The sequence below is a fragment of the Arachis hypogaea genome, chromosome 7, assembly GCF_003086295.3.
Source record: "Arachis hypogaea cultivar Tifrunner chromosome 7, arahy.Tifrunner.gnm2.J5K5, whole genome shotgun sequence".
In the NCBI taxonomy this organism is placed as follows: Eukaryota; Viridiplantae; Streptophyta; class Magnoliopsida; order Fabales; family Fabaceae; genus Arachis; species Arachis hypogaea.
In genome coordinates, this window is record NC_092042.1 from 10,247,856 (window position 1) to 10,303,187 (window position 55,332).

The 55,332-nt window shown below is 31.2% G+C and overlaps 5 protein-coding genes, 1 long non-coding RNA gene and 1 pseudogene across 32 annotated transcripts; 3 read left to right on the plus strand and 4 right to left on the minus strand.

Annotated features, from left to right (window-relative positions):
• Positions 1–1,841: 1,841 nt before the first annotated feature.
• Positions 1,842–8,728, minus strand: LOC112702402 (uncharacterized). Of its 22 annotated transcripts, none has more exons than XR_011863641.1 (10): positions 8,382–8,709; positions 7,509–7,576; positions 6,832–6,994; positions 5,884–5,952; positions 5,455–5,799; positions 4,924–5,179; positions 4,592–4,813; positions 3,366–3,488; positions 2,491–2,564; positions 1,842–2,109 (listed from the first exon to the last, which is right to left on the minus strand). XR_011863641.1 is itself a non-coding variant. In XM_072199099.1 (9 exons), the coding sequence occupies exons 1-5, from the start codon at positions 8,469–8,471 to the stop codon at positions 5,733–5,735; spliced, it is 363 nt and encodes a 120-aa protein (XP_072055200.1). In that variant the 5' UTR covers positions 8,472–8,648; the 3' UTR covers positions 1,842–2,109; positions 3,366–3,488; positions 4,592–4,813; positions 4,924–5,179; positions 5,455–5,732. The 22 variants fall into 22 exon arrangements, 8 of the variants coding, with proteins under 8 accessions (XP_072055200.1, XP_072055195.1, XP_072055197.1 ...); XR_011863645.1 differs by having other exon boundaries at positions 4,924–5,355; XR_011863646.1 differs by lacking the exon at positions 5,884–5,952 and having other exon boundaries at positions 4,924–5,355; positions 8,382–8,728.
• A 5,552-nt stretch (positions 8,729–14,280) lies between these two features.
• LOC112702396 (mediator of RNA polymerase II transcription subunit 4-like) lies at positions 14,281–16,964 on the plus strand. Its single transcript, XM_025753408.3, has 3 exons — positions 14,281–14,376; positions 14,539–14,668; positions 15,564–16,964. Exon 3 carries the CDS (start codon positions 15,607–15,609, stop codon positions 16,807–16,809), a length of 1,203 nt encoding a protein of 400 aa, XP_025609193.1. The 5' UTR covers positions 14,281–14,376; positions 14,539–14,668; positions 15,564–15,606; the 3' UTR covers positions 16,810–16,964.
• A 3,949-nt stretch (positions 16,965–20,913) lies between these two features.
• LOC140174278 (uncharacterized) lies at positions 20,914–21,663 on the minus strand. Its single transcript, XM_072198682.1, has one exon. The coding sequence runs from the start codon at positions 21,661–21,663 to the stop codon at positions 20,914–20,916; it is 750 nt and encodes a 249-aa protein (XP_072054783.1).
• A 10,087-nt stretch (positions 21,664–31,750) lies between these two features.
• LOC112702404 (laccase-4-like) lies at positions 31,751–40,262 on the minus strand (annotated as a pseudogene).
• On the plus strand, positions 33,747–35,023 carry LOC140174454 (uncharacterized). Its single transcript, XR_011863657.1, has 2 exons — positions 33,747–33,888; positions 34,581–35,023. It is a non-coding gene; the product is annotated as an uncharacterized lncRNA (long non-coding RNA).
• A 3,580-nt stretch (positions 40,263–43,842) lies between the features above and the next one.
• On the minus strand, positions 43,843–46,265 carry LOC112702403 (uncharacterized). The gene is made up of 3 exons (XM_025753415.3): positions 46,084–46,265; positions 45,463–45,754; positions 43,843–44,123 (listed from the first exon to the last, which is right to left on the minus strand). The coding sequence occupies exons 2-3, from the start codon at positions 45,722–45,724 to the stop codon at positions 44,116–44,118; spliced, it is 270 nt and encodes an 89-aa protein (XP_025609200.1). The 5' UTR covers positions 45,725–45,754; positions 46,084–46,265; the 3' UTR covers positions 43,843–44,115.
• Positions 46,266–48,015: 1,750 nt separating this feature from the next.
• LOC112702395 (mediator of RNA polymerase II transcription subunit 4) lies at positions 48,016–54,771 on the plus strand. Of its 6 annotated transcripts, none has more exons than XM_072199104.1 (5): positions 48,016–48,606; positions 49,441–50,360; positions 50,534–50,698; positions 51,585–52,872; positions 54,382–54,771. In XM_072199104.1, exon 4 carries the CDS (start codon positions 51,628–51,630, stop codon positions 52,828–52,830), a length of 1,203 nt encoding a protein of 400 aa, XP_072055205.1. In that variant the 5' UTR covers positions 48,016–48,606; positions 49,441–50,360; positions 50,534–50,698; positions 51,585–51,627; the 3' UTR covers positions 52,831–52,872; positions 54,382–54,771. The 6 variants fall into 6 exon arrangements, with proteins under 6 accessions (XP_072055205.1, XP_025609184.1, XP_025609186.1 ...); XM_025753399.3 differs by having other exon boundaries at positions 48,025–48,606; positions 49,441–49,539; XM_025753401.3 differs by having other exon boundaries at positions 48,025–48,606; positions 49,441–49,539; positions 50,539–50,698.
• The last annotated feature ends 561 nt before the right edge of the window (positions 54,772–55,332 follow it).

Below are 55,332 nucleotides of genomic sequence, written 5' to 3' on the forward strand. Positions count from 1 at the left end.
AATATGCACATTAAGCAGTTTCCTGCACATATAGAATCCTAAACCCATGGTTGCTATTTTCATTATCTCACTTTCGGATAATGACACATAACATCTACTTATAGCATTGTTGAAACGTATTAAATAATTATTAATGGTTTCACCATCTTCACGTTTCAACGCGACTAGATCAGTAACTGCTACGTTCATCTCCCATCGATAAAACTGAGCATGAAAAGCAGTTTCTAACTGATTTCATGTTGTGATCAAATTTGGTCTAAGATTCGAAAACCAAGTAAATGCATTCTTCGTCAACAAAGAAGGAAAACACTTCTTTTTCAAATTTTTATCATTAGCTAAGTTCTCAATCTCAACCAAATAATGAGCAACATGTTCAGTAGTTGATTCTCCAACTTCACCAGCAAATTTAGTAGCTATCTTGGGATTCTTTACCCCTTTTGGCACTTCAGCCATTTGAACAACTTGCGGGAAAGCAGACACAAAATGTGGTTGATTCATAAAACCAACATTCAACCCCACTCGATTTAGAACTTCTACCACAATTCTAATGACTTGATAGCGTTCACCACCACATAACCTGGCTAAAAGGTCATCAGCATTTTGACCTCGGGAAACCACATAAGGGTTTTCTCGATTCAAAATATTGTTACAAATTTTTTCGTATTCATGAGTTACAATGATTTCTTAAGTATTTTGTGAGTTAAATGATACTTAATTATTTATTTTATCAATCTAAAAGAGTATTTATTTCTCATTTATTTCTTTTAAAATAAAATCTTAAAATTCTATCTTTTAAAACCAATTTATACTATATCAGACAAACTTTTATAATTTGTACCATCTTAAATAAAATATTTATATTAAAAAATTATTTGATTAAAGTTGTTTAGATTAAAAAATATTTTTAAAAAATGTCTATTAAAATCCGTTTCGTTGATTTTTTTTATTTTTTAGATGAATTAGACATTATTATATGCATTAATATGTTACTTAACTATCGTAACTTTGATCCAATGTGAATAATCTTTATTATTTAGGCATATTCTTGTACATAAATTAAATATGATTTCAATGTTATTACTTACACACAAAATTTTAACACTAAATATTCTTAAAATCTGTAATTATAAATTATATTTTTGTAATATTTAAACTATAAAAATAATATCTATTTTTTAAATATATCATTTTATTGTAAAAAATAAAATTAAAAGGGAATACAAAAAAATATATAAGATATATCTTATTAATAAATTTCACTTCAATGTGATTTTAACTAACATTATTAACACAAATTATATGACAATAAATTTTTTTAATCATAATTAATTTTATAAAATCACATTTATGCCAACATATAATCTATCTTAAAATACTTTTATATATGAATTATTGCATAAGGTCATTGACCTCTCTGTAAAGCAATTAGAGAATGAAATATTAAATAAATATATATACCGACTCAAAAGGAAAAAATCATTTTTAAATAATTAAATTTCTATTCAATTTGTACTTAAAAGTTGAAATAAAAAACATCTTCTTGAAAAATAAAATCATTATGATAAAACTATTTTTTTGATAACTTACACAATATAATACAACTCTACAAATTTACATATATTTCTTTTTAGATAAAAAAACTCTTTAATTAAATATAATTAACATAGATGTCAATTACACAAAATGCTTACTGATGTACTTTTACTAGCAATTAGCATCAAATGTAGATTTATTATTTTGATTAGCTACTTTTAGCCAAGATGCCAAATAATCATAGTTCAAATTATTATCTATTCGGTAACTTAGATGAGAAGTAAAGTATAAAAAATAACAAATGGATAGGAATACAAATGCTCGTATCTAAGGACACCGTTTCTTATTACATATCTTAACACAAATATATGTTTTTAAATTATTTCCATGCTTTTTTTTATAAGTTCAATTTACCAAAACTAAAAGGAAGTTAATAAGATCAGTTTCACAAAATACATCCAACGACAAATTCGTACAAAAAAATAACCTAAACTAAGAACAAAAAAGACAGTTACATCAATTGTTCTAGAAAAACTATCCATAAACAGATAATCACTCGAGCGCCGCATTAAGACCCTGCAAACAAACAATCACAGATTTACAGCCTCAAAATCATCTTCTAATCACTACAGAGTACAGACCGACCCACCGACCCCCTGCTAGCATACATACTTGATGCCCATTCTTTTTCAAATCTGAATCTCTTCCAAGTTCTTTTGTAATGATGAACCTTCTTAAGGATCTCTTTCATTTTTATATCTTGATTTCTAAAAAATACTATTATTTTCTATGCCATTTACTAATTAAAGCCACCATATAATATGTTGTGCCTTTTAATATTTGGTGTATATCATGGAGGATGGAAAGAAAAATAATAGCATAAAAAAAACTAACTTTTCAATTAATTTAGTTAATTAAATTAATACTATAAAAGTAAAAAATAAATGTAATACTAACCTCTTTTGAAGCAAAAATGGACATCCTCCAAAATATAAGCTTTTTTTTTACCAAACAGTTACATCAAAACGTAGCTAGCAAACAAATGAATAAAAACATTAAAGTTAATTTTAATTCACATTATTTCAAGTGTATGTTAAAATCATAAAATAGTAATTAAGTACTAATAAAAGAATTTTTATTGAAGAGTGTAGATAAAAAAAATGATGTGACTTGAGAATAATAAATTCTTCTTCTTTCAACAAAAAATGAAACACAGAGATGCTAAATAGAAAAATATTCTTAGATTCAATCAATTAGTAAAACAAAATTCTTTCATTTCTTTTTTTTTATTTTTAATTTTGTTATAACTTAAAAGCTTTAATTCTGAAATTACATTATTAGGGAAGAGTCTTGTTCTTTTCATATATCAATTCTTCTAGCACAATTATATATTTTAAAGAAAAAAAGGTTAAATTGATAAATGGGACATAAATTGTTAAGAATGCTCATTCAGTGTTTTGATAGTGGGACATGGATTGTTGAAATTTCTCATTCAGTATTTTTTTATTGATGCTATGGAGTTACAGAGAATTCTATGTATTTTATATATTGCAATTAATACTTTTTTTAGTAAAGGAACAAAATCTAGTTGTACTTGTTGGTATACCATCAGACTGAACATATTAATTAGATGGCATCCTAAAAGTTCTTTTATCTTTTAATTGAAAATCTTAAAAGTTCTTTCCCTCCATCAATAAGTAGGACACAACTATAACCCGATAACCACAATTATTAGGAGGCTAAGGTAACATAACTATATGATGCTAGATCTGAAATGAAAAAATAAGTCTTAGATACTACTGGCTAATATAGCAAGCAGTATCGATACCTACCAATTTGATTGGAGACATTGCAAGCTCCCTGCCTCTTCAATGAGGCTACTTTTGCTCTCTAAAATCTCAATGAGATCCTTAAGAACACTAAACTCAAGTGACATGGAATTTGCATCATGGAATCTGCAAATAAAATTCGTAATATAAATATCTCTTGTTAGTATCAAACACCAAAATGCAAATATAAAATAGTAAACTAAACTACAAATTGATCTTCCAAGAAACATAAAATCAGTGACCAAACAGCCAATTTATAAGTTTCTTATGCCATTTCAAGTAGTAAACTACAAATTGATCTTCCATCTAAATATAATTAGTATCAAATAGAAGATACAAATTCTGATCCCATGAAAAAAGGCTACAACATACACTAACTAACCCAACAGCAAAGAAAATTATGGTGGCAAATATTCAGTAGAAGGCATTTTTGTTTAAAGGAAAACACATGTTCTATATGGGTTAGTGCAAAAAAATTCTCTTTCACTAACCCAACAGCAAAGAACATTATGGTGGCAAATATTCAGTAGAAGGCATTTTTGTTTAAAGGAAAACACATGTTCTATATGGGTTAGTGCAAAAAAAATTCTCTTTCATAAATCTATTTTATCTTTCAGAATTTTAATTTATGAGCAAAAAATTATTCACGCTAAAATAGAATTTGATAAATACTTGATCACACTAAAATAAAACAGTAGAAACATCACATAATATTTTTCAGTATCTCTTACAAAATTGTGATGCTGTGAGAAGCTTAATGACAAAGGGAGCACAATTTAAAAAACTGGTGGCAGACTAACTCATGATGTGAGAAGCATCACATAAGTTGTACCTTTCACACCATCAACTATTTTTACAAGTCTTTCTTCTAATTATTATAGCTACAAAAACAAAACGTGTCCTAAATTACTAATTAAAAAGATTTTACAATTGTCTTCAAATTGCATTATCCAACAATAATTAGAAGAAAGACTTGTTAAAGGTACAACATATTGCAGCTTAATGCATTGCAATATATTTGGGGTGACTATCAAGTGCTTCAAGTTGATCAAGTGCTTCAAGTTGATGAACACTGAGTGTAGCTGCACGAAACTCATCAAAATCCATCCTTCTATATTGCAATGCATTAAGCTCTAACCCAAATTCATTTTAATCAGCGAGCACTATTGGTGCAAATGCTATTTATATATTGTATGGAAGTATTGGTACAGTTAAATCATAGAACTTACTGATCCAAAAAAGTCAATAGTGTGCGACTCCATAGCATTTGTTGCGTTTTTCATCGAGGCCTGACCATGTCAGATTTGTGAGATGGCAAACACAATCATCTTAACCACGCTTTGATGTTTTCTAGGCTAATGGTTCCATTTTTGTTTGGCTCCAAAAGTGTAACTCCTCCTTTAAATAAAGCAGTTCGTCTACAGTTAATGTCTTAGAGACTTAGACAGTGCCTGTGTTGGTGCCCATCAAAATAATATTCTGCTTAGTTATTGAGAAGCTTAATGTATAATGGGATCATTTAAAAGCAGAAAGAACAATAAATAACAAAGAAAAGCAGTACCTAAAAATGCAATGCTTCAGCCACCTTTAATATTGGCAGCCAGTGTCCTGTCTGGTGCATCTGGCAGCTGTTTTTCATTACATTCAAGTTCAGAGTCAGTCATGAGCAGCATGAAAGAAAAAGGATACCGCTTCGCTGTTGCACAATATCTTTAAGTGTGCTTTCTCCTTTTTTCAATTTTGAAAGCTCAGCCTCATCCTTAGCCAGAGCTGATTTAGCTTTTTCAATTTATTCCCTCCAAAGCTTGACACCATCTCTGAAGAAGGGCAAAGTGTGCAAGGTTAGGGCTAGGACTTTCTACAGGTCAAAAATACACATTCTCTATCTTCTCTGTCAGTTACTGCTTCCATCACCAGTGAATTCCTCCTACTTTTTCACTGGTGATATGTATAGGTATTTTGAACCACAAATTGATTTGTGTATACTCCACAACTGCCTCAATCACAGAGGGAAAGAGAGAAAGAGAGAGATAAAAGAAATCAAGTAATGATCTGATTTTTAAAATATGCATTTAAACGTAACACAACTAACCTCAAATGGATAACTCTGCAGAATGCCGATTGATAGGTAAATGGACACAGTTCTACGGATCCAACAGCGGCGGTGGCATCCATCACCACCGTCACCTCATTTCTCTTCTTTTCTCTATCGATCTGGCATCCTTCTCTGTGACCGTCCCTGTCGTCGCCACCCTCTTCTCCTTCTTCCATCGTTCTTTGTTTCTTCACCATTGTTGTTTTCTTCTTCTCTTCTCTGCGACATCGAAAGAGGAAGTCTTTCCCTCATATGGTGCCAACTAACTCCCCCTTTCAAAACTTGCAGGGCGCTCTCTCATATCTTCTCTTCTTGTTAACAATAAAAATGCAGCTGCAAGTCCTGGAATAAAACCATTTCCAATTTGAATTTGAATCAAAATCCCGTCCAATTACTTGTTTATTTGAGAACTGCCAGGTGCCTAACTTTAAGAGCAAATACTCTATTTCAGTCTTGAATTTTTGTCGAGTCTTTGATTTATTCTTGAATTTCCAACTGCAATAAATAAAACATACTGTTTTTGACTATACACATGCATATTTGTGTCATTATAATAATTTTAAGCATCAACTGTATTTTTAAAACAAACAAATAAAAAACAAAAATAATGAACACCAAAAAAGGAAACATTATTAATTAGATGGCATCCTAAACAAAATGATGTAACTATAGCAGCATTTCTCACACAATTCATATATAAACTCCATATGTCCACAGCATGGAATGATTTAAAATTGAGGCTGATAATTAAATCATTTCGATTTAGAGATAGAAAAGAATAGAATATTTCCAGCTGAACTTCTCTAGTACTGATTATATCAAAAGTTCACAATTTAATTTAGTATTGAAAGAAAGATCTTTAGTTGTAGTTGAGAAAGAAAGAATATGAAGTTTATCTCCTAAAGCAGCAAAATGAAAATCATTATGGTTACTTCCAAAATCTTCAATGGCAGTAGCGAACGCCACGTCCCTTTCATATATGCCTCCTAATCCTTTCTAAAAACTTAAAAAAATATCAATATTTAATCAGAGAATAAATTTATAAAATATCAATAAATTTGATAATTTGGAGTTTGGACACTAATTAATACTTCATTTATTCATTTTTTTATCACTTTGCATTAAAAATCTTAGAATCACTAATGAAGAGAAACAATTAGAATAATTTTCGATTCTTTTATAAATTAAAAGCATAATGATACTTCAACAATAAATTAAAAGCATAATTCTTTCTCATGACCTGTGAAGAGTACAATTAGACTATCAATTTGCAGACCAAGCACATACATAGAGAAAAAGACCAATATCCCATGGAAAACGAAGCCATTCCAATTTCATTATACATGCATATTAAGGAGAAGCCACCAGAAATACCTCTTCCATGGTAGTGGCAATATTAAGTCTCTGTGCAATTCACTGAGAACAATTTCAGCAGCTTGATCAGCATCATTTGGATTTTCAATAGCCACCGCCTTAAGTGTTCTGGTATGAACAAAAATTCTTTAAAATGATGGGCCAGAGTGTTCATTTTGGAATCCTGAAAGAGACATACTTACATGTTGGTCGCATGCACAGATTAATGCACACAAAAATACTTAGGAATTTGGCAATCATAGGCTAAAAGAACTCTTTCAAGCTTGTTTTCATGTAAATGGAAACAACCAATGTTAGTTTCTGAAAATTTGGAAGGGAACCAATCACAGTATTAACCAACTAATATCAGAAATTGTTCAGGTGAAATTAGTAGTCTTTTGTAAGGATTTTGAGGTGAAAATCTCAACATATAAAGCTACTCATTTATCTAAAAACATGCAGTTACTGTCTGTTTAACATGCATATAGAATGTCCATCACTTAATAATATTTCCTTTTTTTTAATTAGTTAATTATTTAACTATTTGAATGTAAATTCAATCCACAATTGAAAATTTGCAGCTAGAATACAGAATAAATAACACCAGATCACAGAGTGGCAATTATTATACTTAAAATCCAACAATAGATTACCATAATTCAATTATATTTTCAAATTTTAAAGGTAAAGAGCAATACCTGGGGGAATATATCTTGCAAGCAAGCTCCTATACACCGAATTGAAACCCATTATCAACGAAAATTATCTATAAAGTTTATTTTTTAAAAAAAAAAGTGGGTTAAACATAATGAAGAGGAGAATCATTTTAATAACGATAATAGAATCATGTGATCATGAAATTACAGATAGAGATACACAAAATACACAAAAAATAAGTGGTCAAAATCCCAATGATTGCAAGATTACAGTACACAATTTATTCAAATCATCAATGTGCAAAATTCACTCATAAATCCCAAAAAAAATCTCTTCCTCGCAAAAAAACGACCATGCAGATAAAAAATGCAGAACACAGAATAAAAAGAGCATATTTTTCCCATAAATTGAGAAGTTCTTTTATCTTTTAATTGAAAATCTTAAAAGTTCTTTTCCTCCATCAATAAGTAGGACACAACTATAACCTGTTAACCACAATTATTAGGAAGCTAAGGTAACATAACCATATGATGCTAGATCTACAGTTTATAATTTAACCAACCAATAAAGCAAGCAAACAACATAACCATATGCAACGGTCTCAGCAACAAAAACAACAATTAAATTAAAACGAAAAGATAAAATGAAGCAAATCAGCTTAAACAGATCAAAATAAAATTTTAGGTGAATTCCAAAACAGTGCATTATATCCCATCAGCATAAGAAATTAGAAAAAGATATAGATGTACTTCTCTAATGACTTGCCTCTGCTTTGATCTGACCTAAACCCAAAACCACACACACAAAACAAACTAAAAGAAGGGAAACAAATGTTTTGAAATAAAAACAGAAGAAGATTAGAAAAAAAAAACACATTAATTTTTTATTTTGAAATAAAAAAAAAAATAGCTTACCTTTGCCTCACAGCCGATAACTTCTTCAACGGCTCCTCCAGCTCGTGCTCTTTCCTCCCTCGGCGACAGTGATGCGGCTCGTGGCTCCATGGACGGCAATGACAAGGTGCGAGCTCTCTCTCTTTCTGACGCATCTCTCTTCTGCGAACTTTCTCTCTCTCGCGCGGTTGGTTTGGCGGCGACGGCGGTTGCGAGGACCACTAGCGCCAGCGCGTCCTTCCTCTCTTCTCTTCTCTGGCTTCCGTTCTCTATTCTTTCTTCTGCTGTGTGTGTGTATTTGCTTGTGCATGTATTGCGTTTTGGAAGGGAAAGGGAGTTGGTGAGTGGCGGTGACTGACGGTGAGTGCGAGTAGGAGTTAAAGGTAAAATTAGAATTTTTAATTTGAAAATTTAGGGTTAAAATTGGAATTTGATAATTTTAATAAAATTAGGGTATATTGTATTAATTTAAAATTTATTTTAATCTCTTAAAATTAATATCAATTTATTATTTGGCTTTTAATCAAATATTTTAATTTAAAATATAAGATAATATAATTAATTTTTTTATTCATAAAACTTAAAACATTAAATTTTAAAATCTTAATTATTTAAATTAAATTATATAAAATCCTTATTCTTTTATAACTACTAAACTTTATAATTTATATATAGAAAAATATCTAATAATTATAGAATTAAATAGAATTTTTATTTTAATTATTAAAATTTGATTTAATTATTTTTAATAAAATAATTTTTGAAAATAAAATCTTTAATAAATAAATAAATTTAGAATCGACTCATAAATAAATAAAGTCTTTACATAATTCAAATTCAATAAATTGAATTTATATAGAAATGTAAATGGAGATAAGTAGGTAATGATTTTGAGTTTAAGGGATTCAGGTAATTTTTGAGTAGTTTTGGTTTATCAACGTAAATTGTCCTAAAATATATGAGTATCTTTTAAAGTATCTAAAGTTGAATTTTTCAAAAATAATTTGTATTTATCAAAATTAAAAAGTCTAATATAATCTCATATATTAATTAATATCCAAAATTAATTCTTACTAATGTCTATTATAATATTTTTAAATCCTAAGTATTTTACCAAACACACTACCACTTATTGTTATTTGTGCTTATTGAAAGTCATTTTTAATTTAAATTATCAAACATAAAAGATAATTTTATAAAGTAATATTTATAAGCTACTTTTAAAATGTAAAATTTTTATCAAATTAAGCATAAGGGTTAGTTTTAGTGATTTATTTGAGTAAAAAAATTATTTTTATAAAAAAATAAATAATTTTTTTATAAAAAAATTATATGTTGTTTAGAAAATAGAATTAAAATATGCTTTTAATATTTGAAATTTTTTTAAAAAAATTTATCTAAATATAAAATAATTTTTGTCTATTAATTTTTTAAAATATAATTTTTTTAACCAGGTGATTATATCTTTTCCCTTATGAATTTCTGTCTTCATATCTTTTCATAGTTAATTAGAAAGATATTTTATTAATATAAGATAACATATAATATCTTTTTAAGTTCAATTAAAAGATATACTATTAAATTTAAAATATGATTTAATTATTTTTTTGATGATATAATTTTAAAAATTGACACATTTAATTATAATTGATGTCAACTAAAAAGAGTAATTTTTATCTTAAATTTTTTTTTTGAAAAATTAAAATAAAAAGATCACATAATTATTTTGAACCGAAACAAATTCAGGCAAAATCAAAACAAACATAAATTGTCATATTTCAATCTTTTTATTTTTTCAATCAGTCCAATATATAAACTCTACTACCGCATTATTAAACCACTTACCTCAATAATCTTCTTAATTATTTAATTATTTGTTTCTTTCTTTTTTAATCTTGAATATGACTTCAACAAATTTGCCTTCAAGTGCAAGCAAGAAGTTCGAACCTACAGATGAAGAACTCATTCAAGATTTTCTCCGTAACAAAATCAATGGGAGGCCTCTACCAAACTATGGAACCATTCTTGAAGGTGAATTGTTTGGTACAGAGAAGAATCCATGGGAAATTTGGGAAGAAAACGTTGAAAATTCTTATGACGAGAAGGACCTCTATTTCTTCACTACTCTGAAGAGGAAGTTCTCGACTAACAGCTTGAGGATGGTTCGCACCATCGGGTTGGGTTCTTGGGAAGGTGAAGACATCGGAAAAGAGATTATGGCCAATAAAACTAACCAGCGCATTGGAATGAAGAAACGATATCGCTTTGAGAAGAGTGGTACTAGCCATGATGGTGGATGGATCTTGCATCAATATAGCATTGATTCTTCTTTGTTACCAAATCCTTCCAATGTAAGTATCATAATTTTGTGTATATTCTTTAACCAGTGTAACAGCCCTAGGAATCCAAGACAAAGCAAAAACTATAATTGAATTAAAACAAGAATATGAGAACTGTAGCAATGACAAAACAGAATGATGGTTCATTTTTATTATTAAAAAATATTTAAATACAAAAATGTAATTAAATAATTATATAAAATTTTTTATAATGTAATTTATTATTCAAATTATTTTAAGAAATAGATATTATAATTTTTATTTTGATAGTATTTTTATTCATAAATTTATACAAACACATAATATAAAGTATAATAAGTGAGGTATAAAATAACATAATCAAAATAGAAATAATAACATTATTCCCCTTATATATTTTACATTATTTCAATTTAATCGCTTAAATTTTATTTAAATTTTAAATGTTTGATGTTTGATTATATGATACTAAAGTAATGACAATGGATGATTTTTGTTGCATTTGTGGTCTTTATCTTAAATTTGTGTTTTATGTTTTCTGTGATTGTAAAGTCGTACACAAGATCTAAAAAGGTATAGATAATTCATTGAGTATGGATGCATTTTTTAGTAAATCTCTTTATTCATGGTTCCTGACAAATTTATCGGCTCAATTTCATCACTAAAGTGTCTTTTGGCTCCTTATCTTTGTTTGCACAATCAATATCCTTTGGTTTCGCGGAACAAGTTTATCTTTGAGGTTGACCACTCTATGCAAGAATATTCTATTTGTTGGACAGCTCTCCATCTAGCTAAAGACTATCATTTTGTATAATTCAAACTTTTTTAAACTAAGAGTAGAGTTTGTTCCTTTTTTTAGAAATAAATCATATGGGTGCTCCTGTCCATTTTTCAAATTAAATACTAATGGTTCAGTAATAAAAGAAGGAATTGCGACTTGCAATGATATCATAAAAGATCATGATATCATAAAGGATCATGATATCATAAAGGATCATGCTGATAAGTTTTTGGCATATTTCGGTACTAATTTGGATACTTGTTTCTATTACTCAAATTGAATTATGGAAAATTCTTCTTAAATTAGATTTGGCTATCAATCTTAGTATTTTTAACCTAAGTATTGATGTGGATTCAAATGTTGCTGCCCCCAAGTCTGGAGAATAATACTAATTTTCATTTTGCTAAATTTATTGATGTTACGATTCATTTCATATGTCACCGATTTACCAATTGAAAAAATTATCATAAATTTAGGAAAGCATATGCTTGTGCTGATTGATCGGCGGCACAAGGTTATAATATGCAGTTAGGATGCCATTTTTTCTTTAATTTACCTCTTGTTATTTTTTTATTTTATGACAGATGCCATTGGTATTTCTTTTTTGTAGAGTTGTTTCTATATAGTTTCTTGGACTTTAGCCTCGTTTCTTGTAAAAACAAAAGAGTATATACCCATTTTGGTCTTCAAAGAATTTCAGACTGGACACTTTAGTCCCCAACTAAAATTAATTACTTGATTGGTCTCTAACAATTAACTCCGTCAGTCACTTAGGTTTTTTACCCCGTTAATTCTAACGGAGGACAAAATAGTCCCTGACAACTCTAACAGGGGACAAAATGGTCCCTGATATCCTCTGTTCGGAAATGACACTGTTCTCTTCCAATTTCCATCATATTTCGCATAACACTAACAGTCTAACACTGTAACTTCAAATTACACAATGCACACTCTATAAATTTAATGTTTACAAGAAAAAAAATCCTCAACTTATTCTCAACCAATTTATACTTAGAAAATCAATGCCTATGTCTCTCAACTAGTTGTCGTCTTTGATGGATCTCATGAATCTAGACAGCAAGTCTGATTTGTTAAGACTCATCGTTGTTGTTGCTATCTGCCTCCTCCTCTACCCTAACATCTCCATGACTACATTGTCCACCACTTCGATCGCTTTCTTCAGCTTCTTCTCCGAACTAATGTTCAGTAATCGCTGCAGTTTTCATATAAGCGGCAACGATGACATTGCTCATTGTAATAGCTTGGATGCGAGATCGAAGTTGTCTGCTAACTTGGACTCCGAAAAAGAAGAAATGAAGCACTCAGTGTCTATTTCAAATGAGAATTTGCATATGGTGTCGAAGGAGAATCTTCTCATGATGTCCTGATGTCCAACAATCTATATTGCTTGTCAGAGAGTGGAGAAAGGCGTGTCCTTGGAGTAGTTATAGAACTTGGTCTTGAGGATGTCGTGGACGTTATCAAGGTTGGAGGTGATGTTATCAAAGACGTGGAAGTGGATGCTTTTGGTGGGTGAAGTGCAGAGGAAGTGGATGTACCAGTCACAAAGATTTAGGAATTGTGTGGTCCATGACATGTTGAGGTAGGTGCGACACGTGTGACAATTACACTATGGCTTAATATTGGAACTAAAGAGAAGGAAGAAAAAGATGAAAAAGAAGACTCTGAAGGTGAAGAAGGAGAGTATGAATGTTAGGGTTATGCAAGATATGATAAAAATCGGGGAAGAACATTGTCATTTTCGAATAAAGGGGTCAAGGATCATTTTGTCCCTTGTTAGAGTTGTCAAGGATCATTTTGTCCCATATTAGAATTTTCAGGGACCATTTTGTCTTCCATTAAAGTTAACGAAGCCAAGGACCTAAGTGACTGACGGAATTAATTGTTAGGAACCAATCGAGTAATTAATTTTAGTTAGGGACTAAAATGTCTTGTTTAAAATTCTCTGAGAATCAAAATGGGTATATACTAAAAAAAAATAAATAAAAATTGAAGTTTGTTTTTATGAAAAAGAAATTAGAATTCAGTCCTCTCTTCTTATCTATGAAATTTTTCTTCTTCATTTACTATCAATAACTTAATTAAGAACGCAAAAAATAGACAAAATAAATTCTTCGTAATATTATTATCATCATAAATTAAGGTTAGTAATTCTTTTTATTTTATCTGTGATAGTCATAAATTTCAAAATCTTTTATGTGAATGATAATTTTATAATGTATATTAGAAATTATATTAAGTTTAAAATATGTTGCATGCTTATTTTTTTATGTTGAAGTGTTTGACTTATGTATTTTTAGGATTGAGTGAACTTATACCAAGACAAATTGGAATGTTTGTTTAATTTAATGCATGGTATGTGTTTTTTTTTTAATAATGTGTTGAATGTGTGGGTTTGAAGAGGTTTTTGAGTGCAAGAATTTGAGTTTGTATTAACATTATTCAATCCTTTAGTTATTTTATGTATATGTTTTGGATTGAGTTTTTCTTGTTTGTTCAATAAACTAGGTTATATAGTTCTTTAAAGAATACAAATAATAAATTTAACTATTAATAATATTTTGTTGATATATATATATATATATATATATAAATAAATTATAATTATATTTTAATATATTTATTTATATTTTATTTATTATTTTATTATAAAATAAATTTTTTAATTGAACCACAATTAAATCGATCAAACTAATAAATTAGTAAACTAATAATTAAAACGGTTGGATGCCGGTTCGGTCAGAACCTTGAAAGAATTCAAATTAGTAAATTAGTTTGAAAATCCCAAAATACCCTAACAACTACACGAAATCCGTGATCTTCCCCCACAGCTCTCTCAAACACCGTACAGCAGCCACTTCCTTCACACTGCGGTTGTGCTTCTCTCTCGCCGCCGGTCAGATCTCTGCACCGATCTGCTTGCTCTCTTCTGTTTTTTTTTTTTTTTTTTTTGCCTCTCTCATTATCTTGATTATTTGATTATTGAATATTGATGACTTGATCTGTTAAGGATATGGATTTTAAATTGTTTTGTTCATCTATCTATCTATTTTATTAGATTAGTCCCTGTCGCCACCACTGACAGCCTCCGCATACTCCTTCCCTCATCGGTGGCTGAGTTACTTGCTGCTGACCTGCTGCTCACTCCTTCCCTCCGCCGCAATCACCGCTTCTTCCTCGTGATCCAGGTGAGTTTTTTTTTTAAATCTTCCTTTGATGAATTTTTTATGTTATGATTTTATTTGTGTACTCTGTTCCTATGATTTTTTAAGGATTCCAAAGTTGTGCAATATGTTCTGTGTATATTGGGTTATTATGTTTTTTTTATTTGTTCTTATGATTTTTTATCATTCCAAATTTGTTCTTATGATTTATATTTGTGTAATCTGTTCTTATAATTTTTTAAGGATTCCAAATTTGTGCAATATGTTCGGGGTATATTAGGGTTATTATGATTTTTTTTATCTTTCTTTGGTTTTTTCCTTTTTGTTTCTCTTGATTGTATTTACATTAGGGTTATATTTTCTTTTGCTGTTGAATGTGCAATCTGTTCTGTGTAATCGTTGCAATCTTTTCTATTTCTTGTGAGTAGTGACACTGTCTGAGTAGATTATTGCGTTTGATGAATCTGGTGGTGGGCTTGGTTAAGGTGGTTTGTGTTTAGGAAGTGGTGGGTAATATGGTGGTTAGGTTGCTTTTGTATGGATAAAGAGATGTGTGATGATTGTCATGATTCCTTGCATTGTGGTTACGTGTGTGTGTGTGTGCTCTAACTTATCCGTGTTTGGAAGGTTGTGGTTAGTTGTGTTGAATCCAGGTTTTAAACTGTTTATGTAAGTGATTTTTGTGGATGTAGTTTCAGATGGCTATGAAGCCATGAGGGAGTTAAGGTAGAAGAACTTGAAGTTCTGGCGTGCTCTCCTATTGAGAGAACACTAAGAACCTTTTCCTTTGTTTCTTTAATGTATTAATAATGCTATTTTAATATTCTCTCAAGCAGATGACATTGCTGGAAATAAAGTAGCTTTGGTCTTTACTCAGAAATCATTCAGATCTGATACATCATTTTCTAATTTGCGGCAGGTAGAAGAGTGAAAGAGAAAAGGATTGGAGTCATTTGTACAAAATGCTTCAGCACCAAATTGTGCAATCCCCTGCTAGGCTAGGCCTCACAAACCCGAATTCACCATCCATTCCGAATCCTACTCCGCCAAAGCTCCCTCCCTCACAGAGCCATCATCACCAGCCCCACCTAGACCACCACGCAGCTGGCCCTTCTGCAGCTCTGCTCTCTCTTCTCCCACCTCTCCCTCGAGCACAAGCACTTCTTCAACAAATGGCTTCCTTAACTTCTAAGCTCTTTGAAGTTTCACCCAACAGGTCGTTTTGGGTCACTGCATTCCGAGGATCCATCCCCACCTTCCTTTCTACCCAAGGCCAAGCTCATTCATCTACCCCACATGATTCTTCTCCTTCCACAACCAAAGAAGTTATTTCACAATTCACTATTCTTCAAACTCAGATCTTTGAAGCTGTCGCTGAACTCCAAGAGATTCTTGATCTGCAAGATGCTAAGCAGAAGATTGATCGGGAAATTCGCTCAAAAGATTCAGCACTTCTTGCATTTGCCAACAAACTCAAAGATGCTGAGCGGTGTCTCGACATTCTTGTTGATGATTACTCTGATTATCGCCGCAGCACCAAGAGGTTGAAATCAGGAGATGACAGTGAAGATGATTCTTTGACATCCTCAACTGTCTCATCCCAGCTGAAGCTATCAGATATATTATCATATGCTCACCGGATAAGTTATACAACCTTTGCGCCACCAGAATTTGGAGCTGGGCAAGCTCCTTTGCGTGGTGCACTGCCACCTGCGCCACAAGAGGAGCAAATGAGAGCTTCAGAGTTATATAACTTTGCTGACCTTAATGTTGGATTGCCTAAAGTTGTTGAAACGAAAGAGAAAACAATTGAGGCTATTATTGAGCCTCCACCTCCACAGCAAGTGGATACCAATTTGTCTGCAATTCAAGGGTTGCTTCCACCAAATTTTACAGTTCCGCCTGGCTGGAAGCCTGGAATGCCTGTGCAATTGCCTATTGATCTTCCACTTCCCCCACCTGGGTGGAAACCTGGGGATCCTGTGCCATTGCCACCCATGGACTCACTTCCTGCACCAAGGTTTGAGCAGCAACAAGTACCCCATCACATCCCTCAGCCTAAGCAACCTGAAGTCATTCAAGTGCAGCATGTTAATTTGGATCTTGATGGTAGTGATAGTAGCGATTACAGCAGTGATGAAGCCAGCTCCGATGATGAAGATTGAGAAAATGATGAAGCTCATTAGCTCAAACTGACTATTGTACAGGTAAAAACTTTTGTTATGTATTTGTAGGGTTAACACCGTATATTTGTCCTTGAATTATAGTCTTTACCAAAATAAGACCTAAAACTTGCACCCCAGTATATTTTAGTCTTGTGTTGTTCTTTAAAATGTGTCTTTATAATATTGACATAATATAGAATAACATTTTAGCCAACTAGGCTTCAAAGTTTTGCCATATTTCCTCCAACTCCCTTCCCGGCTTCCATTTCTACCCTTCCTCTGCAATCAGGAGTAAGACCATCCCCAACTAGTTCGCATGTTTGTCATGGTTTCACTATTTGCCACCGTTGCAGAACAAGCATTAATTTAACCAGCACCTATTTTGAAGAGGTGGCAATTGCTACAGCAGCCCCATCTTCTGTTTAAACATTTCTAGCATTTGAAAGTGTTATTCCCATTTCATTCCTTTTTGGTCTTCGAAGTCACTTTCTTTTTTTCTTCCTCTCTGCAACTTGAGATCCCCACTGATGTGACCCCTAATGATCAGAATCCTCTTACTAGTCCTTGTTAGTTGCTTTTTCAAGGCCCAACTTGTGGGTTTTTTTATAAACACTTTTTTTTGCGTACTTTTGTGGATGCTAATCCTTTTCTAAAGATTTAACAACTTTTTGAATACATTTTTATAGATATTTCTGTTTAAGTTGTTATCTTAACTGTTGCAAAGCTTTATGAAAAGCTTACTGAGAGTGATTACCTTTTGAGAGTTTTAACTCAGAATTTGTTTTTAAGTATAGGATTTTTTCATTGCTATACTCAAATGACTGTCTTTTTTTTTGGAAGTCGGCTTTTTAGAACTTTTATTTTGGAACTTTTTTCCATTCTGGGGCCCGGACATTGTCCAACTTATACGTCGTGAAACACGGTCTTTTATGATCGATGTGTATAACCTCTTTAGGCCGACTTGTGCCTCGTCGCTTTATCTTGCCGACCATTTAGGTCGAACAACTGATTTTCGTATTTTTTCGAGCTTAAGTCGGCACATGTCGTAGAATAAACAATGGAATTTAAGAATACTTTATTAATGAAGAATAATTTACAAAATTCTTTTGCTACTAAGGGTGGTAAATTTTCTTCCCCCTAGCACTCGCATTGATGCCTCGTTAAAACCCCTTTAGGAAAATCCTTTTCGAAAAAAAACCATGAAGTCGAGAAAAACAGTACACCAGGAAGTGAGGTGCACCTCTAGCTATAATATCTCTTCATGTTGCATGTGTGCCATGTCCTAGGAAGCCTGGTCTCTTGCAGGTCGGACACCTTGTAGTAGCCTTTTTCGAAGACTTCAACTATCTTGAAAGGTCCTTTCCAATTGGCAGCGAGCTTCCCGTCTCCCGACTTATTTGTCCCGATGTCATTCCTTATCAGGACTAAGTCGTATGTGGTGAAGCTTTTTCTAATGACCTTCTTATTATATCTTGCCGACATTCTTTGTTTTAGCGCAGCTTCCCTTATCCGCTCCTGTTCTCGAATTTCTGGGAGGAGCTCGAGCTCCTCTTTCTGAGCTTGTATGTTTCCTACCTTATCATAAAATCTCATCCTTGGGCTTTGTTCATTGACTTCAATGGAGATTATAGCTTCTATCCTGTATGCAAGTCGGAATGGAGTTTACCCACTTGTCAAATAAGGAGTTGTTCGATAAGCCCACAGGACTTGTGGAAGTTCATCTGCCCATGCTCCCTTTGCGTCTTGTAGTCTTTTCTTTAATCTGGCTAATATGACTTTATTAGTTGCATCTGCTTACCCATTAGCTTGGGAATGCTCCACCGACGTGAACTGATGTTTGATCTTCATACTCGCCACTAAGCTCCTAAAAGTTGAGTCGGTAAACTGAATACCAATTTCTGTGGTGATGGAATGTGGTACCCCAAATCGAGTAATAATATTCCTATACAAGAATTTTTGATTTTTTTAGGCTTTGATAGTAGCTAGTGGTTCAGCTTCAATCCACTTGGTGAAGTAATCCACTCCCACGACGAGGTACTTGATTTGTCATGGGGCTTGGGAGAAAAGCCTAAGTATGTCCAGCCCCCATTTTGCAAAAGGCCATGGGGAGGTTACACTGATGAGTTCTTCGGGGGTAGCGATGTGGAAGTTAGCGTTCATCTGACACGGTGGGCATTTTTTTGACAAAGTCGGTTGCATCTTTTTGTAAGATCGACCAAAAGAACCCGACTCAGATTACTTTCCTAGCTAGTGATCGGGCTCCGAGATGATTCCCGTATATGCCATTGTGTATCTCTTCCAAGAATTCTTCAGTTCTACAAGTTGGAACACACTTTAGCAAGGGTGTTTATATCCCTCTTCTATAGAGGACATTGTGTAGCAAAGTATAGTTTTGTGCTTCCCTTTGAATTCTTTTCGCCTCATTTTATTCCTCGAGGAGGATGTCGAATTTCATATATTTGATGAGGGTAGTCATCCATCCGAGGTTCATATCGGAGATGGGTAATATGTCTGACTTATTGTCCGATTTGCTGACTGATGGCTCTTGGAGAGTCTCTTGAATCAAACTTCTATTATTTCTCCCTGGCTTTGTACTTGTCAGTTTGGAAAAGGCGTCAGCTCGACTATTAAGCTCTCTAGTTATATGTCGGAACTAAGTGTCATGAAATTGTCCGAGTTGTTCAACTATTTTTTCTAACTACCTTTTCATATTGGGGTCCATCGCTTGATATTCACCATTGATTTGAGAAGTTACTAGATGAGAATCACTAAAGACTACGACCTTTGTTGCTCCAACTTCTTTAGCAAGTTTTAAGCCTGCAATCATACCTTCGTACTCGACCTGGTTGTTAGAAGCGAAAAATTCAAATTTTAAGGAGAGCTCTATTTGAGTCCCTTTTTCGTTGACTAAGATGATGCCTGTGCCACTTTCGACGTTATTGGAGGACCCGTCTACATATAGGCTCCAAGTTTTTGGGACTCCATCCTTGTCTTCAGTGTATTCTTCTAGAAAGTTGGTGAGATATTGGGTCTTAATGGTTATTCGAGTTTCATACTTCATGTCAAACTCGGACAACTTTATGGCCCATTATACCATCCAGCCTGCTATGTCTATTTTCTGGAGTATTTGCTTCATAGGTTGGTTAGTTCAGACTTTTATGGTGTGTGCGTGAAAATAAGGTCGGAGTCTTCTAGAAACCAGAATTAAAGCATATGCAAACTTTTCAATTTTTTGGTACCTTAATTCTGGTCCTTGTAAGGCTTTGCTGGCAAAGTAGATGGGGTGTTGTCCATCTTCATCCTCCCATATCAGCGCTGAAGCTACCGCTTTGTCAGTAACAGCTAAGTATAAGACAAGTTCCTCCCCTATCTTCGGCCGAGTAAGGATGGGCGGTTGACTTAAATAGTTTTTGAACTCTTGAAAAGCTTCTTCACATTCTGGAGTCCATTTGAATTAGCATTCTTTTTTTAGTAGTGAAAAAAGGGGCAAGGATCTTAAAGCTGACCCTGCCAAAAATCTGGATAGCGCTGTAAGTCGGTCATTCAACTGTTGGACTTCTTTTAAGCAGGTTGGACTCCTCATATCTAAGATAGCTCTGCACTTGTCGGATAGAAGATTTGCATCTTCTATTATCATATTAAATACTTGTGAGAGATCGGATAGAAGATTTGCATCTTCCTTGGTTTTCACCAGCATGTTATCTACATATACATCCATTAATTTTCTAAGGTGAGGTGCAAACATTTTGTTCATCAATCTCTGATATGTAGCTCCTGCATTTTTTAAACCAAATGGCATAACCACGTAGCAGTTATTCGCTCTTGGAGTGATAAACAATGTCTTCTCCTTATTCGACTTGAACATTGGGATTTGATTATATCCCGAGTATGCATCCATAAAAGATAAGTATTGGTACCCTGAAGATGAATCTACTAAAGCATCAATATTGGGTAGAGAGTATGGATCCTTTGGGCAAGTTTTATTGAGGTCAGTGTAGCCGATGCACATTCTCCACTTCCCATTTTGCTTTTTTACCAGCACAACATTAACCATGATGGGTATTTTACTTCCCTTATGAACCCGGCTTCTAGCAATGTTTGAACTTATTCTTCAACCACTTGAGCTTGTTTAGGCTCGAGTTTATGCCTTTTTTGCTTGACAGGTTGTGATCCGGGGTACACAACGAGCTTATGGGCTATGAGTTCGGGATCAATTCCAGGCATATCAGACGCTTTCCAGGCGAAGAGGTCAGAATTTTCGCATAGGAGCTTAATGAGATCTTCCTTCAAATCTGTCCCTAGGTTTGCTCTTATGTTAGTGGTTTTTCCGACCTCATTCCCGATCTGCACTTCTTCCGTCTTTCTTTCAGGTTGTGGTCTTAGGTCATCTCTGCCACGAATTCCACCGGGTTCAATTGAATTGACTTCTTTACCTTTACCACGTATATTTAAGCTTTTATTGTAGCATTTTCTTGCTAATTTTTTATCCCCTTTTACAGTAGCAATCCCTTCCTGCGTTGGAAATTTTATGCAGAGGTGAAGGGTGGAGACAATAGCCCCTAGTCGGTTCAGGGTTGTCCGACCTATTAAGGCGTTGTAGGTTGAAGCTACATCAACAACAATGTAGTTGATGCTCAGGGTTTTGGATCTCATCCCTTTAGCGAAGGTAGTGTCTAGGGAAATGAGGCCCAATGGCCTGATAGGCATATCCCCTAGCCCAAAGAAGGTGTCAGGGTATGCCTTTAGTTCTGTTTCTTCCAATCCTAGTTTTTTGAAAGCAGGTTTGAATAGAATGTCAGCTGAGCTTTCTTGATATACCAAGGACCTATGAAGATTTGCATTAGCAAGTATCATGGTAATTACCACGGGGTCATCATGTCTGGGTAATATACCTTGTACATCTTCTTTTTTAAAAGAAATGGTAGGATCGGAAAATCAGGAATTTCTTTCTTCACTTGGTAGACTTCTTTTAGGTGTCTCTTTCGGAACGACTTAGTTAGTCTGCCTTCGGCAAATTCACCTACTATCATGTGCATATGTCTTTTTGGAGTTCGGGTGGGCCGATCTCTTTGGCCAGTGTCTTCGTCGTCCCTTTTCCTCTTTTTCTGACTGTCTGACCTTTCTATGAGATATTTATCCAACCGACCTTCTCTGGACAGTTTTTCTATCACATTTTTTAGGTCCTAATAGTCAATGGTAGAATGTTCGGTACTCACAATATTTAGTACGACTTCTACTCCTCTTATTTTTAATTGGACGAGGAGGGAGAAGTTTTTCGGTATGGCAAATTTTTCTATAAACATCCACAAAAAAAACTCGCAGTGGGGTGTAATTGTGGTACCTCCTCGATTTCTCCGGGTTGTATTCTTTCTCTTCTTGGGATCTTTCTCCTTTTCTCGAGCTTGATAAGGATGTGTTTGTCTGAAATTAGGTTCTCATAGCCTGGCATTTTCCTCCATATTGATGTACTTTTTGGCTCGCTCTTGTACTTCATTTAAAAAGGTCGGATGCCGCTTTGAGATAGAATGGTAGAAAGGCCCTTCTCGGAGACCATTGACTAACCCCATTTTACTGCTTCTTTGGGTAAGTTTTGGATCTCCAGGCATACCTTGTTGAATCTCTCTATGTAATCTCTGCGGGATTCTCCAGTCTCTTGTTTGACTCCTAGCAGACTAGGTGCATGTTTAACCTTGTCCTCTTGAATTGAAAATCCGGTGAGAAATTTCCTTGCAAGGTCGTTAAAGCTAGTGACTGACCTAGGTGGCAAGCTACCGAACCACTTCATGGCCGACTTGGTAAGGGTTGTTGGGAAGGCCTTGTAACGGGTCGCATTTGAGGCGTCAGCCAAATACATCCGACTCTTGAAATTACTCAAATGGTGCCTCGGATTGGTCGTTCGATCATAAATGCTCATATCGGGGCTTTTAAAGTTTCTAAGAACCTTTGTCCGCAAGATGTCTTCGATGAAAGAGTCTTTTCCTCCAAGTGGGGTGTCTTCCCCAACTGCGCGTCGGTTCCTACTTCGAAGGTCGGATTCCAGTTTTAAGAACTTTTCTTCCAATTCTCTTCGTCGTTTAATTTCTTTCCTCATATTTTTCTCTGCCTCTCTTTGTCGCTCTATCTCTTGATTGAGTTGTTCGAGTCGGCTGTGGTGTCCGTGCAGTAGTCCCATAAGTTCCGTAGAATAGGATTGATCTTCATCCTTTGGGTGGTGAATCTCAGAATGAATTCTTCTACGAGGAGGGTTTTCTGAGGTGCCTTCACCATGTGGTTCTTTTGTTCTCTAAGGGGGTATCACGATGGCTTGGTCATCGTTGCCTACATTTTGGTGCTCTAGTTCTGATTCGGACATTGTATGTCCGTCTTCAAAGGGATCGTCTGCCATGGGGTGTTAACTTCCAGGTCTCCGGCAACGACGCCAATATTTCGTGGGTTACCAGAAACTGGGTTGAATTCAGACTCCGAGTGAGGCTGTGCCCGACTAATCTCGCGCCGAGGTACCGCCGTCCGAGTTCCTCGTGAGGAGGTGGGGTGTCAGTGTATTTGGATCTTAAGTATACCTGAGGGGTGTCAATGTATTTATAGGTGATGAACCAATAACTACCGTTGGAGTGGCTCCACTATTGGTGGTGGATAACCATCCCCTTTAAGTAGAGGTTGTTGAGATCTCTCATCTAGAAGTAGGTGTGAGATAATAGGCGTTAGTTATAACTCTTTTAGAGGGGAAGTAATCATTTTGTAGCATTCAGTCCGACCTCTGAAAAAGTTGATTATCCAATAGCTGTCTTCTGGGCTTTCTCTGATTTGAACCTGGCTTATATTTTAGGCCAAGATATAAATGCATGTATTTTGCAAAATTTAGAATAATTATGTAGTTTGAAGTAGCAATCTTGTTAAAAAAATTATAGTAACCTATGTTTGCTAAACTAAATTAAAGGTAATTTTTAATAAACACAAACAACAATAATTTGTGTTTAATAAATTATTTTTAAATTTAAAATAATCATAATAGATATAAATAACAAAAATTAATTGTGAATTAAAATTTGATATTAATAATTTAATTAAGAATAAATATAAATATTAATTAATATATAATTTATATATTATCTTTTTAAATTTCAAAAAACACAAACCAATTTTAAAAAATATCTCTTTAGATATTTTAAAAAGTATCGCTAATTTTTAAAAAAAATATAGGAAGTCAATGGAGTACCTATATAATATGTATAATGGGGGTATAGAGATATTTGATTCAGTAAGATATCGGATATTTATTATCCTTGATATCCGGATGGTTATTCTGGATAATATAGATGTATTGTGTTTGAGAAATTAATAGTATTTTATTTTAGAACTTCATTTTTTAACTCATATTAAGTCAAATAAATAGCTCATTGTACACATTATACAAAAACTCTTTGACTCTCTAACGAAATTTTTTTTAAAATTACAAATACAAATGTATAGTTCTTTTATTTCCAACATACAAAGTAATATATTTGTGTTTTATAAAATTACCAACCCCTCTTCAACAAATTTTACCGAGCTTAATATATATGCTTCATAAACAAAGGTAACAATTATTCATATGTATCGTTATGAGATAATATTAATACTATATACGATTATATTTATGAAATTTAATTATTTAATATAAGTTTGTAAGTTGATAGTACATTACTTCTTTTTTTGATTTCATTCCTTCCAAGTTCCAACCACTCACCGTGGAGGAGCACCGCCGTGCGTGGCCACCACGCTCCGCTCTCATTCTTACAACTCAAGGCAGACGCTCCTTTCTCACACACTGCAAGTACCAATAATTTTTCTTTTCATAATGAATTTAATTAATCAGAAAGTACTTTAAAACCGTTAATTAAAAGTGTAAAAGTAAAAGTTTATATTTTATAATATATTTATTATTTGAAAGATATAAGAAATTCTTTATTATAAAAAATTATTATTTGTGTTATTAGTAATAAGTGTCAAAGATTTTGTTAAACAGTGTCGAAAAATATTGGTTAAAATAATAAAATTAAAAGTTTATTTTTCATCAATATATTCAATTCATAAAAAATTATATTTAATTTACTTTTTATTAAAACTTTCTTTAGGTGAAAAAAAAAACACTTGTATATTTATTAAGGCTTGTTTTTTGGGTGACTTTCTATTTTTAAGTAATTTTTTAAAAATATTTTAAAAAATAAAAATAATTTTATATTTGAATATTTTATATAAAAATAAATTTTTTTATTTAACAATTATATTTTAGTACAAAAATATAAAAATATTAATTTATTTATTATGTTAAAAATATTTTTTTTAAATAAAAAATTTCTTAAAAAATATAAATTATATCTTTTAAAATTATTTTTATTTTTATTATTAAAAGTTTACTAAACACAATAAAAAAATAATTTTTTTAATTAATTAATAACTTCCAATCTTAGATGCTTAAATAAATAGAGTCTATATACTATTATGGATAGTGATCTGCTTTTATTAGTTGGATGAATACTTGATTTTACGTAGTTTGGTTTATTGCAGAAAGTGTCCATTGTAGGCAGATAGATAACAAAAATATAAGTCAAGTCTTTAAAACAATAAATACAAAACCTTACTAATTTTCTGTTTGGGTAGTACTCCTTTGGTTCGTTGTAAACCTTTTTTTTTCAATTTTCTTTCGAATTGATATTTTAAAATAATCTTCTATTTCTTATTTTAAAATGACATGAATTGTCTTTTTCATCAATAGCATTTTTTATTTATTTGTTATAATTAATAGTCGTTAATTATATATATATATATATATATATATATTTTAAAACATTTTTTTATTCATCATGAAATTATAACCGTGAACACAATTCATTTAATTAATTTTTTATGATTATTATATTACGTGTATACTAAAATCAGTCACGAAAATTAGTCATCAGTATAAGATATACGTTAAAATATAATTATACATTAAAAATAAATTAAATCACACATGTATATATTTATAATCAAATATATTAATAACTAATTTCAGTAACTAATTTTAGAGTACGAAGGATATTTTTAATTTTTTTAATATATATTTTTCATATAATTATTTTAAAACCAATTAACTATTCAGAGTACTTGTTTAAAATATCAGTATATATTATAAGAACGTGGAGTCCTAATTTATTTTGAAAATAACAAAAAATAAAAAATTTAAAACTCTTATATTTAAAAATTAAAAAGATAATTAGGAGAATAAATTAAGATTCTTAATCACTTTTCATATTATAAAATTCTGACATCGAAAACCTATTACTGTTTTAAAAACACAAAATCTAAATAAAAGTGTATAAATTCAAGATTAAACTGATGAGCCTTTTTAATCAGAAAACGCAGCTATGTTACCTCTAATAATAGCTAATTTACACATGTTAATTATGTATTCAACGTACTATTAATAAAGATTTTGTTTTTATTTGTTATTTTCTTTATTTTTTTAAAGAAGAAAAAGTCACATGTATGCAAGATGAGTATTTTAATAATAAGAAGTAGGTTCTTGGAATGGGGTTGTTCCTCGAATAATGTGAGTATGTGGATGTGTCCCTATTCAATGGCTTCATTAGTGTGCCACTATGTGCTCAGCCACTGCACATCCATCTCCCAATTCTCTTCTTTTTTTTCTTCTCTCCAATTATTGCTTCTTCTCTCTCATTTTTATATTTTATATTACTCATCAACTCTCCATGCAACTTGCTCTACCACATCAAGCTTCTTTGACCAATCTAATTAGTTTATGCATCTACCTTAGTCTTTAATGAAGAATCAATATATATATATATATATATATATATATATATATATATATATTTGGATCATTGATGAATTTTGTATAAATAATTAAAATTAATGTAATTTTCATGTGAATAATATTACATCGATAACAACTAGAAAAGAAAAATAATATAGATACATACATATTTACTCTTCTTACTACACTTGTATATACCACATTTCTTTTTTCTTAGATTATTTTTGCAGTTTTTGATGCAGAATTTTTATTAACGAATACATATGTACTGTACATACATTAATATATATAGAGCATACTAATTAACGATGAAAAGAGGTCAAACACTCACATGGATTTTGTTAAAAAAATTGCTGGAGGGACAATAAAAAGTTAATTTAGAATAGTTTAAAGTTTTTTTTATATTCTTTAATTACTGTTAAAATAATTGAATAATTTTAAAGGTAATAAATGTGTACTTATAAATATTATATATACAAAATTATAAATATTATATTAAATAGGTTTAATTATTCTGTTAATCTCTATAATTTTATTAAATTTGTAATTAGATTTTTATATTTTTTTTCTTTCAATTGGGTGCTTACATTATTTTTATTTTATAATTAGGTGTCCTTTCTAGTGTAAAAAATATTAGAGTTAATTAAATTTTTTTATAAATTAAAAAGATTTATAATTAAAAATCTAACTAGCTCTTTGACCACATGTGTTTTAAAAAAAATATCTTTTTAATATTTTTTACATAAAAATGACTTAATTACAAAAGTAAAAACAATATAGAAATTTAATTAAAAATTTAGTAAAACAATAAAAATTAATAGAGTAATTAAACCTATTAAATAAGATAATTTTCAATTATTATTTCCTTAATATTAAGGTTTTGTTAATAAGTAGTATTTTAACGTTTTTGTTTCTAACAACTTTTAATTGGTTAAGAGATTTTATGTGTTATGATTAAAAAATTTCGTGTTAAAATTAAAAATTTTTTTATGTTAAAGTTAAAAAGTTTTGATATTATTTTTTTGATAAATTTTATAGAATTTAAAATTATTGTTTCTCTTTTCTTTATCATCTTTTTTTCCTTCTTCATCTTCTATTCTTGTTTTATCCTCTTAATAAAAAATTAGTATGACGGTTAAAAAAATTCAATGTCAAAATTAAAAAATATCGTGTCACGATTAAAAGATTGTAGTGTTATTTTTTAATAAAATTTGAACAATTTAAAATTCTCCCTCTCTCTCCTCTTCTTCGATCTTTATTACTATTGTCATTTTATTTATCTTTTCCTTATTCTTTTACCTTCTTATAATTATTCTTATTTCATCCTAAATCAAAATAAAAAATATGAAAAAATCAAATAATTTTTTTTTGCATTAACACCATGAGAAAGAGGAGGAGGAGAAGACAAAATAAAAATACAACAATAACAATAGCAATAAAAGAACGACGATAAAGAGGAAACGCGCGAAAAAAAGGAATAAAAAGAAGAAATACGTGATTCACGTATACATCGTATGAATAATTTTTTATGAGTTTAAGCCAATTTAATTGGATTTAGTTAATAAAAACATTTGGATTCTAACAGAATCGTTTCTAAAATAGTTAAATTTATGATTTTTTTTTGAATTTCGTTAAAATATAGGTAAATTTATGAATATTTGCATCATCAATTGATTGCAATTATTACAAGTATTGCTCTACATTTTGTCCGATTATTTGAGTTCTTACGTTAAGTATGGCTCACCCAACAATAGTAATTTCTTATTATTATGACCTGGCTAAGAACGAAATTTTATATAGGGAATTATTATTTTTCTTTTTTTTGGGGTTCAGGGAATTAAACTGCTACCAACACGCACTAACTAAAATAATTAAACAACTAACTAAACTGATAGCGCCACAATCATTATAATGAGCACGAGTCTAATTAATCTAATACACTAAGTAATTTAAGAGTAATTAATTATCATAAGCTTCTTAGCTATTGTCAAGTACTTCTGTACGAGTAATTATTCTCACGTGTTATCTACATGCTAATATTCTAGATTTCTGTTCTTAATTAAAAGAGATGCAAGATTAGTTAACTACTAATTAATTTTATATTGAGAAGAGTATTCTTTATTTTATTTATTTTTTGACCATGATTTTTTTTAACATTTTCTCATTGTTTTGTACTCATCAGTAGATCAGAGTGCATGCATTAACTTCTTGGGAGAACAAAATAAAGTGAACAAAAAATTATTTGTCCTTTAAATTTTTAATATTCCCTTATTTGAATAGTGCTTGTTGTTAACAGCATGGAACAAATAATGGTGTTGCCAAGATCAAACACAAAACCCCAACATAACATCATTAAATATTCTTTAGTGCCAAATAGATTGTCACGCTCATTTTGTTTTCACCTGTTCATTTTATTCTTCCAAAGTGTAAAAGATTTAAATTTAAATACATAAACTAACCCATCTGAATATTATATTAAACATTTTGTAATATTTTGTTTAATTTTATATATAATGATTTTGATGATTATATTGTACATAAAAAAGTTCTATACTACTATTTAGTTAAATTTTTGTGTTTATATTATTATATATTTTGAAATAATATATATATATATATATATATATATATATATATATATATCATTAAATCAAATATTTAATTTTAACCAGTATAATACATTAACATATAATTGAATATTTGTATAAAATTAAAGCACATATAAAATTTATAAGAATTTTAGGAGATTAACCTTTTGTTATATTTATCTTAAATTTAAACCACTATGAACTAATTCTTTATTTGTTACCAAAAATACCGCCTCTAGCATTTTTAAAAGTTAAATCCAGTAGTACACTTATTATTGAGTCATATCTGCTATATGCTAATATGGAAAGAATGAAAACAAAACAACAATGATTAATATATATTTAAGAGAAAATGCCAAGCCACCACTACCAGAAACAATTAATTATAAAGTATACTAATAAAATAAAGACATTCTTAAACAAGTACTTTGAATTATTATAGCCCACACACCATATATAATTATATATAAAAAAATATAAAATAATGTAAGTATTAAGTGGCATGATTTTTATTTTGGTTTTAGCAATGCATTATTTATATTATTATTATTATTATTAGAAAAACTCTTTAAATCAGTAATTTTTAATATCTTTCCATATTTTACTAATATAAATATTAAATTGTCTTTAACAAATAAATTTTATTAATTTATATATACAAATTCTAAAAAATATGAATACAAACTATATTAATTTATGTGTATAAATTCTGATAAATATAAATGTAAATTATATATATTTTTATTTATGTATAAAATTTTTGTAAATATGAATATAAATTATTATTAATTAAATATTAAAAAAAATATTTACTAATCATATAATATATTATTATTATTATTATTATTAAAAAAAATTTTACTCATTTTCTCTCAAAGATGTTAAAATAATACTCTCGTCCTCTTTATTTGTAAAATATACACTCTTCTTTAATCATAAAATACAAAATTTTTGATAAAGATTATTTTTGTAAAATATACTTTATGTTTTTTAAAAAAAGAACAAAATTAATGTTAATTAACACAAAATTTTAAATAAATTAAAAAAAAGATATTTTAAAAATTTTAAATGAATTTAAAAAAAAAAGATTTTTTAAAGATTTCAATTATTATTATGGTGTCCTTTGGTGGCACTGTGGGGATGGGGCAGGTGTTGAAAGAGAAAGTGACTCCATCTTCATATGAGAACAAATAAATAAAAACACATACGACGCTTGAATAGAAAAAGAAAAAGGGGGAAAGAAAACAAACTTTGAATATTTAAAAATAAAATAAAATTATGATGAATATAATTGGTGTTGGCACACCAGCTACCACCAAATAATTTTTCCTAAAATGGAAAGATTCTTTTTTTCAAATGATGCTTTGGGAAAAAGTCAGCCAATGTGATTTGGGGTTTCAACTCTCAAGTTTGAGTCCTCATTTGAGTTACAAGTCTTTGAGTTTTGTGTGAACCTACAACTCATCACTCATCATGTGCGAGCGTGCAAATCCAGCCAGACAAGGATCTCATTATGTGAATATAAAACTACTTTGGAACAAATTAAAGAAAAAAAAAAGAAAGAAAATTGTTGAAAAATTAAATATGATTCCCCAAAGTCTAATTGCTTCCTTGCAAATGAACCCTAAATAATTCAGTTCCTTCTAGTCGTCCTTATTATCATATCAAATAATAGCCAGATAAGAGTTGGGTTAATTAATAAAGATGTATTTGATTTGTATGTTTATTTTCAATATTTTTTATTTTTTATTTTTTTATATTATAAAAAATAAAAAAATACTGAAAATAAAGCAAAAAATAAAAACATAAATCTAACTCGCCAAATTTTTTTTTCAAGTATAGAAAGGCCTATTGGTGTTGATGTTGATATTAGATAATAAATTTATCAGCATATAAAATTCAACTCAACAATTCTATAGCAACTTAATTTAAAAATTTTCTATAATTTTTATAGCCAATATATTTTCAACCATTAAGTGCCACTATAATCTGTCATATTTTCACTTTATTATGTTTTCAATTAATCTGCAATCTCTGTCTTGTTCAAAAAATTTCCTATTTTCTTTTAAAGTATTGCTTTCAATTATACTTGCAAATAGATACCTAATTGTCTAATTATTATAAGAGTTTAAATTTGATGTAGTGACAGTGTAAAATATTTTACACAATAATTATATAATTATATCTGCTTTTTTATGACCATTTACATAGTCAATGAAAATAATAGTTATTTTTTATAATGTGTCGTTACATAATTAGATACACGTGTAAATTAAAGTTGCTTTATACTAATAATACATTAAAATTAAATTTTTATTATAAATTAAATGATTTGTGTAAACTTCAGAATAAGTAACCTTATTAATTCTATTGCATAAAGATTAAACTTAAATAGATATAATAATAACTGAACTTCTAGGGCAACAACAAGCAAAGCAAAGAATTCAAAATTAAACAGAAATATTTGATAACAAAAAAAATCAAAATTTATTTTATTTAGTATTAATTAATTATTACTTGTTATTTTTTTTTGTCTTCCTAATTAAAATCCTTTCAATTTTGAATGAGTAATTGCATATATAGCAAAAAATATTATTCAGAAAGAGCTAGAAAGATGAGAATACAAAAAACAATACAACATATATATAATGAAAAAGAAAAGAGTGAAGACATTTGAACTAGTCTTATTTAGTCACATCTATCTTCACCTTTTAACACTCCATTAAAACCTTGTTATATTAGCCTTGGTGGTTCCTTTGTTTTTGGCATCTCTATCTATATAATTTTCTTCATAACTATTGTAGTATTCTCATCAACACTTGGGAAGATCACTTGGAGGTGGTAACAAAGATTCATTTGGTCCTTTTCCATTATCCACAACAAATGCCATTTTCAGTCCCCATGTTGTATGTATTTCCAAATGGCAATGCATAAACCAGACACCTAAAATGAAAAAAAAAAAAAGAAAAAATCATGTATTGTTTAGAAAAAGGTAGTTGTTATCCAAATAAATCATTATATATTTTTTTTAATTTAATTTTGACATATGATAAAATCTTTTATATATACAACTATTTAATCGTATAATATCATTTAAATATCAATATTATTTTCTATTGTTTTTCAATTTAATTTTGATATAAAATCTTTCATATATTCATGTAATCATATAATATCATTTAAATATCACTATTCAACTCTAATATATTAGCAAATTTGTAATTATATTATTTGTATGACTTATGAGACTCTTTTACATTAACATAAAAAAAAAAGTAGGTTGAAATTATTTTTGTTGTTCTTATAATAAAATATGTAAATTTTCGTTGTTGTTTCTGTATTTTGTTTTTAAACCTAGAAAATTTACGAAATTTGATTTTAGTCCTACTATTTGTTTATTACGTTAAATGTTAACGTGACAAATTAAATACTAACGAGCCATGTATTTTGTCACACGCTAGTGTTTAATGAAACAACCTAATGGCTAAAACTAAAGTTTAAAATATTACATTTTATATCCATCAAGTGATCAAAACTAGAGTGTTTGAGAATTAACAATTTTAATCATAAAATAATGTAAACTAATTTTGCATTCATTAAAAATGGAATAATTTAACAAAATTATCGAAAATAGATAATTTATTAGATAGTTTTGTCAAACACTTTGTATAATTTTATCCAAAATCTCAAAATTTGATGGTATCAAATTAATTTATATTTTTCATAGTTAAAATTATTAGCACTTTAATTTTTCAAGGTAAAATATAGTAGTTTATTTCGAAGCAGAAATTTACATGTAGTTTTTTTTGTGCGAAACCGATGATTAAAAATTGTTAGACGAGAATTTAGTTAAGGTGAAAATTCAGGTACAGTTGACTTCACGTGAAGTTGATAGCTGAGAGTCGTTAGATGAAAATTTAGTCAAATACTCAAATCAATTAAATCATCTAACGGCTCTCAATTATCAATTTCACGTGAAGTCGATTGCACTTAAATTTTCACCTTTAGTTAAATATATTAAATCGTCTAATAATTTTCGATTATTAATTTCACATCAAAATAACTGTAAGTGAATTTTCATTTTATTACGTAATAGTTCCTATTATATTTTACCTGGATTATCAGCTCTGAACCTTATGGCAACTCAGCCTCCAAAGGGAACACCAACCGTGTTTCTCTCCACAGGATCCACAAGATTAAACTTCTGAGTATCTTTATTAGGGTTGAAATTCCCTTTTCCCTTTCCAACCACAAAGAAATTGAATCCATGGAGATGAATTGGATGATTCTCAGGTGTTATCATCCCAGTATCTTGCAACACTAACTGAATCGTAGAGTTGTAACCAACCCTATAAACTCTGGTCCCTTTTGTGGTTCTCAAATTCGTTACTTGTGACCCTGTGAAGTTAAACAGTGCTGGAGGATTTGCTGGAAAATCATCTGTGAAAACTCCTTTGATGTTGAAGAACTTTGCTTGAAGAAGAGAAATCTTTGGCATCACGAAAGTCACGTTGTTGATGTCTGCTACCAATCTGGTTCCGTTTACGCAGGTGGCGCAAGGTGCGATGCCGAGGCCGACGGTGAACAACAGGTTATGGTCAATCTTTAAAGGGACTCTCGCCGGATATTCTTTAGAGTTTAAGCTTCTTAGAGATTCTGTAAAAGCGGTGGAAACCGCCGTGGCATTTGTCGGAGGTAAGGAAGTCAGTGTTGTGACGGTTGAGGCAAGGGTACCTATACAAATTATTAGAGATATAATTATTTGTAGGTGGAAACTCAGGTGCAGTCGACTTCACGTAAAGTTGATAGTCGACTTCATCTAACAGCTTTCAGCTATCAACTTCACGTAAAGTCAACTGCACGGCTGCACCTGAATTTCCACCTTATTCGTACGAATGATAACAATGTTAAAAATTTAAAAAGGACAGGAATTTTGTTAGGGTAATTATGATTATAGATTTAGTTGGATGGATTGATTAATTTCAAGTGAGAATTATAATTGTTAATTTATGATTTTGAGGAACAAGAAGGACTATTGAGCACCAACAACTAGCTATTTTGGATTATTAATATCTAACGTAATCGTAAGAGAAAGTTAAGATATAATAATTTATGTTATATATTCTTTATAAATTTGTATATAAATTCTACATAATATGAATATAAATTATAATGGTTCAAACTTCAAAGTGTATACATGTAGAGAGAAGTTGATAAAATGATTAGTTTAGTGTAATAGTCCACTATTGACTGAAACTTACAAATTATTAATGTGTATATGTGCATGCATGTGAGTAAAATACTTGATAGAAAATATCAAAAGTTTAGTATATATATTGATTAATGAAAATTTAAAACTAAAATACCTTGGTAATGTAACGTGGCAGTGGCGGTTCTGTTGTCAACGGGGATGGGGGCGTCCATAAAAGGAGAGGCTGCAAGTAAGAAATTGCCGATTTTGTGGTTGGCTTTTAGAAGAACATTTGTGGTCTGACTGGGTGCTATGACAATAGTGTTTGTGTTGAATGGTTTTATGTATGTGGCATCAACCTCAACCACTGTGAATTTGTGCCCTGCTACTTTGAAGAAGAGCTCTTCATTAAGCGCACCATTTATGATTCTTAGCAAATAGTTCTCTCCTGCTTTCACTTTCACTGTTAACCCTGCTGCCCAACAAATAAATGAGCCTCAGACATAGCCTTTACATTTTACTGAGTTATCTTATTCCCATATGAAACATATTTTAAATATCCTATTTATTGATATTTTTTTGATATGTATATTTTTTATGTCAAACAATATTTTAATAAAAAATATTTTTTTCGAGTACGTTTGGCCAAATTTAAATTCTATTGGTGTTAGCATGTTTAACTTTATTTTAAAGGAAAAGTATGAGGAGTTAGTGGAATATTTGTACAATGTGTATAATGGAGGTTTATAGAATATTAAAGATATAATCATTAGTGTTATTTTTTCTCATTAGCTGAAACTTTTGGGATGAATGGTATCATGACATGGTATTAGAGACTTAAATCCGAAAGGTCAAGAGTTCGATCCTTGGTAAATCCCAAAATCAGTTTAAGCTTCTAATACTTGGATGATTATTCTACATAGTATGGAGGATGTTCATTTCGTAACTCAATAGTTCATTGTTTTCCTAGCGGGATCCTATTTTAAATATATATTATTGAAAGTAATTTTAAAATAATATTAATTATTAAAAAAATATTTTAAATATTTTATATAATTAAACAAAACATTAAAAATAATTAAAAAATTAATTTATATTTTGATATCAAATAAATATCAAAATATCTTATATTTCATATATATATTATGTCTCTATGTTTAATAAAAATTTAAAATTTGTGTGTCCTGTATTATGTCGTATCTCGTATCCATATCAGTATTCGTATATTATATTTATGTTATAATCCTAATACAATTTTTTTTATTTTAATTTTGATATATTCACAATAAAAATGTAAATATTTTATATAATTATTTAATTATATCTATTATTTTTAAATGACTATTTATATAATTAATATAAAAAATAATTATTTTTATTAAAATATTATTATATAATTGAATATATATATAAAATAGTGCATTAAAATTAAATTTAATTATTATACTGCTATAGTTATTTTAAGTCACATTAACTTGGTCTAGGCCATGGTACTTGGTTTTCATTACCTTTTGAAGAACAACCTTGGATAGGTCCTACGTGGCCATTGATTGTATGTGCATCAGAAACATTTGGTGCTAATCCTGATTTCAAAGCTTCATTTATGATAGCCTCTGTATCTCCACCATTCACCTAAACAAATAAAGTATTTCGGTAAACTATAAAAACTCATTCTCTATTCTATTTAATTTGACTAGCCTATATGTTCAAAGGAAAATTTTGATTTTGATTTTATTTTCTCTCATTCTTGACCATACAACCAGAGAAAATGTAATACTTAGATATAATAATTAAAAGTTTAATTACTTTATAAATCCTTATAATCCATTTTTAATTAAGTTGCTATAATTTAAACATTTATAATACAAAAACTTACACTATATAATAATTTTTAATCAGATCGTTATAATTTAATATATTTTTAATTTAATCCCTAAAATTTAATTTTTTTTAATCAAAACTCTATAATTAAAGTACCATATATTGAGAAAAAATTGACATGGTATAGGAATTTGATTAGAAATGTTTAAATTATATGATTGAAAACTTTTGTATAATAATATAAAGACTCGAATACAAGATTTCAAATTATAAAGATAAAAAAATCTAAATATTAATTAAACCTTATAAAATATTCAAAAGGATAAAGTATATTTTTTATTTTTGAATTTTGTCAAAAATTTAAAAATATTTCTAAATTTTATTTTATTTTAATTTTGTTCTTAAAATTTTTAATTTATATCAAATATATCCCTGACAACTAAATTTTTAAAAAATTTAGGACTAATCCAGCAATAATGTATAACAACTATATCTGATTCACTTGTATTAAAGGTTGTTCTTGTGAAATTGTTATTAAATTAATTTTAAATTTTTTAAAAAATTATCTGTTAAAAGTATATTTAATACAAATAAAAATTTTTTAGGACAAAACTAAAATAAAATAAAAGTTAAAAATATTTTTAAAATTTCTAACAAACTTTAAAACAACAAATATACCTTATTCTGCTATTAAACTTACTCAATATGATAACTTGTTCCCTATTAGGTTTGGGAAATGGGTAAGGAACTCCAAGCTTGGGCAAGATAACAAGGGCACCATGAACAGTGGCCCTAAGCCATAGGATATGTGCATGCCACCAAAGTGTGCCTCTCTGGCCTGTGAGTGTGAAGTTATAAACATAGGCTTGGCCCGGTTCAATTGGGCATTGAGTGATGTATGCTGGCCCATCAGCCCAACCTGTTCGCAGTTGTTTCACCCCATGCCTGTCCAATTTTCATTTATCAATTTTTTTTACTTTTAATTTTGTCCTTTTTTTTTATTTTTGTTTCTAATATTAATTTGTTTTTTTAGGTAGCGTTTATTTTGAGATACTGAAATTGAAAAATTGAAACTCAGTATTATATTTATTGGTTTAGAGACTGATATTAAAATTTTTGTCTCTATTTTAATCTCTATCTCTTAGTTTCTATTTCTCAATCTCAGTTTTTTTGTCTCTGTTTCTCTACCAAACACTACTTTAAATACTAACTAGTATGTTAAATATTGCCATAAATTTTTATATCAATAAGTCCCTTCAACATTTAACAAAAGAGTACAACTAAAGAACTAACTGTTTATCAAATCAATGTCAGTTAACAGTTATTTTTTTAAAATTTTATTTTTAACTCATATTAATATTTAAATGAATATTTTATAATAAAAAAATATCCAAAATTCTACTAAAAAGAATATTCAAAAATGAAATAGAATATTCAAAATTAGTGGTGATTTTGTTGAAAGCCATGAGAGAGATGAATAATATGAATCTGAAATTGAAATGAGATCTTAATAAGTATGGATAAAAAAATATTAGTAAAAAAAAAGTTATTTAAAAAAATTAATAATAAAAAAATAGTACCCTGTACTTTTTCTTAACAAAATAAATTTTATTAACCGAAAAAAAAAATTTAAGATTAAAATCACAAAAAATACAAAATCAACAATTACATATTTTATCAAAATCAAAATCTTATTTAATCCTTGTTAAATAAAAAAAACTAGAATAAAAAAGTAGTAGAAAAAAGAAGGATATTATTTAGAATGATAAAAAAAAAACACTATAACACTAATTAGTACTTACCAATGGATGCTAAGATTGTATTTGACATGGTTGACCACCTTAACAAGAACAGTGTCATCTTCCCTGGCATATATGGTGGGACCTGGGAACTTTCCGTTTACAGTCACAATAGGCTTTGTTGAGCACAACTTTGTAGCATTCTTCATAACCACCTATTACACATTTCATTAACCAATTAATTAATCAAAAATGATAGGGAGCCAGCTGTTTTTAGTAATTTTGATTATTATTTATTCAATATAAATATTAAATTATTTTTAATAAATAAATATTATTAATTTATGCATATAAATTTTTAAAAATATAAGTGTAAATTGTATTAATTCATGTATACAGATTTTAATAAATATAAATTTAAATAATATTTTTTTATATACAAATATCTGTAAATATTGGTATAAATCATTGCTAATTAAATATTAACCTAAAATAATAATATTTACTGGTCAATTAATTAGTGTTAATTAATTTCCATCATATAGGAATATGAGGAGTTATTTCTTCAAAAATAATAACAAAAATGTATAACTAACTAACTAACTGCAGCATGCATGTACCAAAATTTTTAAGTTCTGTTACGGCCTGGCTCAGGATTCGTTCGGGTCGACCCGGTCCAAGCTCCATCCGGCCCGGTTACGCGCCCTCCAACCGACTCGGACACGCGTCCTGTACGGCTCACATGCGGCTGCAGGACAACGTCCTTGAGAATATGGGCCTGTCCCCATGAGGGGCCCACTACTGACATATATATAAAGGGAAGATTGGCTCTTCCCCCGAGGTACGTCACCTTTCCGTATCATTTTCTCCCGCCTGCATACTAGCTGACTAGAGCGTCGGAGTGTCTTTGCAGGTGGCACCCCCCTCATCCTCTCTCCAGGACAAGTGCTCGGCTACTCGGCAAACCCGTAATCAGTGCGATCAAAGCTAAGGCGTCCTCACTCCTTCACCTGCACACCCGATCTGTCCGGAACCCGACAACCGAACAAGTTCCTTGCCTTGCTCAACAATTTCACCATCACTTGGCTGTTTAATTTCGTCAAGGCACACATGTTTTTGGTAAGGCCCAATGTATATATATATGCAACATGCCCAATTGAACAAATTGTATGTTTGATTAATTAACCAAAATATTATATACATAAAACATTATAACAGTGAATCATTTTTCACCCCTTTGGAATCAAATGTTATATATTCCTATCTAACTATGTACTTTCCTATTTTCAACTTTGTGTTTTATTGAAGCTATAAAACAACTGAATTAAGAAAAGAAGTTATGATTAAGCAAAAGGAAGCTTACCGCCCCTAAAGAAGTTATATCTTATATCACTACTTTTTGTTGATGTATTTAGAAACAGGGGCTATCATTGATGGGTCAAGACTCTCAAGGGATATGCATTTAAAGCCTTAATTTATTTTTTTAATTATTCTTTTAATATTTAAATAGATAAAAATTTAAATACATATTACTTTTTGAAAACATAAAAAATAACAAAATTTAAAACTTTTTTATTTAGAAATTAAGAGAATAAATTAAGATTCTTTATCACTTTTTATATTTAAAATATAATATAAAATGATAGATATATAATTCAATGATTGACATAGGAAAAAAAAAATGCTTAAGACATTGACATGGATAATTACTAGTATGATAATGGGAAGTTGAGTAATAAAAGGATTTATTAGTTTGTTATTTTTTATAAACAAGAAAAGTATTTGTTACAATGACAGCGGTCAAATCTTTTTACCCATAATGTGTGTATATATATATTTGCATGCATACAAAAAAATTATTATTAGATTAATTACTAAAGTGGTAATAATAATAATTGAAAGAGTAAAATGACAAATAAATTTTTGGTAATTTATATTTTGGACAAACTAATCTTTAAAAAAAAAGTGATAACAAAATCTTTTTGAATAGAAAATGCAGACACAATATCTTTAAATTAGTCCCTATAATTAGGATAAAAATTTTTAATTCGAACTAACTTATCTACATTTATTATCCTAAAAGACATCGTTAATACTTTTTTTTTGAAGACTAATTTATTCGAAATATAAATCTTCAATAATTTGTTTCTCACTTTATTCTAAATCAAAACTAAAATCTATTCAAATAAGTGGAAATGCAATGCAGCTACCTACATTGAACTTGTAGTGGTGGACCATGGCTTCCACTGATGATAGTGGAAGCATGCAAATCGCTAGAAGTAGCATGGTTCGAATTCCGAATGCCACCGCCGCCGCCGTCGCCCCCCTTTTGAGAGTAATAATAATCTACAAGTACTTTAGATTCCAAATTCTTTGGTAGCTATGTATATTTTGATATGTTCTTCCCTAGAATATAATGCAATGCAAGACTAAAACATGAAGGACAACCTTATATAAAGGTGTACACATATTCATACACATTGCTACAATGTCCTTTTAATTAGTTGGTTGAAGGAATACTTAAGAGGTAAGTTGTATATACATTGTAAAGTATAAATTAATCCAAAACAACAAAACCCAAAAGATGAGGACCATAAAATTTCTGTTATATTTTTTACTTGTGTATCACATAAAGTAGTTATATCCATCAAACTAGGACACTTTTTGAAGCTAAGCTAGTTGTATATGTGTGTATGTGTTTTGGGGTTATGATATGTGTCTATTTTCTTTTTCTTTGGTCCACCTTCATATATGGTAAAGTACAACGATCTTCAAGCCACCAATATACGATATTATCCATTATTATATTGGTGAAATAATTAATGTATATGTATATTGAAGGACTAAAATATTTTGTAGCAAAAAAAAATATTAATAAAAAAAACCAGAACTTATTTTATTTAACTTTTATTAATTATTGTCATTCTGGCTGTATTTTTTTGTTTTCCTAGCATGGTACATTATATATACATGTATTTATAGCTATGAAAAACATTGCCATTAGAACGTTATTAATTAGTTGTTTATAATTAATCAATTTAAATTAGTCGAATTATTAATTTATTTAATTTGTTCACTTAAGCATATATCGGATGTTTAAATTCCATTTTATTTATGCAGTTATTTACTGGCAAACAAAAAACTCCTGAATAAAATTCAGATTTAAGGCAGATTAATCTTTAACCTAAAAATTAATAAATAATTTGCTCTATTAGCTTGGTGAAAAGAGATAGAGATACTATTTATTGTGTACTCTTAGAGTGCTACCTATGTTTATACTCATTGTAATTTGCAACCAAACCATATATTTGATAATAATTATATTGAATATCTTAATGGCTTAATTTTAAAATTTAATACAATGGGAAAATATTGAGAATTAATTTTTAGTTGCCTGACATTACTCAATTTTAGTATTTAAGTATATAATTTAGAATTTAAGATTTAAAATCTATAATTCAACACCTAGATTACTCTAATAATCTCCATAGAGAAAACAAAAGACAAATTAAAAAAGACTTCTTTAATATGGAATTAATTCACGACATACAGATCGTGCGTCAATAGTTAAAAGTTAAAACAATAACTCTTTATTATAAAAAAAATTAAAAAGCAATATAAATATTTGTACATTATGAGAGAAAGAAACGTAGTTAACAAGTTGATTATTGTTATGGCTTTGCCGTTGAAGAAGTGCATGTGCATTAATGCACTAATATAGTATGCGACACATACATGCGACAATAGTATCAGGATGTTAATAACCCAACATAAGTTTTTGAGTCCAACATACTCATTTATCTCAGTTTTACCCTCTCCCAAAATGCTACTCCTATATGTAATGGTTGACAAAAACTATTGTTACGTCACAAGGCTATGAATTTTCACCACGTGAATAATGTCCTCTGTTCTTCTTGGTTATCTTATCATATCTGTAGGACCAAATATTTTTGTGCACACTAACACACAAGGTTTTACCAAGTTACTTTTTGGTACATATAAAAGTATATTTCATAAAAAATATTATTCATACGCCAAAATCAGTTACCAATATATTTGTGTATAAATATATATGTGGTTTAGTTTATTTTTAATATATATTTATATTTTAATATGTATTTTATAATAATAACTAATTTTAGTGACTAATTTTAGTATACACGTAACATATATAGTCTAAGATTCATATATTCTCTCTTATAGATAAAACTGATAGACTTACTATTTTTATTATGATATAGAAATGGTGGGACATTCTTTACTTTGATTTGCACTATAAATATTAAATAATATACAATTATAAAGCCTCCTTCAGTATTTAGAATTTTATTTTGGAACATTTAAGTATGTATTTTGTGTTGTTACTCATCTTACTACTTTAAATTTCGGCATAGTAACAACTAAACTCTTACTCATTTAAGTATCTTATTTGATCATATAGAATAATTTAATTGCAATTAATCAAATAACATTATTATTATTTGTAGTAAGATGGTACCTCGGAGTAAGATCTATAAACCTTTAGAATTTGCTTGAGTTGAAAATTTTAAGTTGTATCGTCGCGGCCTGATTTCTTGCTTATATTAATTAGAAATTTCGATTATAATAGATAACACATAATCTGTAAAAGAATTAAAAAATTTCACCGTAGAATGCAATTTGACCAAATAAATGTGTTACTCTCTAGTCTCTAAAAGAAGATACTAAAATAAGCATATGAGGCTGCATAAGTCATGCTCGCCCCAATCAATATTAATATAATCAAAACATAACTCCGCCAGATTCAAAAGAGTGATATTATATGCATTACCTTTATATACACATTTCTTGTACACTTTTCACTTGTACTAATAAAAGCTATTGATAAAAATTGAGAAAGATAAAAATTTATGTTTTTAAATCATTGAGAAAATATACACAAAAAGCTGTAAAAATATCATTTTTCGTCTCAAAAATCTTGAAGTCGACATAAAATATGGGTGACACTAAATTTCCATGAAAATAGTCATCATAATATGTTAGTTGGAGAGCTGAAGAGAGCTAAGAGGAAAATTCTGCAAAATAAATAGCATGCATACGGGTGAATATTCACATGCAATTGTCTTATATGAAGGTGATAGCCGATAACCATTAGATGATTTGAGAAGTTTGACTAAGTTGTCATTTAATGATTCTTAACTATTAATTTCACATCAAAACAACTGCATGTGAGTTTTTACTATGTAATGATTATGAAACAAACTTACAACAGAAAAAGGGACACAATGATTCTCAAAAGAGGGGGGGGGGGGGGGAGAAGGGGGGGGGAGGATTCAGCAAAGACTGAACTGAGAATGACCAAGGAGAGAAGGTATAAGTCAAATAGAGGAAGATATAGCAGGAAGCTTTATTGATGGGAAGTGTTTAAGCTTAATGTCTTGCTTAGGGAAGAGGAAACATATTGCACAAGTGGCGCATCAGGGAAGAAGAGACAGCATAAATGCATGAGAAAATTATAGAAATAAGGATTGCTGAATGAATGCAGAGTGGTTACTGACGAGAGAAATGGTAGTAACAGAACTAACACAACATTAGACAGATAATACCCACATACCCCCTTTAAAATCCATTATTGATGCTGCTTGTGTGGGAAGGGGATTAAACACTCTCGCATATCATCTCGGCGGGAATTTCTGGGATACACAAAGATTCTGATTGGGATCCCAGCATGACTCCGGCTTAGGCGGTTGAGACACAAACTGATATCTCGTACAATCTCATCCTAGGTTGTTTTTGGGATGGGTTGGGAACCCAAGATTCCACTGAGATTTTGCAAGATTAACTACTCTGTATGTTATATGGCAAAACTAGTTCAAGAATGTTACCAAATCTACAATATATAATGTCACACACAAAATATGTCAAAATTCAAAAATAGCTTGTTTTAAAACATTAGAAATGTTGTATATGTTTAAGCATCCCGGCAGTGCAATTGTGAAATATGATATAAATTCTAAAAAGAAAAATAAGAGTCTCACATAATACCAGAGTTAATATTAGGAAACTTTATTCAGATATTGAAGCAGTACAAAACCAGCTGTCTGCAATGTCTCCATAAAAAATGGAACAGAAAATTCAATGAGGGAAATAAGAGGAATTCACAGTTTTCCACCAAAAGAACTTGTGACAATTTCATTTCCCTGCATTAAAAGAAAAGAAATAATATATGAATGAATGCAGAAAATGTGAACATAAGAAAAATGCATAGAGATTCCGACTCAAAGTAGGAGCTTTCTTCGTCGAGAAAAGTATATTTGCACCCTTGGTGGTCCAAGATTCTTTATAAATTTTATCCATTAAAAATTTAATTGATGGGTGAGATTAAAGCATTTTTATTATATAAAAGTAACTTTATAAAACATACTTAATGTTCAAAGAATACATTTAACTTTGTAATATCTATTTTATCCTTCTCCTTCACTACCCCTTGACTTCCCTCTTCCCCTCGTCATGTCTATATTGGCAAACTCATCTTCTTACCTTGTCCCTAGATTCCGCCCCCTCCTCCTCCCACCTTTTTCTTCTTCTAAAATCTTCCCTCAAAGAGAAAGAATCAAAAGAAAAAAGTTAAAAAAAAAAAACTAAAGAAACCTTGCATTCTAAGACAATACCATATCCCAACAAGCGACACAATCAAGAAATAAAAAATATACTTTTTGTTACGATGACTCCTCCCTCGACCCCAGTTAATATTTTGTTCTGAGTTACACCTATTGATGCTTTAATTGATAACATACAAGACCCGTTTTGGATCTAAGTTGGTCTGCATCATTGTATATAACTAGCACTCTAGCAGCCATGGAGATATAGTCATAACATGGATATTTTGCTCAATGTAGTTGCCTCTTCAAGGATCTTCCTAAGAAGTCCAAGGTTATTAATGTTCCAAGGTGCATAAAGTGGGATGGGATAAAATGGAAGAAGAAAGGACAAAAAAAAGAGTCATTTTTTGCTATAATTTTATATACTTTTATAAAAAGCACCAAGATCCCCATGTTAGATTTTGACATCTAAGTCAGAACCTCTCAAAGTAAACCCCTCTCTCCAAACTTTTAGGTGAAGAAACCAGCTAGGTGAAAAGGATAAGCCGGCAGCTAAAATGGCAATACAGGAGAGGCAGCTTCACGTTCCAGAAATATAACAAATAGCATAGCATGTCTATACAACAATGCATGCTTTACAGAAAGTTTGATAGTCCATGTACCATAGTAAACTGCAAATGAGCTAAGAGCAGCATCTTAAGGCTCAACCATTCACTCATTAAACAGAAATCATAAATGAAGTACCATTCGATACGCAACACTTTATGTGCATCTACCTAACAATTTGAACCATTGGCATAAAAAGTCGCATAACATTACCCCTTCAATTCTAATTCTACCTTAAAAATGGTTTAACCCAAATTCTATAGCAACACAAATGCAGAATGTTTATTAAAACATGGCAGTGTGGAAGTGATGAGAATTCATGGTGGGATACCTGAGAATTGTTGGAGGGCCTCGTCGTAGGGGTCTCGGCGTCCTTGGACCTGGCTGATCTGGGCATCCCAAGCAAGCTGAGAGTTATGGCGCTCGAAGGTCCAAAAGCCATAGGGCCTCATTGGGAGACTCCACATCTCCTTGGTCTTGGCGCACCTGTCTTTCACGGTATATACATGCTCCCTGAACTTCTTATCCCTTTCCTCTGGATCCTCCATCATCTTCAGTACCAAGTGCCTCGCAAATTCCATTATGAATCCCATCTCTGTTCTCTTCTATTCTCTTTATATACACTATCACCACCACCAACAATAACAACAACAAAACAATCAACAACAATCTCCTCATAAACCCTAACCTACTATGCAAATATGGAATAATCAATTCAATTGAATGTCAAACCAAATATAATCCACAAAGTAACTAGAAATTTCGCATAATCTATCTACATATTCTAGAATTGATTAAATGAAATAAGAGACATCGTCACAATCATTTAAAACAAGTATGTCTGCACAAAAAAAAAAAACTTAGAGAAATATTTGATCGCAATCGATAATATTATGTAGCTTCAGATTTGGGACTCGGAGAACTGAAGCAATAAACAGGACCAGCGAAGAACCTCAACGTAATCGGAACAAGAAACTAGATCCGTCGATGGTGATTGAACTGGCTCTAAAATTGCTCGACTGAATGTTAGTGTTAGTTTTTTGTTTTTGGCTTGAGCAAGATAGGATTCTCTTTCTCTCTCTCTCTCTCTTTCCCAGTTCCAGGGTTCTTGAAAAAATTATCATTTTTATTATTAAAAAATATTTAAATACAAAAATTTAATTAAATAATTATATAAAATTTTTTATAATGTAATTTATTATTCAAATTATTTTAAAAAATAGACATTATAATTTTTATTTTGATAGTATTTTTATTCATAAATTTATACAAACACATAATATAAACAGTGAGGTATAAAATAACATAATCAAAATAGAAATAATAGCATTATTGCCCTTATTTTACATTATTTCCATTTAATCGCTTAAATTTTATTTAAATTTTAAATGTTTGATGTTTGATTATATGATACTAAAGTAATGACAATCGATTTGTGGTCTTTATCCTGAATTTGTGTTTTATGTCTTTCGTAATTGTAAAGTCGCGTACGAAACGTGAAAGAGTATAGATAATTTATTGAGTAAAATTCTTTATTTATGGCTATCAACTCAATTCCACCATCAAGGTGTTTTTTGACCCTTGATCTTTGTTTGCACAATGAATATTCTCTTATTTCAGTGGAATAAGTTCATCTTTAAGATTGACTACTCTATACAAAAAAATTTTATTTGTTGAACAACTTTTCATTTAGTTAAAGACTATCATTTTGTACAATCTGAACTTTCTCTAACCAAGAGTAAAATTGGTTCCTTTTTAGAGAAATAAATCACATGGATGCTCCTACTTCCAATGGTATCATAAGGAATTATGATGGTCGGCATGTTTTAGTGCTAAGTTGGGTACTTACTCTATTACTCAAGGTGAACTATGGGAAATTTTTCTTAGATTGGATTTGACTACCAATCATAATATTTTTAATCCAAGTATTGAGGTGGATTTAAAGATGGCTGCAAAATTTTGTTGGGAGAATAATGCTAATTTCCATTATGCTAAATCTATTATTGGCTTATTGCTGTGATCCATTTCAGATGTCATAAGTTTATCGCTTGAAAAATTCATCATGAATTGGAAGTAGATGCTTGTGTTAATCGACTAAGGCACAGGGTTATAATCTGCTGTTGGGATGCTATTTTTTTTTAATTTATCTTCTGCTATTTCTTCTTATTTTATGGCATACGCCATTGATACTTCTTTTTTTAAGAATTGTTTCGATATAGTTTTCTTGGGCTTTAGCCTCGCTTTTTATAATAAAAAAAATTTATCATTAAATATAAAAGTTGCTAAATCAATAACAAAAAATTTAAAGGATTCTAAAAATCGGTTCGAATTGGTCGGTTGAATTGCAATCCGATAAAAAATATAGTTCGGATTAAAGCCAAAATTGGGAATTAAAAAATCAGCGTTGAACTGTCGAATCGAATCGAAATTCGGTCGATTTTTTGAATTTTAATAAATTATATTATTGTTCATCTCAAATAATAAATTACAAAATAATTCAATTATAATTAAGATAATGATTAATTAAATTTAATACATTATAAAATATAATTTACATGTTATTTTAAAAGAAGTTGAATAGTATTTATTATATATATATATATAAATATAAGTAAATTATAATTATGTTTTAATGTGTTTGTTTATATTTTATTATAAAATGATTATTTTTGTTGAATTACAGTCAAGGTTCTGAAAATCGGTTCGAATCGGACGGTCAAACCGGTCAAACCGCAAACCGCTATCAATTACGGTTCGGACAGAAGGTAAAACCGGCAAATTTAAAAACCGTCGTTGGATCGTTGAACTGGCCGGGAACCGGTCGGTCGTACCGAACCGTGATCCGACCGGTTTTTTAATCTTACCAAAAACGCTGCGTTTCGCTGTGCAGGATGGCAACCCTAAGTTCCCTAACCCCCTTCCTTCTAGTCTCCAGCCTCCACAACGCGAAGCAGCAGTCCAGAGTCCAGATTCTCTCAACCTCATCGAAGCCGCTGGCGCATGTCCGTCCAGCCACCGCCACCGTCCCAACTTCGAGCTTCGAAGGCAACGGCGCAACGTTCGTCCAGCCACCGCCGTTTGAGCTTCGAAAATCGAAGCCACCGTCGCCGGTCTCACCTCTTGCCTCCGTCGTGCAGTCACTTCCCGCCGATGGCAGCTCTATTCCACACGACCACGTCGGCCACCTTCCCCGAATCAAGAATCATTCGTGCATCGTGCACCCCCATTAGCCCCTTCTGAAGAAAATCAAAGAGAACCCTAGCCCTAGGATCCTTGCCGCCGCCGTCCCCAGGTTCTCGGCGCCTCCACTTCTTCTTCTTCTCGCTGTTCGGAACCCAGGTAGCTTGGTTCGTCATCCCCATCTTCCCTGTCTTCTCTGTTCGTGGCTTGGAGCAGCTCGCCGTTGGGTCGCCGCTTGCTGTCGCCTTGCCTATTGTCGTCGTCTCGTCGGTTTCCATCCGTGTCTCCGTCGAAGGTTAGTGATGGATCTGTTTAATTTTGCTTCTGGTCACCGATGGCTCTGTTAGTCTGTTTAATTTTGCTTCGCATTCGCTCCTTCCTTTTAATTTTGCCATTGCCATGGTTAGTGGTTACTGATGAGTGATGAGTGATGGCTCTGTTTAATTTTGCTTCTGGTTACTGATGGGTCTGTTTAATTTTGCTTCGATCGGCTCCTTCCTTTTAATTTTGTTCTGTTTACTGATGAGTGATGGCTCTGTTTAATTTCTGAATGCTTGGTTCTTCTTGTTCTTTTTAATTTCTGGAATTTTTGTTCAAATTTTTGTGTAATGTTTTATAATGTTGCTGCTTTGTAATTATTGGTTGCTGGGTGCAGGTTTAGAGTCATCACTGTTTTGGAATGTTTATGTACTAATGTTTATTGCTATTTTGTCATTGTTGGTTGCTGGTTGCTAGTTGGAGGTTTAGTGTGATTATTGGTTAATATTTTGTAATGTTTGTTGCTGAATGCTGTTTGTGCTGAATGCTAAATGTTTGTTGCTGAATGCTGTTACTATTTTTAATTTCGTGAATAATTTATTAATTTTATTGTTCTTAACTTCTGTTCTTGTTAAAAAAATTTGCAATTGGTGATCTTTTGATTTATTGTATGTCTCATGTTTTTAATTTCACTTTGCTTCTAGGCTTTGAAATCAGGTTATGATAACTGTGATGCAATTATTTAGTTGGATAACTGATGTAATTATTGAGTTCTAAGAGATTGAGTTTTTCTATTCTATTATTAGTAAGACATGCATAGCTTAGTATTTTCTATTTCTTTCCCTTACTTCTGAAGTTCATTGTTTCAAAGGTTCAGTATTGGCTTCAACTTTCAAATAGGAATTGGGAGCTGGTGAAGATAATAACATCTTCTGGAACTGAGTCTGTTGTTTCACTGCCTGATAGAAAAGTAAGATATGATCTAGAATTACCACAGTACACAGTGATGTTTGTTCTATCTAGCTGGACTCACTGAGACAACTGAAAAATATTCTTTTAATTTAACCTTGTTAATCATATCTTGTAAAATTCAGACAAAAGCAGGGCCTATTTTGGTTGCCATAAATCCCTTCAAGAAAGTTTCTTTGTATGGTAATGATTATATTGAAGCCTACAAGTGTAAGAATTAAAAGGGCCTGTTTTGTTTTACTTTTTGACTTAGCTACATTAAGGCAATATTCTCTGTCTTTAACTTGTGCACTGCAATTCAATTCAACTATTTTTAATGAAAGTATAATTATGTTAATTGCCAATATATTTGCTGTAAGTATTTGAGTATTTTGATGATTAATTACATTTAGTTGGTGATATGTTATATAAGGTTTTAAATTTGAAAGATACCTTAGCATGTTTATTTATAATTTATTTATTATTTTATTAAGGAATGGTTTTTTCGGTTGAACCACGGTTAGACCGGTTGGACCAGTAAACCAGTGAACCAGTGACTAAAACGATTCGATGACCGGTTCGGTTTTCAGAACCTTGATTACAGTGGAATCGGTCAAACTAATAAATCATTAAACCAATAATGAAAGCAGTCACCAAACAAAACCCAGTAATGAAAGCGGGTTGATGACGGTAGAACCTTGAAAGAATTCAAGTAAATTAGTTTGAAAATCCCAAAATACCCTAACAACTACACGAAATCCGTGATCTTCCCCACAGCTCTCTCAAACACCGCAACAGCAGCCACTTCCTTCACACTGCGGCTGTGCTTCTCTCTCGCCGCCGGTCAGATCTCCGCACCGATCTGCTCTCTTCTAGTTTTTTTTTTTTTTTTTTTTTTTTTCTGTTGCCTCTCTCATTATCTTGATTAATTGATTACTTGATTATTGAATATTGACGACTTGATCTGTTAAGGATATGGATTTTAAATTGCTTTGTTCATCTATCTATTTTATTAGATTAGTCCCTGTCGCCGCCGCTCACTGTCCGACACCGGCCCTGTTGCCGCCGCTGACAGCCTCCGCATACTCCTTCCCTCGTCGGTGGCTGAGTTGCTTGCTGCTGACCTGCTTTTGCTCACTCCTTCCCTCCGCCGCAAACACCGCTTCTTCCTCGTGATCCAGGTGAGTTTTTTTTTTTTTTTTAAAAATCTTCCTTTGATGAATTTTTTATGTTATGATTTTATTTGTGTACTCTGTTCCTATGATTTTTCAAGGATTCCAAATTTGTGCAATATGTTCTGTGTATATTGGGGTTATGTTTTTTTATTTGTTCTTATGATTTTTTATCATTCCAAATCTGTTCTTATGATTTATATTTGTGTAATCTGTTCTTATAATTTTTTAAGGATTCCAAATTTGTGCAATATGTTAGGGTTATTATGATATTTTTTTTTATCTTTCTTTGGTTTTTTCCTTTTTGTTTCTCTTGATTGTATTTACATTAGGGTTATATTTTCTTTTGCTGTTCAATGTGCAATCTGTTCTGTGTAATCTTTGCAATCTCTTCTATTTCTTGTGAGTAGTGACACTGTCAGTAGATTATTGCGTTTGATGAATCTGGTGGTGGGCTTCGTTAAGGTGGTTTGTGTTTAGGAAGTGGTGGGTAATATGGTGGCTAGGTTACTTTTGTATGGTTAAAGAGATGTGTAATGATTGTCATGATTCCTTGCGTTGTGGTTACATGTCTGTGTGCTGACTTATCTGTGTTTGGAAGGTTGTGGTTACTTGTGTTGAATCCAGGTTCTAAACTGTTTATGTAAGTGATTTTTGTGGATGTATGTTTCAGATGGCTATGAAGCCATGAGGGAGTTAAGGTAGAAGAACCTGAAGTTCTGGCATTCTCTCATATTGAGAGAACACTAAGAACCTTTTCCTTTGTTTCTTTTATGTATTAATAATGCTATTTTAATATTCTGTCAAGCAGATGAAAATTGCTGGATATAAAGCAGCTTTGGTCTTTACTCAGAAATCATTCAGATCTGATACAACATTTTCTAATTTGTGGCAGGTAGAAGAGTGAAAGAGAAAAGGATCAGAGTCATTTGTACAAAATGCTTCAGCACCAAATTGTGCAATCCCCTGCTAGGCTAGGCCTCACAAACCCGAATTCACCATCCATTCCGAATCCTACTCCCCCAAAGCTCCCTCCCTCACAGAGCCATCATCACCAGCCCCACCTAGACCGCCACGCAGCTGGCCCTTCTGCAGCTCTGCTCTCTCTTCTCCCACCTCTCCCTCGAGCACAAGCACTTCTTCAACAAATGGCTTCCTTAACTTCTAAGCTCTTTGAAGTTTCACCCAACAGGTCGCTTTGGGTCACTGCATTCCGAGGATCCATCCCCACCTTCCTTTCTACCCAAGGCCAAGCTCATTCATCGACCCCACATGATTCTTCTCCTTCCACAACCAAAGAAGTTATTTCACAATTCACTATTCTTCAAACTCAGATCTTTGAAGCTGTCGCTGAACTCCAAGAGATTCTTGATCTGCAAGATGCTAAGCAGAAGATTGATCGGGAAATTCGCTCAAAAGATTCAGCACTTCTTGCATTTGCCAACAAACTCAAAGATGCTGAGCGGTGTCTCGACATTCTTGTTGATGATTACTCTGATTATCGCCGCAGCACCAAGAGGTTGAAATCGGGAGATGACAGTGAAGATGATTCTTTGACATCCTCAACTGTCTCATCCCAGCTGAAGCTATCAGATATATTATCATATGCTCACCGGATAAGTTATACAACCTTTGCGCCACCAGAATTTGGAGCTGGGCAAGCCCCTTTGCGTGGTGCACTGCCACCTGCGCCACAAGAGGAGCAAATGAGAGCTTCACAGTTATATAACTTTGCTGACCTTGATGTTGGATTGCCTAAAGTTGTTGAAACGAAAGAGAAAACAATTGAGGCCATTATTGAGCCTCCACCTCCACAGCAAGTGGATGCCAATTTGTCTGCAATTCAAGGGTTGCTTCCACCAAATTTTACAGTTCCGCCTGGCTGGAAGCCTGGAATGCCTGTGCAATTGCCTATTGATCTTCCACCTCCCCCACCTGGGTGGAAACCTGGGGATCCTGTGCCATTGCCACCCATGGACTCACTTCCTGCACCAAGGTTTGAGCAGCAACAAGTACCCCATCACATCCCTCAGCCTAAGCAACCTGAAGTCATTCAAGTGCAGCATGTTAATTTGGATCTTGACGGTAGTGATAGTAGCGATTACAGCAGTGATGAAGCCAGCTCTGATGATGAAGATTGAGAAAATGATGAAGCTCATTAGCTCAAACTGACAATTGTATAGGTAAAAACTTTTGTTATGTTTTTGTAGGGTTAACACCATATATTTGTCCTTGAATTATAGTCTTTACCAAAATAAGCCCTAAAACTTGCACCCCAGTATATTTTAGTCTTGTGTTATTCTTTAAAATGTGTCTTTATAATATTGACATAATATAGAATAACATTTTAGCCAACTAGGCTTCAAAGTTTTGCCATACTTTCCTCCAACTCCCTTCCCGGCTTCCATTTCTAGCCTTCCTCTGCACATCAGGAGTAAGAACATCCCAACTAGTTCGCATGTTTGTCATGGTTTTCACTGTTTGTCACGGTTGCAAAACAAGCGCTAATTTAACCAGCACCTATTTTGAAGAGGTGGCAATTGCTACAGCATCCCCATCTTCTGTTTAAACATTTCTAGCATTTGAAAGTGTTATTCCATTTCATTCCTTTTAGGTCTTTGTAGTCATTTCCTTCTTTTCTTCCTCTATCCCTGGTCATTTACTGGTAATGTAGAAGCATGGACAACCAATCGTTTAGAGAATGATATAAACCTAGATTGGAAAGTTAAATATTGGTTGGTTGACATTAAAACATTCACTTCAAAATTGATTAGTGTAAGTTGTCACTAACTCACTATACCGAGTATACAGCCATAGTTTAAAGCCCTGGCGAAAGAAATGCTGTTTCCATCTTTTACACTATGCAATAAAGTGTTTGGTTATTTTTATATATATATAAAAAAGGATATATTACAAAATATGCACCACTAAATTACAAAATGCAAATTTTATTTTCTGTTGTTTCCCATTTTTTCTTCGTGTGGTGTTCTGTATTTTGGTTCGGATGACTCCTGGTACATAATCTTGGGTTGAGGGTTTGTACTGTTTCTGCTGCAAGCTCTATAAAGTGGAAAGCATCTTAGTATATGCTTCTTTAGAAGTTTTTCAATAGGCACTGTATTTTCTATAGTGGAGGGTTCTGTTCCTTACGTTACAATGACATTTAACATAGACAATAATTGCTACTAGTATTCTATTTTGAGATTTAGTTTAAGGATTTGGTTTTAGTTTTTGACCGAATAAAAGTGTGAGAAGAAATCAAGTTTGGTTTGTGTTTCCATTTTCTTAAAGGGGAGCCTTAGAATAGCAATTGAGTTGTCTCTGTTCAAGCCGTAGAATCAACCCATGATGCTTGCATCAGGTTAGGCTGTCTATATTATACCCTTTGGATGCGAACAAGTGGCTCTTTCTGGATCCTGCGCAATGCGTAAGGTGGGTGGGATGCATCAGCGCTTTTTTCCGCATTTGTGTTTTCTTTTTTATTTTTAGCAAACCAAACAGCCCTAGTTTTTGGCTTAGCTTTGAGATTGGCATAATGGCATGACACTTGATGTATTCATTTTCGCTTCTTTCTCTGAGAATTAAGCACTTTCTAAATTATCAAAATATCTATTGGACTCCGATCAAGATACATCTTCTATATCACTAATCATCCTCTTTACCTAAACAACTGAAATACTCCATTACGACAGGTTTGTGCACAATCTTGATGAGGATTGAGGAACTTTCTGTTACATGACATGCCAATCATCTCTATTACTGGAACAGTGGTTGGATAGAGGATAAATTGCCTTGCCTTCCATTACATTCCAACAGTGGCGAGCCTTGATAGAGGATGTTTTCTAACTCAACAATATTTCGTCCCTCTCAGTCTTCATGTTAATTTACTGTAGAAATCAATCCATTATCTAACCTATTTGTGTAACTGCTTCTGTGTATTTTGTGCCCTAGACCGTTAGAACATTGCTTAATTTCTGAATGGAACATGTAGCGCACTAAATTTTTGGGTGCTTATGTTCACAGCTTATAAGGAAACATCATTATAGATAAGTTACTAGTTGGTTAGATCTTGAAACTTAAAAGTCTATACCTTATTTTTTTTTCTTTTAATGTATATAATTATTTTCTTGTTGGACGACTATCCAAAAATGTCAAAAATGATTCATCAAAAGATTAGTAAAATAGTGGAGAGTTTGGTAACATCAACTACTATATATTTTCCAAGAAACACCACCATTGAGAAAGGAGAAAAAAACATCAATGGCCTAAAATGTGAAAGAAATTAGTAACACTTGAGTGTGTGTTACTAGGGGAAGGAAAAGACTTTGGAGGATTAAATTAGTGGACTCTGTAATTGGAAAACAAAGAAGACGACTTGCAACTCCAGAAACTGTTGCAGCAGAGAAAATAGAGAAAAGAAAGCTTTTCAGAACGAAAAGAGAAAAAGACAGATGTATTGAGCTATTGGAGTATTACAACACTACACTTGCAATAACTGAGACACAACCATATAAAGCTCAGCGACTCTGACTTAGTCTCTCAACAAGATTAATCAAGACAGACTTTAGCAAAACAGAAAAGTAGTTGCAGTGTAGTTGGTTAACTACTTTCTTTTTTAAGTTCTTGATCCTTGAACTTTGACT

Excerpts from the sequence above, each read along its gene's own strand:
- LOC112702402 (XM_072199101.1), bottom strand. The coding sequence starts at position 8,471 with ATGGAGCCACGAGCCGCATCACTGTCGCCGAGGGAGGAAAGAGCACGA. Across the intron at positions 7,538-8,381 it reads TTATCGGCTGTGAGGCAAAG|GAGCTTGCTTGCAAGATATA; the intron begins GTAAGCTATTTT and ends TTCGGTGTATAG. Across the intron at positions 6,940-7,508 it reads TGCAAGATATATTCCCCCAG|AACACTTAAGGCGGTGGCTA; the intron begins GTATTGCTCTTT and ends TGTTCATACCAG.
- LOC112702396 (XM_025753408.3), top strand. The coding sequence starts at position 15,607 with ATGCTTCAGCACCAAATTGTGCAATCCCCTGCTAGGCTAGGCCTCACA.
- LOC140174278 (XM_072198682.1), bottom strand. The coding sequence starts at position 21,663 with ATGATACTTGCTAATGCAAATCTTCATAGGTCCTTGGTATATCAAGAA.
- LOC112702403 (XM_025753415.3), bottom strand. The coding sequence starts at position 45,724 with ATGGGATTCATAATGGAATTTGCGAGGCACTTGGTACTGAAGATGATG.
- LOC112702395 (XM_072199104.1), top strand. The coding sequence starts at position 51,628 with ATGCTTCAGCACCAAATTGTGCAATCCCCTGCTAGGCTAGGCCTCACA.